This window comes from Nycticebus coucang, chromosome 7, assembly GCF_027406575.1.
Source record: "Nycticebus coucang isolate mNycCou1 chromosome 7, mNycCou1.pri, whole genome shotgun sequence".
Classification (NCBI taxonomy): Eukaryota; Metazoa; Chordata; class Mammalia; order Primates; family Lorisidae; genus Nycticebus; species Nycticebus coucang.
Window position 1 is genome coordinate 77,579,668 of NC_069786.1, and position 72,089 is coordinate 77,651,756.

General features: G+C 36.5%; 1 pseudogene; it reads left to right on the forward strand.

The window, feature by feature from the left end:
* The first annotated feature begins 2,931 nt into the window (after positions 1 to 2,931).
* Positions 2,932 to 23,251, forward strand: LOC128589731 (cullin-5-like; annotated as a pseudogene).
* The last annotated feature ends 48,838 nt before the right edge of the window (positions 23,252 to 72,089 follow it).

Sequence of the window (72,089 nt, forward strand, 5' to 3'; positions counted from 1 at the left end):
AGGACTGCTTTGTGATGAGAAGATGATCTGGGCTAGAAGCAGGGAAGTGGCTATCTAAAATGGAATGAGTATGAAGATCATTGGAGTAGAAATACCCAAACTAACAAGAAACTATTCTGCTTGCTGGGAAACCCAATGATCTCTTTACCCTAGAGATAATGGCAGGAAAGAGATAGAAAGACCCATCTGGTGTGAAAGTATATGATGAATAGGATGTAGTGATTGGAATGTTCATGAGAGCAAGAAAGCTGAAGAGGTGATACTATGTAAATATCGTGAACTTCAAAGAAGAGAAGATGAGGAAATTTGTGTTGAGTGTGGCATCGAGGCAAGAGAATGTTGGCCCTCCCAGCTTGTTGGGAAATGAGTGGCATCCACTTAAGACAGCTGCCAGAAAAGCCAATTTTCAGTGAAGACCAAGGCAGAGAGTCAAGACAGAGGAGAATTAGATCTAATAAAACAGGTCTCACAGGGGGTGGTGTGCCAATGTTTTAGATGGGATGAGGACGGGAGGGGTGGGGCAGAGGAGAAGAAGCTTTTCAGTGTGAGGATGAGAATAGGAAACCAACACACAGTGAGAGGCATTTAAATTGAAGGTGGTGACCACAAGTGACAAGAAGATGAGGCATGGCGGGACTTCCTGATTCTGATTGCAAACATTTTATTGTAATAAACTCCACAGTGGACACTCTGCTTTCAGATTTTTTTCTTTTAAGCTTATTTTTCATAACATATCTGTATTATATCATATAAAATATAATTCTAATCCTATTGTTCATCCTTCTGATTAAAATCCTCCACTGTGTTCATTAAAACTACAGTGCTAACTGCGAACTCCTAAAATTGGCATCACATACAAGTTTCTTCAATTACCTGGCTCCTGTCCACCTTCTCATTCTGTCCCTCCTGCTGCACTAAACTCCATGATACTTCCCCCAACTTCACATACTCTAAATGGAGATAAGGAGAAAAGAATAAACAAGTTGAAGAGATGTAGAGATGGAAGCATTCTGAAATGTCAAGAGGTGTGATTTTAACTGTCCTATAAAACATAACTGGGTGATAAGATCAGAGCAAATGAGGACTTCTCATAGCTACGATTCTTGAACAATGTACTGCCTCTCTGAAAGGCATAATTCATAGGTGCATTAATTTTTCTCAAGGAGTTTAATTTTATTTTTTATTAGATTCCACTTGTCTGATGTTGCTTTTAATAATTACTATCATCTGACTTTATTTTCTTCTTTCCAAGTTCTCTATAGTCATTTTTTTGAAGTTTAGAGGCATTTTGTTTTAGAAGTACTCTTCATAGCATGTAATTCATAACAGGCACCTTGCAAAAATGTGTGTTGAGTTTGTATATTTTTCAAAGATAATGAGGAGAAAGATTTAAAATCTGTTCAAACATTTTCTGGCAAAACGTATGAGAATCATGCCAGAAGGAATTGCATGTTGCATGCCTTCAATCTGTTCTTGAAATATTTGTAGATACAGGCAACATCTGTTCCACTGGACAGAGATGTACTATAAGCGCTAATAACTTTGGAAAGACTTGACGTGAAAAGTTTGTACTTGGGAAATAAATATTTATTAAACAGATACATGTTGAAGTTCTCTTTCACATATATGTAAAAAAAATTAATCACAGAATCATAAAGAAAATACTTCACAAAATAAACCAAAGTCTGAAATGTAAAGAATGTTTTTGAATTGATTTAATCATGCATTAAATAGGCCTACTGGCAAAATACAATATTGCAGTTTCTTTCTGTTAAGCATAGACAGGGAAAGGAGAGAGAGAAAGAACTAAAGGACTGCTCTGTATACTACATGTATACAAAATATGTAAAAGAAATCAATGTTGAGCAAAATCAAAAGCTCTGTAGTGTCATGAGGAGATGAATCTGAGTAAAAACAGAAACCAAGAATATGAAAAATGTTGAAAAAGAACTGGGTTGCAAATAAAAAGGCAATGATTCAGTATCGATTCTGACTAACATTCATGAAGACTCCACCTGGCCTTAGTTTAATAGACACTGTAAATACTTGTGCAACAGCAATAATCAGATTAATCAACAGGAGTAATATTCTTATAGAAAAGTATAAGTCTGAATTAAGCTATCTGGGAATAAGATTTTCTTTCAAAAAAGGAAAAAAAAACAAACAGATTGGGCACAGTGGCCCATGCCTGTAATCCCAGCACTTTTGGAGGCCAAAGCAGAGAATCATTTGAGGCCAGAAGTTTAAGATCACCATGGACAACCAAAAATTTAAAAATTAGCCAGGCATGGTGGTATGCACCTGTAGTCCCAGATGCTTGGGAGGCTGAGCCCAGAAGTTTGAAGTTGCAATGAGCCATGATAATGTTACTTAACACTCTAGCCCAGGTGACAGGTGAGACTCTGTCTCAGTTAAAGAAAAAAAAAAAAAAAGAAAAGAAAAATTTACCTGTTTCACATTGCCTCTCAGATAAACTGTATGAACTGGTAGACATTTCTACCAGAAGGAATGTCTTTCACAATGTGCTAATTGTCATTAGGCAGCATTTTTCAGATTTCAGGGAGCTATTGATTCCTAGGTCATGAAATCCATTTGAGTGAGACATGTTACTTTTAAGATGAAAAATAACAGAAGAGAAACTATTAAGTAACAACACAGATAGTAGTAGTAAGACTTCTTTGCTAAAATTTTTTTTCAAAAATGTATGTATAAGAAAGTTATGAAGTATATTTCTTATGGTAGATCACAATTCAAAAGGTTTGAAACCCACTGTGAAAGGGAAAAACTACATGGAAAAGTTGATATTTGCTCCTCCTTGACAACTGACTTAGTTGCAATTGTATGTAAAAAAAGATCTAAATCGGAGAAGATCCAGGGCCAGATAAAGTGTTTGGGATTGCAGACTCTTCTGAGGACCAGAAGCACAGAAATATGGCCAAAAACAATCTCAGAGAACGGATGGTTAGTAAGGTGCAGATTGCAACTATTGCTCTGCTCCTATCCACAGACCTGGAGGAGACCAGACTGGGCATTGGAGGAAGATGGGGCCTTCTCCGCAGATGCCTTAGAGTATCCAAGGAAATTACAGCAACACAATACATGGCTAGTTTTATGAGCAATGAAGAAGGTATAGCTTATTAAATATTATCATAAGGTATAGTATCAGTATCCCAAGGTTCTGTGGGTATTGGTAACCATCTGCTGAATATCTCTTGTGATTTTGGATTTCATGTGCCTAAGGCAAAGAACAAAACCCAGCGTATCTAAAAACACATTTAATATAATGAGTGAAAAACTATTGTTATGTAAAAGGGTGACAAATACATAATAGTACTTTATTCATCTAGCCTGATGAAAAACTGAGAGAGAGACTTGTAAGGATGACTGTCCTGGGGCAGAAGACTGGGTGGCTAAGAGACATGTGAGTTCGAAGGCTTGATTTTCACTGTGCATACCTTTACAACATTTGAATTTTAAACTATGAACACTTTACCGGTTGAAAAAAATAATAAGGTGCATGTAGGAAAACAAGTGTCTCACTTAAGTGAACTTTTAAACTAAGTTAGCTCTGTATAAGGAAGTCTCGTTGATTGTTTAGGCAATAAACATTTCTCCTGTATATTTTTTGTTAAATATCTCAGGTTTTCTCTTACTAATACCGTGTCTAAGCCCCAGAAGATGAATCAAGATTAGCTGACACCAAGCCAGTTTCCTTCCTGACAGAAAGGGAACATTTGGAAGGTTCTGAGAAAAGCTTTTTCCTTATTCTACCTAGCTGTCCTATTTCCTCCTTTGGACTCAGTGTGATATAATGATATAAGAAACTGCAGCAACCTAGTGTTTATGATGATGAGGCCAAGGGCATTAGAGAAACACTTGACCCAGGACCTTGTTATGGTAGCTCAGCTAAATCAACTGCATAATTGCCTCCACCCATAAACTGTATAAGTAAACAATGAGTTCTCTTGTGGTTTAAACCTCTGCTAGTTGAGCTTTCATTAATTTCAGCTAAACTCTAATGTAACTCTGCTGATACACACTGAAATATATAGTTTTAATATAATAATTTTGAACATTTTTATAAAACATACACTTCCCTGCTGAATTCAATCGAATACATTAATTTTAATTTAACTTTTACTTACTGATTTGGTATTGCCCTTATGAGCATAAATTATCATACTTTAATGAGCAAAAAATAAATACAAGCACAATATCTTATTCATCTTTTCATGTCAATACTGCTAGCATAATGATAATGCCTTGCATACAGTGGTGGTCACTTATGAATTAAGTATTAGTTAATAAAGCATTGCATTACAGACTAAGGGGTGCTCCTGGAAACTTCATCAGAGTGGGGCATACCCAAAGCACAGAGATATGGAACCTGCATGGGCAACCTATGGGCAAATGGGAGCTAGCACATTTCTCCCTGGCATGGTTAGGGATTAATCTTTGGGGATCTGAGACAGGGCCACAGGATAGTTCCTGCAAACCCAGGTCTTTATCATGTTGCTCAGATACACAGAAGAGAGATTTGAGTATTATTAGTATTATGAGGCAAGGGTACACAAATGGGCAGACTGGAGAGAGAGTGCAGTGTGGGTTCAAGCCATAGTGTGCATGCAGAACACCCCCTGCCCCCACCAGGAAGGCTGTAGTCTCAGCTCAGGCCAGGATTGGGGTAGAGAACTTCCTCACCCACATCACAGTCATGCAGGGAGCTTCCCCTGGTGGGAAGCTCATCCAACCCAGTCCCTCCCATTCACACTCTCCCACTGACCTCTGCTATAGCAGAGAATAAGAACTCCCTAAAGTTCTGGGACCCCACCCACCACTTGGGGCAATTATGTGTTTCCCTAAGGGAAAAGACCTGGGCACAGGACACAAAAGCAACACTGCAGCTTATTCCTTCTGGCAAGGGCCATCTACCAACAGGGATGTCAAGTTTCATTGCTCCTACAGTATTTACTGACTCAATCATACAGAATGTGGTTGAGTCTCACCCACAAGCACCACCTACTATCTCAGAGATTAAACAGGTATGCCATTATTTAAATTAAAAAAATTCAAAAGTAACAACCAATAGCTGCTCCAGATGGAAAGAAATCAGTGAAAGAACACCAGAAATATGAACAATCACACTGAAAGGATCCCTTCAAAAGAAAACAATGACTATTCCAATGAAAACCAACAAAATGAGAATATTGAAATGACTGATAAAGAATGTCAATATGGTTTATAAGAGAAAATAGAAAACCAAAACAATGAAAGAAATGAATAAAATTCATTAAAGAAACTAAATTTATTTTTAAAAATTAAACAAAGCTTCAGGAAAGAATGAATTTATTCAATGAAATATGGAACATAGTGGAAATCTGTACCAATAGGCTAGATAAGGAAAAAGAATCTCATAGCTTCAGGAGACAACACCTTTGAATTAAACAAATTGCTCAGGAAGAAAGAACAGAGAAACAAGAGGAATGAACAAAGTCTACAAGAAACATGGGATTATGTAAAGAAGCCAAGCCTATCATAATAATCATAGGCATCCCTGAGGGGGATGAAAGAAAAGACATAATGACTGGAAAACCTACTTCAGGGAATACTCAAGAAGCATTTAAGAGATATGTCGAAGTTTCCATAATTGTGCTCATAAATTGACAGATAAAGTAAGCCAAAAATAATTAAAGCTATTTAGAATTTAAAATCACGCCGCTAGGTGAGGCAGGCGAAGCTGGGAGTTGGGGGAGAAAAGAGGCTCCGGACACCCAACAACTTGTCCAAAGAAGAGGTCCGGCCCTGACTGTGGAGGAGTGGTCCTGCTGGAAGCAGACTCATGAACAGAGGTCACTCAGCCTTGTGTCCAAAGAGGAGGTATGGCCAAGTCTGTGAGAGGTGCAGTACTACTGGAAGCAGACTTGTGAACAGAGGATCTGGGCACCGTGAGTCTGGGGAGATAGGACTCCAGGCATCTCTGGCTGGTGGGAAGTGACTATCATCACTCCTATGAAGATATAGGGAGTCAGCGAGAGACTTCTGGACCCCAAGAGGAGGACTAAAACAGTGGAAAACCGGCAAGAGGTCACGTGTGTTCAATCCGTCTAAACCCGCCCACAACTTCCACAGGCACAAGAACTTAAAGAGCAAGAGGAAGTGAAAGGAAAATTAGGGCAAGGAAACAGATAAAAGAAATCACTCATGAGGAAGAATCAGCAGAAAACTCCAGGCAACATGAAGAACCAGTCCAGAACAACCCCACCAAGGGACAATGAGGTAGCTACTGCAGATGATTCCACCAGTATAGAAATGTTAGGAATGACAGAAAGGGAATTTAGAATACACATGTTGAAAACAATGAAAGAAATGATGCAAACAATGAAGGAAATTGCTAATAACGTGGAAAATAACCAAAAGGAAATCCAAAAACAGAATCAAATAAGAGATGAATGATATGAAGAATATAAAATGATATAGCAGACCTGAAGGAACTGAAACAGTCAATTAGGGAACTTAAAGATACAATGGAAAATATCAGCAACAGGTTAGACCATGCAGAAGAAAGAATTTCAGAGGTAGAAGACAAAGTTCTTGAGATAACTCAGACAGTAAAAGAGGCAGAAAAGAAGAGAGAGAAAGCAAAACGTTCACTGTCAGAATTATGGGACTTTATGAAGCGTTCCAACATACGAGTTATAGGAATTCCAGAAGGGGAAGAAGAATGCCCCAGAGGAATGGAAGCCATACTAGAGAATATTATAAAAGAAAATTTCCCAAACATCACCAAAGAGTCTGACACACTGCTTTCAGAGGGATATCGGACCCCGGGTCACCTCAACTCTAACCGAGCTTCTCCAAGACACATTGTGATGAACCTGTCCAAAGTCAAGACAAAAGAAAAGATTCTGCAAGCTGCCAGGAGTAAGCGCCAGTTGACCTACAGGGGCAAATTCATCAGAGTGACCGCAGACTTCTCTAATGAAACTTTCCAAGCAAGAAGACAATGGTCATCTACCTTTAATCTACTTAAACAGAACGATTTTCAGCCCAGAATTCTGTACCCTGCTAAGCTAAGCTTAAAAATTGACGGAGAAATCAAATCATTTACGGATATACAAACATTGAGGAAATTCGCCACAACAAGACCAGCTCTACAGGAAATACTTCAACCTGTTCTGCACACTGACCACCACAATGGATCAGCAGCAAAGTAAGAATTCAGAAATCAAAGGACAGAACCTAACCTCCACACTGATGCAAAAGATAAAACTAAGCAATGGACTCTCACCAAATAAGACGAATAGAATACTACCACACTTATCAATTATCTCAATAAATGTTAATGGCTTGAATTCCCCACTAAAGAGACATAGATTGCCTGACTGGATTAAAAAACACAAGCCATCCATTTGCTGTCTGCAAGAAACACACCTGGCTTCAAAAGACAAATTAAAGCTCCGAGTCAAGGGTTGGAAGACAATTTTTCAGGCAAATGGAATTCAGAAGAAAAGAGGAGTTGCAATCTTATTTTCAGATACATGTGGATTTAAAGCAACTAAAGTCAAAAAAGACAAAGATGGTCACTTTATATTGGTCAAGGGAAAAATACAACAAGAAGACATTTCAATTCTAAATATCTATGCACCCAATTTAAATGCTCCCAGATTCTTGAAGCAGACCTTACTCAGCCTGAGCAATATGATATCTGATAATACCATCATAACAGGGGACTTTAACACACCTCTTACAGAGCTGGACAGATCCTCTAAACAGAAATTAAACAAAGATGTAAGAGATTTAAATGAGACCCTAGAACAATTATGCTTGATAGACGCATATAGAACACTCCACCCCAAAGATAAAGAATATACATTCTTCTCATCACCCCATGGAACATTCTCCAAAATTGATCATATCCTGGGACACAAAACAAATATCAACAGAATCAAAAGAATTGAAATTTTACCTTGTATCTTTTCAGACCATAAGGCACTAAAGGTGGAACTCAACTCTAACAAAAATGCTCAAGCCCACCCAAAGGCATGGAAATTGAACAATCTTCTGTTGAATAACAGATGGGTGAAGGAAGAAATAAAACAGGAAATCATTAACTTCCTTGAGCATAACAACAATGAAGAGACAAACTACCAAAACCTGTGGGATACTGCAAAAGCAGTTTTGAGAGGAAAATTCATCGCTTTAGATGCCTACATTCGAAAAACAGAAAGAGAGCACATCAACAATCTCACAAGAGATCTTATGGAATTGGAAAAAGAAGAACAATCTAAGCCTAAACTCAGTAGAAGAAAAGAAATATCCAAAATCAAATCAGAGATCAATGAAATTGAAAACAAAAGAATCATTCAGAAAATTAATGAAACAAGGTGTTGGTTTTTTGAAAAAATAAATAAAATAGAGAAACCATTGGCCAGACTAACTAGAAATAGAAAAGTAAAATCTCTAATAACCTCAATCAGAAATGATAAAGGGGAAATAACAACTGATCCCACAGAGATACAAGAGATCATCTCTGAATACTACCAGAAACTCTACGCCCAGAAATTTGACAATGTGAAGGAAATGGATCAATATTTGGAATCACACCCTCTCCCTAGACTTAGCCAGGATGAAATAGACCTCCTGAACAGACCAATTTCAAGCACTGAGATCAAAGAAACAATAAAAAAGCTTCCAACTAAAAAATGCCCTGGTCCAGATGGTTTCACTCCAGAATTCTATCAAACCTTCAAGGAAGAGCTTATTCCTGTACTGCAGAAATTATTCCAAAAACCTGAGGAAGAAGGAATCTTCCCCAACACATTCTATGAAGCAAACATCACCCTGATCCCAAAACCAGGAAAAGACCCAAACAAAAAGGAGAATTTCAGACCAATCTCACTCATGAATATAGATGGCAAAATTCTCAACAAAATCCTAGCCAATAGGTTACAGTTTATCATCAAAAAAGTCATTCATCATGATCAAGTAGGCTTCATCCCAGGGATGCAAGGCTGGTTTAACATACGCAAGTCCATAAACGTTATCCACCATATTAACAGAGGCAAAAATAAAGATCACATGATCCTCTCAATAGATGCAGAAAAAGCATTTAATAAAATCCAGCATCGTTTTCTAATTAGAACACTGAAGAGTATAGGCATAGGTGGCACATTTCTAAAACTGATTGAAGCTATCTATGACAAACCCACAGCCAATATTTTACTGAATGGAGTAAAACTGAAAGCTTTTCCTCTTAGAACTGGAACCAGACAAGGTTGTCCTCTCTCACCTTTACTATTCAACATAGGGCTGGAAGTTCTAGCCAATACAATTAGGCAAGACAAGGAAATAAAGGGAATCCAAATGGGAGCAGAGGAGGTCAAACTCTCCCTCTTTGCTGATGACATGATCTTATACTTAGAGAACCCCAAAGACTCAACCACAAGACTCCTAGAAGTCATCAAAAAATACAGTAATGTTTCAGGATATAAAATCAATGTCCACAAGTCAGTAGCCTTTGTGTACACCAATAACAGTCAAGATGAGAAGCTAATTAAGGACACAACTCCCTTCACCATAGTTTCAAAGAAAATGAAATACCTAGGAATATACCTAACGAAGGAGGTGAAGGACCTCTATAAAGAAAACTATGAAATCCTCAGAAAGGAAATAGCAGAGGATATTAACAAATGGAAGAACATACGATGCTCATGGATGGAAAGAATCAACATTGTTAAAATGTCTATACTTCCCAAAGCAATCTACATATTCAATGTCATTCCTATCAAAGTACCTACATCATACTTTCAAGATTTGGAAAAAATGATTCTGCGTTTTGTATGGAACCGGAAAAAACCCCGTATAGCTAAGGCAGTTCATAGTAACAAAAATAAAGCTGGGGGCATCAGCATACCAGATTTTAGTCTGTACTACAAAGCCATAGTGGTCAAGACAGCATGGTACTGGCACAAAAACAGAGACATAGACACTTGGAATCAAATTGAACACCAAGAAATGAAACTAACATCTTACAACCACCTAATCTTTGATAAACCAAACAAGAACTTACCTTGGGGGAAAGACTCCCTATTCAATAAATGGTGTTGGGATAACTGGATGTCTACATGTAAAAGACTGAAACTGGACCCATACCTTTCCCAACTCACAAAAATTGATTCGAGATGGATAAAGGACTTAAATTTAAGGCATGAAACAATAAAAATCCTCCAAGAAAGCATAGGAAAAACACTGGAAGATATTGGCCTGGGGGAAGACTTCATGAAGAAGACTGCCAAGGCAATTGCAACAACAACAAAAATAAACAAATGGGACTTCATTAAACTGAAAAGCTTCTGTACAGCTAAGGACACAATAACCAAAGCAAAGAGACAACCTACACAATGGGAAAGGATATTTGCATATTTTCAATCAGACAAAAGCTTGATAACCAGGATCTATAGAGAACTCAAATTAATCCACATGAAAAAAGCCAACAATCCCTTATATCAATGGGCAAGAGACATGAATAGAACTTTCTCTAAAGACGACAGACGAATGGCTAACAAACACATGAAAAAATGTTCATCATCTCTATATATTAGAGAAATGCAAATCAAAACAACCCTGAGATATCATCTAACCCCAGTGAGAATGGCCCACATCACACAATCTCAAAACTGCAGATGCTGGCGTGGATGTGGAGAGAAGGGAACACTTTGACACTGCTGGTGGGACTGCAAACTAGTACAACCTTTCTGGAAGGAAGTATGGAGAAACCTCAAAGCACTCAAGCTAGACCTCCCATTTGATCCTGCAATCCCATTACTGGGCATCTACCCAGAAGGAAAAAAATCCTTTTATCATAAGGACACTTGTACTAGACTGTTTATTGCAGCTCAATTTACCATTGCCAAAATGTGGAAACAGCCTAAATGCCCACCAACCCAGGAATCGATTAACAAGCTGTGGTATATGTATACCATGGAATACTATTCAGCTATTAAAAAAAATGGAGACTTTACATCCTTCGTATTAACCTGGATGGAAGTGGAAGACATTATTCTTAGGAAAGCATCACAAAAATGGAGAAGCATGAATCCTATGTACTCAATCTTGATATGAGGACAATTAATGACAATTAAGTTTGGGGGGGTGAAGCAGAAAGAGGGATGGAGGGAGGAGGGTGGGGCCTTAGTGTGTGTCACACTTTATGGGGGCAAGACATGATTGCAAGAGGGACTTTACCTAACAATTGCAATCAGTGTAACTGGCTTATTGTACCCTCAATGAATCCCCAACAATAAAAAAAAAAAAAGAATTTAAAATCACAGATAATTATCAAAATTAGTCTTATAAACAATTAATATATAAGGAACTTTGTGCCCAAGGAAGCATTTGTTAAAATTTTCAATTTTTTACTCTACAAAAGAAATTTTGGCAGGTAACATCATCTTTACCTGAATACCATCAGGCATTGCCTGTTCTAAGCTACAATAGTCAGATTTAGAAAATAAAAGTACAGAATACCTAGCTATTAGCACTTAAGATTAAAATAATAATGATTTTATACTTAGAGAACCCCAAAGACTCAACCACAAGACTCCTAGAAGTCATCAAAAAATACAGTAATGTTTCAGGATATAAAATCAATGTCCACAAGTCAGTAGCCTTTGTATACACCAATAACAGTCAAGATGAGAAGCTAATTAAGGACACAACTCCCTTCACCATAGTTTCAAAGAAAATGAAATACCTAGGAATATACCTAACGAAGGAGGTGAAGGACCTCTATAAAGAAAGCTATGAAATCCTCAGAAAGGAAATAGCAGAGGATATTAACAAATGGAAGAACATACCATGCTCATGGATGGGAAGAATCAACATTGTTAAAATGTCTATACTTCCCAAAGCAATCTACCTATTCAATGCCATTCCTATCAAAGTACCTACATTGTACTTTCAAGATTTGGAAAAAATGATTCTGCGTTTTGTATGGAACCGGAAAAAAACCCCGTACAGCTAAGGCAGTTCTTAGTAACAAAAATAAAGCTGGGAGCATCAGCATACCAGATTTTGGTCTGTACTACAAAGCCATAGTGGTCAAGACAGCATGGTACTGGCACAAAAACAGAGACATAGACACTTGGAATCGAATTGAACACCAAGAAATGAAACTACATCTTACAACCACCTAATCTTTGATAAACCAAACAAGAACTTACCTTGGGGGAAAGACTCCCTATTCAATAAATGGTGTCGGGAGAACTGGATGTCTACATGTAAAAGACTGAAACTGGACCCACACCTTTCCCAACTCACAAAAATTGATTCAAGATGGATAAAGGACTTAAATTTAAGGCATGAAACAATAAAATCCTCCAAGAAAGCATAGGAAAAACACTGGAAGATATTGGCCTGGGGGAAGACTTCATGAAGAAGACTGCCATGGCAATTGCAACAACAACAAAAATAAACAAACGGAACTTCATTAAACTGAAAAGCTTCTGTACAGCTAAGGAGACAATAACCAAAGCAAAGAGACAATCTACACAATGGGAAAGGATATTTGCATATTTTCAATCAGACAAAAGCTTGATAACTAGGATCTATAGAGAACTCAAATTAATCCACATGAAAAAAGCCAACAATCCCTTACATCAATGGGCAAGAGACATGAATAGAACTTTCTCTAAAGATGACAGACGAATGGCTAACAAACACATGAAAAAATGTTCATCATCTCTATATATTAGAGAAATGCAAATCAAAACAACCCTGAGATATCATCTAACCCCAGTGAGAATGGCCCACATCACAAAATCTCAAAACTGCAGATGCTGGCGTGGATGTGGAGAGAAGGGAACACTTTGACACTGCTGGTGGGACTGCAAACTAGTACAACCTTTCTGGAAGGAAGTATGGAGAAACCTCAAAGCACTCAAGCTAGACCTCCCATTCGATCCTGCAATCCCATTACTGGGCATCTACCCAGAAGGAAAGAAATCCTTTTATCATAAGGACACTTGTACTAGACTGTTTATTGCAGCTCAATTTACAATCGCCAAAATGTGGAAACAGCCTAAATGCCCACCAACCCAGGAATCGATTAACAAGCTGTGGTATATTGGTATATGTATACCATGGAATACTATTCAGCCATTAAAAAAAGTGGAGACTTTACATCCTTTGTATTAACCTGGATGGAAGTGGAAGACATTATTCTTAGTAAAGCATCACAAGAATGGAGAAGCATGAATCCTATGTACTCAATCTTGATATGAGGACAATTAATGACAATTAAGGCTATGGGGGGGAAGGAGAGGGGGGCCTTGGTGTGTGTCACACTTTATGGGGGCAAGACATGATTGCAAGAGGGACTTTACCTAACAATTGCAATCAGTGTAACTGGCTTATTGTACCCTCAATGAATCCCCAACAATAAAAAAAAAAAGATTAAAATAATAAATTTTGTGAAATTTCACAATGTTTTAAACATCATAAACTGTTCCCAAACATCTGGAAAATCAGAAGAGAAAACTTTTCAAATTATTCTAAGGTAAATTTATAGTTGTAGTCTCTAAACTAGACAAAAATGACACAAAGATAAAGCCACAGTCAACCCTTCTTCTAAGTACGGCTGAAAAACCTCTAAATAAAAATTTAATAAAGAGTAAAATAGCAGTGTTTTAAAGGTTGGCCTGAAACCAGGAATGCAAGGAATTTTCAATGCTTAAAATGTATTTAATATAATTCATTTTTTAAAAGATTAAAGAGAAAACCATATAGTCATCTCAATAAATGCAAAAATCTACTATGTTTTCAACTTTTCAACTGTGATATATGGCTTTTATAATATTGAGTTGTTTTTTCTATGCCTACTATGTTTAGGATTTCTATTATTTTTTTTATTTATTTTTTTTAGTCTGCAAATTGCTTTTTTCACTTATTAACATATTTTGACCTCTTTCCACATCAGTTTATAGATTTTTTTTTTTTATTGTTGGGGATTCATTGAGGGACAATAAGCCAGGTTACACTGATTGCAATTGTTAGGTAAAGTCCCTCTTGCAATCATGTCTTGCCCCCATGACCGATTTTGTGTAATGCTTTTTCTGCATCTATTGAGATTGCCACATGACCTTTCTTTTTGCTTCTATTTATGTGATGAATCACACTTACTGACCTAAGGTGTACTGAAGCCACCTGGCATCCTTGTTTATGGCCCATTTGGTCATGGCAGATTATTTTTTTGATGTGCTACTGAATTCCATTTACTGAGGGTTTTTCATCTATGTTTATTAGGGATATTGCTCTGTAGTTTTCTTTTTGTTGTTGTTGTGTTCTTTCCTGGTTTTGGTATCAATGTGATACTGGAATGAGTTGGGGAGAATTTCCTCCTTCTCTATGTTATATAATAATTTCTGTAGTATGTGTACCAGCTCTTCTTGTAGGTCTTATAGAATTTGGCTGTGAATCCATCTGGTCCAAGACTTTTTTTAAAAAAAAGATTCTTTATTAATGCTTAGATTTTATTGTTCATTATCAGTCAGCTCAAGAGTTCTATCTCTTCCTGAGTTTGGGGAGGTTGTGTGTTTCTACAAAGCTGGCCATTTCCTTTATGTTTCCTAGATTATGTTCACAGAGGTTTTCATAGTATTCATAAATGATGTCTTATAATTCTGTGGTATACTGTAATGTTGCCTTTTTTCATTTCTGGTTTAGGTTATTTGCTTCCTTTCTGTGGTTAATTAATAAGCAGTCTGTCAACTGTGTTTATCTTTTCAAAGAATGTACTTTTGTTTTATTGATCTTCTTATGATGATTATTATTATTATACTGATTTCCATTTCATTTAGTTCTTGTCTGTGCTTTATTTCTTTTCATCTACTGGGTTTGGGTTTGATTTGCTCTTCCTTTTTTTAGTTCCTTAAGATGTGACATTAAGTTGTTAACTTGCAATGTTTCTGTCTTTTCGATGTAGGCATTTAAGGCTATGAATTTTCCACTGAGGAATGCTTTTGCTGAGTCCCATAAACATTGATAGCTTATGTCTCCTCTGTCATTCAGTTCAAAGAATCTTTTGAGTTTCCAACTCAATTTCATTCTTGACCCATAGTCATTCAGCATCAAGTTGCTTAATTTCCATGAGTTTGAATAGAATTTAGTGTTTCTCTTGTGATTGATGTCTAGTTTTATTCCACTGTGGTCTGACTAGATACATGGGATGACTATTTTATTTTAAATTTTTTGAAACTTGTTTTGTGGCCTAAGATATCAATGGGTAGAATGTTTCAAGTACTGCTAAGAAATGTATATTTAGTAGTTTGGGGGTAGAATGTTCTGTACATATCTGTTTGGTCCATTTGATTTATAATCTGGTTTGGACCCAGTGCTTATTTATTTTCTGCTTTAATGATTTGCCCCACCCTGAAACTAGGATATTGACGTTCCCAGCTATTATGATGCTGCTATTTACTTCTTTGCTTGGCTCTAGTAATCTGCTTTATGTATCTTGGAGCTGCTGTCTTAGGTTCATATATATTTAGGATTGTTATGTCTCCCTGTTGAATTGTTCTCTTTACCAATAAATAATGACCCCCTTTGTCTTTCTTTTCCTTTGTTGATTTAACATCAGTTTTATCTGGGATAAGAATGGCTACCTTTCCTTTCTTTTGGTTGCCATTTGTGTGGAATATTTTTTTCTATCTTTCTGTTTTTTGTTTTGTTTTTGAGACAAAGTGAAACTTTGTCACCCTGGGTAAGGTGCCAAGGCATCATAGCTCACAGCAACCTACAACTCCTGATTTCCAGGGATCCTCAACCCCTGGAGAGTAGCTGGGATTATAGGTGCCCACCACAACATTCAACTAGTTTTTCTATTTTTTAGTCAAGATGGGACCTCGCTCTTTCTCAGGCTGGTCTCAAACTCCTGAGCTCAAGCAATCCTTGCCCTCCCAGAGTGCTAGGATTACAAGCATGAGCCTCGCACCTGAACATGTTCTCCCAGTGGTTGATGCTCGCAAGACACGGCTAACTGCAGAGATATTTTTTTCTGCCTGTAATAGGCTTCTTAGCCCCTCAGGAGAAGCACTTAAATATCCCAGGCAGTTGGAGGGGCCCTGCAGTTCCCAGAGGATTATTCTTCACCACAAAGAAGCTGGTTAGGGAGGGAGACTGGACAGGGTTAGATTGGGTAAGCCTGGAAGTTTCACACATTCTCTGCAAGGTTCAGAGATCTTATCCTAGACTGCTGGGAAAAGCTGCTGGAAGGGAAGCCAAAGCCATCTGTTGAAACTGGAAAGACTGCTTGGAGGGAGAGGGTGTTTATAATTCATTGATTGGTTCTCAGAGTGAGCTCCACCCTCTCTCACTACCCCTGCACAGAGAGGCTCCCTCCAGTGTCTGTTTGCAAATGGGCACCATAAACTGCTGCACTCCACAGCAATAGTGTAGTGGGACTTTCCTGTGGGGGGACAGGCACTCCACCAGATCACAACTGCTCGGGGACTCCCACTGTATTCCCCCATCAGTTCTGCCTATGTGGACTCCCTCACCTCCTGGGTCAAACTCTCAAATCTCTTCCCCGTGTCCCTAGCTTGAGTCCTGGATCTGGCCTGCATGTCTGATCCACTGATGTGCATCTCCAGCCAGGGACCACAGCTGATGAGAAGCAGCCTCTCCAGAATGTCTCCATCTGCCCTCTCAGCTGCAGGGCTAGGGAATGACGGGTGTGGAAGTCAGCTCCTCTAGGCCCACTCCTCTGGAATCATACCAAATTTCCACAAAATCAGCAGTTGCAGCAGTGCCCAGGCTCACAAGGGTGGAAAAGCTTCCAAACACCTTAGTAGCCTACTGATTACCTAAGGTGTCTGGGAGGGGAAATGGGATCCCTCCCTTACCTCTCCCCTGGTCTCTGAGCCTCTCTGGGTTTGACCCTCATCCATCTCCCCTTCTCTTCTACCATTTTCTTTTCTGATTCACAGTTTCTGTGAAGTCCCCAGCAGGCTCTAGCACATCCCCCTCTGAGCTGCACCAGAGCTGTGCCTGTTTTCACCCTCTCCTTTATCTGAAACTCTTCCTCCCCTCTGGGATGCTCTGGCAAGTGATATCATTAGTCAGTAACCTTGCTCTAACACCTAAAAAGCTTTTTTCTCTCTCTCTTTTTAAATTAATTAATCTACATTGTCTGCTAAGGCTAATACAATTCTTAACTATTTCCTCTTTGGACATTTAAGTTAGAATGTAACACTTTGGGTAAACATCATTTTGGCCAAATTAAGGCTGCTGCCTTCAATAAGCTGACACAGTTTTCCATAAGGAAAAAAAAATTGAAAGGTAAATGTAAAGCAATGTGCTTATATATTTGTAAGATTAAAGCCATCTAGGATAGAGAGAAACAAATAAAAAGAATGAATCTAAGCTTTTCTTCTTCAATGAAAGACCTATAAACTAGAGATTTCTTTTTCCTTTTTGAAAATATAGTCTAGTGCCTTGAGTGGTTTCTTTCTCAACACATAATTGATTCTTGGAATGACATTCACTTTCAGTGTGGACAGTTGTGCCTCTGGGACAGAAGCAGTTGTTTCTACCTTTATCATTTTGTACAACAGCCATAATAGGAGAACTATTTTCTTCCAAAATTACCACTTAAGAGACCTAGAAAACGAAACAATGTCATTTTGTATGTTTATAAAAGACAGAGCAGTTTTCTATTGTAAACCAAGTAGAGGGAAAAGAAGACGATTGAACTAATGGAGTCTTTATCACTGGGAATATACTAAAAGTCATTAAAAGTACAGGCACATAAAATATCTAAGGATGCAGTTAAAATAATTATTGTCATTTTTTTAAGGATAAAAAAATAGAGCAAAAACATTAGAGAAGTTATTTTTTAAAGGCTAGAAATATAACAAATTTTCTGTGTATTTTTCTTGTCTCTTTCCTTTTTAAGAAGAGACGTTGTGTAGAGATAGAACAATATATACTTCATACAACCAGTACATACTGAAAAAGATAGCTTATGCATTAATTTATGACTAAGTAACTTTTTCTGTTAGCTATAATAATAAATCACTATTGTTATAATTGATTTGTAATTCTCCTTAACCAAGGTGGTAGATTTGTCCAGCTATAAATAAAAATTAAAAATTATATAACAAGAGAACAAGTTATATAAATATCATGGTTAGAAAAAAATAAAAAACTAGGGATTTAAGTAGAAATATATATTGAGTGTTGCCTACATATTCCTTTCTCTTTTTTGCCCTGGCATTTGCAGGTGGATTTGGTGAGTATGGAAATTAATATGAAAATAAACCTAATTTGGCAATATTGTCCTTGTCACACAAATACTCTAAAATTAATCTCTTTTATTAATTATTAATACTTAATAAAATTTCTGATTAAGTATCTTCTATTATTGCCTTCAGGTTAGAAGTCTAATGTTCACATGAAAATTTATTTTACCCAAGACCAGAGATGTTGGCGTGGATGTGGAGAAAAGGGAACACTTTTGCACTGCTGGTGGGAATGCAAATTAATACATTCCTTTTGGAAAGAGATATGGAGAACACTTAGAGATCTAAAAATAGATCTGCCATTCAATCTTGTAATCCCTCTACTGCGCATATACCCAGAAGACCAAAAAGCACATCATAACAAAGATATTTGTACCAGAATGTTTATTGCAGCCCAATTCATAATTGCTAAGTCATGGAAGAAGCCCAAGTGCTCATTGATCCACAAATGGATTAATAAATTGTGGTATATGTACACCATGGAATATTATGCAGCCTTAAAGAAAGATGGAGACTTTACCTCTTTCATGTCTACATGGATGGAGCTGGAACATATTCTTCTTAGTAAAGTATCTCAAGAATGGAAGAAAAAGTACCCAATGTACTCAGCCCTACTATGAAACTAATTTAGGGTTTTCACATGAAAGCTATAACCCAGTTACAACCTAAGAATAGGGGGAAGGGGGAAAAGGAGGGGAGGGAGGGGTGAGGTGGGTAGAGGGAAGGGGATTGGTGGGATTACACCTGCGGTGCATCTTACAAGGGTATATGTGAATCTTAGTAAATGTGGAATGTAAAGGTCTTAGCAAAATAACTAAGAAAATGCCAGGAAAGCTATGTTAACTAGTGTGATGAAAATGTGTCAAACAGTCTATGAACCAAGTGTATGGTGCCCCATGATCATACTAATGTACACAGCTATGATTTAATAAAAAAAAAAAAAGAAAAGGAAATTTATTTTAAGTTGTGTTCTAATTATTGTCTGAGCCAATTATATTGATTTTTTACAAAATTATAAAATGTTTATAAGAGATTCGTTTAAAATGTTGACTTTCCTATAATAAAAATGCATTGATTTAAAAATTTATATCAATTTTTTTACATTTTTAGTGACTTTTTACATGGTTAAATATATTTTTCTATTAGAAAAAACAATGTATTCAACTTTTATCTAAAGATAAAAGGCATTAGGCATTCTAATACTATCTACAAAATAATTTATGGTAAATTCACTAAAAACATTTTTCCTTCTGTATTTCTAACTTAATCTAGAAGAAAACATCAATTTGCATACAATTTTTAAAAGTTCAACTGTTCAATAACATATCATAAAGGTACATTTTTTTCATGTCACACTCGCAAAATCAATGTTAGAAATCAGGGCCCTTTTCTGCATAAGAGAAAGTGGAAATCCAACTAGGTCATGTCTTTCGTCCTCATTTAGATACAAAAACTGATCCAATGTCAGTGTTTCCTGTTTTCCCGATATTTTCACCTCAAATTAGTTTATAGTCCCAATTTCCTACCAATGTTTAATAATAATCTATAAAAGGGTTTAAGTTAAAACAAAATGACCTTTAATATTGGTATTTTATTTCTGATGATCACCACCATCAAATGCATTACCATTTTTGTAGGGCACATGCTATTTACAAACTGGCAAATATTTTTTGCAGAAAAAGAGGTATTTTAAACCTGGAAAAAAGGGTGCTGTACTCAAAGTTTTTTTTCTGTGTCTAGATTATTTTTAATAATAAACTTAAAGTTTTAAAACTACACTTTCAAAACATTAATTAGGGGGATACAGTGTTTTTGTTACATGAATATCTTTTGTAATGCTTAAATCAGAGCTTTGATGTGCATATCACCTGAGTAGTGTTCAATGTATTCTATAGGTAAGATTTTATTCTGGCCTCTTCCCTTTTTGGTTCTTCATCTTTTATATTCCTTTGTGCCTGTCTGTACCCATCTAGCAGCTCCCACTTATTAGTGAGAACATACGGTGTTTGTTTTTCCATCTCTGAGATACTTTACTAAGAAAGTATCACTCCACATTGCTATAAATGACACCATTTCACTCCTTTTTATGGCTGAGAAGTACTGCATAGTGTGCAAGTACAAATTTTGTATAGATTCTGGATATCAGTCAAAGGTCAAATGTATAGTTTGGGAATATTTTCTCTCATTCTGTGCGTTTTCTATTCCCTCTGTTGGTTATTTCCTTTACTATGCAGAAGTTTAAGTTTAATTTAATTAAGTCACTTGGGGTCGTTCTTATAAATTCTTCACCTAGACCAATGTCTAAAAGAGGTTTTCCTACCTTTTCTTCTAGAATATTTCTGGTCTCATGACTTACATTTAAGGGTTTAATCTGTCTTGAATTAATTTTTATATGGTGAAAGACAGGCATTTTGTTTCATTCTCCTGCATGTGGCTATCAGTTTTCCCAGAACTGAAAGAATATGGCGATTCTAATATGTTAAAGGAATCTGCCTCTCAACCCCCATCCCCAATACAGGACACAACCAGATGACAACTTAAGAAGTGCTACCATCATTTTAAAAGAATAAAGGTTCTCTTCAGTTTGAAGACAAATGGGATGTCATGCGCCCAATTGTTTTGAAGCTTTTATGCCAGGAATCTGTTACAAAGCAGCAGTGGTTTGATCTGATTTCCATGCCTTCCAAAACATCTCAAAACAGAACCCAAAAAAGAAAATTTACTGATGAAGGAAGATGTTTCAATAAAGTGGACCGATGACTACACTTCTGTTGAGGCAACTAGTAAGGGACAGACACGTGCATGCAGTATGTCTCTGGGATGATAAAGGCCCAGCAAAAATCCATCAGGCTTTAAAAGAAGACATTCTTGAGTTTATTAAGCAAGTACAAACATGAGTACTGAGCCATCAAGATGATACAGCTTTGCTAAAAGCATATATTGTTGAGTGGTGAAAATTCTTTATGCAATGTGATATTTTACCAAAACCTTTTTGTCAACTAGAGATTACTTTAATGGGTAAACAGGGCAACAATAAAAAATCAAATGTGGAAGACAGTATTGTTCAAAAGCTTATGCTTGATACATGGAATGAGTCAATCTTTTCAAATATGAAGAACAGGCTCCAAGATAGTGCAATGAAACTGGTACATGTTGAAAGATTGGGAGAAGCTTTTGATTCTCAGCTGGTCATTGGAATAAGAGAAACTTACATTAACCTTTATTCTAATCCTGAGGATAAGCTTCAAATTTATAGGGACAATTTTGAGAAGGCATACTTGGATGCAACAGAGAGATTTTATAGAACGCAGGCACCCTTGTATTTACAACAAAATGGCATACAGAATTATATGAAATATGCAGATGCTAAATTAAAAGAAGAAAAACGAGCACTACGTTGTTTAGAAACAAGATGAGAATGTAACTCTGTTGAAGCACTTATGGAATGCTGTGTAAATGCCCTGGTGACATCATTTAAGGAGACTATTTTGGCCAAATACCAAGGCATGATCAAGCAAAATGAAACTGAAAAATTACATTTAATGTTTTCATTGACGGACAGAGTTCCCAATGGGATAGACCCAATGTTGAAAGACTTGGAGGAACATATCATTAGTGCTGGTATTACTACTGACTGTGAGAAATATGGTGAGCAGTTACTTACACTATTTAATAGATTTAGTAAACTCGTCAAAGAAGCTTTTCAAAATGATCCACGATTTCTTATGGCAAAAGATAAGGCATATAAAGCAGTTGTTAATGATGCTACCATATTTAAACTTGAATTACCTTTGAAGCAGAAGGGGGTGAGGCTGAAAACTCAGCCTGAATCAAAATTTCCTGAGCTGCTTGCCAATTACTGTGACATGTTGTTAAGAAAAACACCATTTAGCAAAAAACTAACCTCTGAAGAGATTGAACCAAAGCTTAAAGAAGTGCTCTTGGTACTTAAATATGTACAAAACAAAGATGTTTTTATGAGGTATCATAAAGCTCATTTGACATGACGTCTTATACTAGACATCTCTGCTGATAGTGAAATTGAAGAAAATATGGTAGAGTGACTAAGAGAAGTTGGTATGCCAGCAGATTATGTAAATAAGCTTGCCAGAATGTTTTAGGATATAAAATATCTGAACATTTGAACCAAGATTTTAAGGAAATGCAAAAAAATAATAAATTGGCTTTACCAGCTTATTCAGTTAATATAAAAATTCTGAATGCTGGTGCCTGTTCAAGAAGTTCTGAGAAAGTCTTTGTCTCACTTTCTACTGAACTGGAGGACTCGATACCTGAAGTAGAAGAATTCTACAAAAAAAATCATAGCAATAGAAAATTACATTGGCATCATCTATGTCAAATGGAATTATAACATTTAAGAATGAAGTAGGTCAATATGATTTGGAGGTAACCACGTTTCAGCTGGTTGTGTTGTTTGCATGGAACCAAAAACCTAGAGAGAAAATCAGCTTTGAAAATCTCAAACTTGCAACTGAACTTCTGGATGCTGAGCTCAGAAGGACTTTATGGTCTTTAGTGGCTTTCCCAAAGCTCAAGCGGCAACTTTTATTGTATGAACCTCAAGTCAACTCACCCAAAGACTTCACAGAAGGTACCCTCTTCTCAGTGAACCAGGAGTTCAGTTTAATAAAAAATGAAAAAGTTCAAAAAAGGGGTAAAATCAACATGATTGGACACTTGCAGCTCACTACAGAAAGAATGAGAGAAGAAAGAATGAAGGGATAGTCCAACTAATATTAAGAACCCAGGAAGCTATCATACAAATAATGAAAATGAGGAAGAAAATTAGTACTGCTCAGCTGCAGACTGAAATTTTGAAAAACATGTTCTTGCCACAAAAGACAATGATAAAAGAGCAAATAGAGTGGCTGATAGAGCATAAGTACATCAGAAGAGATGAGTTCTACATCAACACCTTCATTTACATGGGGTAACCTTGAATGTCATCGACAATATTAAGAACCCAAATTTTGGAGTGCTTGGGAAGAAAGTTTTAACAGTTTGTGCTGGAGAAAGGTTTATTTGGATTTTGATTACATAAATAATCGCTGCCTTACCTTACAAAACAACTCTATTTTGCCAATCACATTAGTTAGCACGGTGGCGTTCCCATCATGCTGCACACTCTTTTACAGAATGCTATTTTGTGGAGAAACTTGCATTCATGAAGAGCCCTTTATGAACTTCTAAAAGTAAATTTGATTTATACCCACTAGGAGAAATACAGCTGGGAAGGGTGAGGGTGGGGTTCTTGTTGCTTTTTTTTTTCTCTCTCTCTTTTTTCTTCTCTTAGAAAAATGTACTTGTACAAGGAAGAATTTTCAGATATTCATGCACTGAAAAATACTGTTATCTTTTGTTCTTCAAAAATGCAATTAAAACTAGAAATAGCAAAAAAAAAAAAAAAAATTCCCAGAAGTAATTATCAAACAGGACTTCCTTTCCTTAGTGTATATTGTCTGCTTTGTTGAAGATCAGTTTATTGTAGGCAAATGATTTTATTTCTGGGTTCTCTACTCTGTTCCATTGGTCTATGTCTCCATCTTTATATAAGTATATGCTGTTTTGGTTACTATAGCCTTGTAGTATAATTTGAAACCAGGTAATGAGAAGCCTCCAAATTTGTTCCTTTTACTTAAGATTGCTTTGGCAATTTGGGCTCTTTTTTTGGTTTCAAATAAAGATTCAGATTTTTTTTCTAGCTCTGTATAATAGGATGCTGCTTTTTTGACAAGAGTTACATGGAATCTGTAAATCACTTTGGGCAGTATGAACATTTTAACAATCTTGATCCTACTAATTCGTGAGCAGGGAATGTTTTTCTGTTTGATTTTGTCTTCTGTAATTTATTTTGGCAGTGTTTTATAGGCCTCCTGTAGGGGTCTTTAACCTCCTTGTAAAGCATATTCCCAGCTATTTTATTTTCTTTGTCACTACTGTTAGTGATAGTGAGTACTTGATTTGACTCTCTGCTTGACTGTTTATAGAAATGCTACTGATTTGTGTACATTAATCAAAACTGTTGCTTTGCTAAATTTATTTATCAATTCTAAGAGTCTTTTGGTGAAGACTGAAAATCTCTTAACAAACATAGAAGAAAGGGCGGCGCCTGTGGCTCAGTCGGTAAGGCGCCGGCCCCATATACTGAGGGTGGCGGGTTCAAACCCAGCCCCGGCTGAACTGCAACCAAAAAATAGCCGGGCGTTGTGGCGGGCGCCTGTAGTCCCAGCTACTCGGGAGGCTGAGGCAAGAGAATCGCGTAAGCCCAAGAGTTAGAGGTTGCTGTGAGCTGTGTGACACCACGGCACTCTACCAAGGGCCATAAAGTGAGACTCTGTCTCTACAAAAAAAAATAAATAAATAAAACAAACATAGAAGAAAAATACCTAAAAATTATAAAAGCCATATATGACAAACCCACAGCATTATACTGAATGGGGGAAAGTTGAAAGCATTCCCCTTCAGAACTAGAAGAAGACAAGGATGCCCGCCGTCATCACTTCTATTCAGCATGGTATTAGAGTCTTACCCAGAGCAATTAGGCAAAAGAAGTAAATAAAGGGCATTCAAAGTAGGTCAAACTATCCTTATTTGTTGATAATATAATCTTATATGGAAAAATATTTTGCTGTATAAATCAACTAGGAAGGGTTGTATTTGTGTAGCAAGGAAAGCATGTCAAATTTAAATCAACTTTGAGTAGGTTTATGAAGGGAAATCTTTGCAGGGGCTAAGAAAGTATACATTGTTTGAAAGTAAGAAAACAGAGATTAATGAGTCATATAAGAAAAAATAAATGCATATCCCACTTAAAAGTATTTAAGTACAAAATTTCAAAATCCTGTGTTAGTCATTGGCTACTCAAACCAAATAATGCAAAGGCTCTCTTCATAGTTGCCAGTTTGTAATGCTTTTTAGGTAGTAACCTTGGAGAATTTATTTTTTGTTTTTAAAGTCACTGGACTGGTGCCTTCTATTGTCCAAACAAATGCCAGCTGGTCACCAGTTACTCTGGAGGAAGAATGTAAAAGGAGTTTTGTTTTTGTTTTTGTTTTGTTTTGTTTTTGGGTTTAATGAAGTCTGATAGTCCTAAGGTTCCCATAAAATGCAGGACTCATCTCAAGGGAAGAATAAGAAAATGTGCCTATCAAAGCAGGTGCCCTTATCACCGTTAGCAGCATGAACTCAGAAATAAAACTCGCCATGAAAAAATTGCACATTTTTTATAAATGTTTTCTAGACATGAAACTGTAACTAATGGAAAGAAGAAAATTTTATGTCAGGGAAGGAATAAGAAATCTTTCTTTTTCTTCTGGGTGTCAAATTAAATAAATGATGATCTTTAAAGTTTCAAAAAAAAAAAAAAAAGAAAGAAAATGTGCCTATCAACATTAAAAGAAAGGGATTTCAATCTTACTTATTCCCTAAGCTCAGGATTGAGATAGTCTGACTGCAAGTCATTGGTAGAAAAAGACACCAAGGACTGTAAAGAGGATATTGCCACAATGTAGGGAAAATCTTAAGATTTGTGCTGAGAAGTTCATGAACAGATGACTGAGACTAGACCCCTTTCAAGCCTCTTTGCTTCATCTGTCACATACATAATACCTGTTCTAAAATGAATGTGACTTTAACGAGCTATAACCTGGATGCCAGTACCGCAGTCACTCCAGTACAGAAATGTGTCTTAACAAAAATTTTATGGCTAAATGAAAACAAATAGTCCTTGCTATGTGCAAAGGAAATATCACAGTAGCTATACTTTGGAGTGGAAGCAGAGGCAAGAGCAACCACAAATGATGAACCTACAGTGAACCAACCAAACAGAATGTCCCACTATTCATCATTTGATCTTTAGAAGAAGCTCCCAAGAATCTTGGATGTAAGTAAGTCCCAGGAATCTTGGACAATGAACCTCAAAACGAGATTCTGAACATCTATTTTATGTGGCTAGTGGGGATAATGGAGGTATAAAGTAACTAAAGAAATAGAAAAAATAAGTGTATTTGTAGTTCTGGCTGGAGTAGAACTTGGTGGTTCTGTGGAGCAGGGCTTTGTGGTTATGTCTAGTTCATCAAGCAAAGATTTATGAATACAGTTATTCAGACCAAAAATTCAAATTTTTATTTAGAACTCATAGTAATATGGTTCCTTTTTTTTAATACAATTTTTTAAAAACTACCTGTGTTTCAAAAAGTATAGACAATTACCTTTAGAATATTTAACTACATATAATAAATAAAATCCTTTAATATGCTATGATTTTGCATTTTCATCACACTAATTTTATGGATACTCTTTCATTTTATCATCACTGCATTTCTGTGAATTAAGTCAACTTACACTTTGAGTATTCAAAATTCAGAGGTAAGATCATGTTTTTAAAGGTTAGACCAATAAAGATACCCAGGTCTTTTGGATCACATCATTATCCATTAAAACAAAAAGGAACCTCAAATAAATAGCTAAATACACCTTAAGGGACCTAAGATTAAGGATATAAAGAAAATTCATATTTCTCTGCCCTCCCACTCATGCCAATGTATATGTCAGCTATCTTCCCCTTTGAATTTCTGGAGCATAAAGAAGAAAAAAGAATGAGAAAGATGGATATGCTACTTGTCAAAAAGAAACCAGAAGGGAGTTTACCCTTGATTTTCCTACCCCATCTTTCCAAAAATGTGGTTAAAGGCTGCCTGCATCAGAGTCACATGGGGGCTTGTTACCATTGAAGAGCCTTAGGCTTCCCTCCAGAAATTGTGACTGAGACCTCTCAGTGTGGAGTATGAGAATCTTCATTTTTCGCAGACTTGTCAAGTGATTAGTCTAAATACTAATATGTAAAAAGCATTGCTTGCTCTCTGCAAGGATGGCCTTAAATATTAGGTTAAAATCCTAGTGTTAAAGTTATTGCGTTAAATTTTTTTTTTTAATTGTTGGGGATTCATTGAGGGTACAATAAGCCAGGTTACACTGATTGCAATTGTTAGGTAAAGTCCCTCTTGCAATCATGTCTTGCCCCCATAAAGTGTGACACACACCAAGGCGTTAAAAATTTTTGCAATATCACATAATTCATGTGACCTTAATGACTAGGTCTGTGTTTAAGTCATGCTCATTTAGAAAATACCTCTTTGTGTTTCCCTTTCCTGTGGATAATTTACAACAATGGATCTCCTTTGGTTGTTTTCTCCTTAGCTGTACAGAAGCTTTTCAGTTTAATTAAGTCCAATTTGTTTATTTTTGCTGTTACAATTGCCACGGAAGTCTTCTTCATAAAGTCTTTCCCCAGACCAATATCATCAAGTGTTTTTCCTATCCTTTCTTTGAGGATTTTTATCATTCCATGCCTTAACTTTAGGTCTTTTATCCATCTTGAATCAATTTTTGTGAGTAGAGGAAGGTGCAAGTCTAGTTTTAGTCTTTTACATGTGGATATCCAGTTCTGCCAGCACCATTTATTGAACAGGGAGTCTTTCCCCTAGTGTATGTTCTTGTTTGGTTTATCCAAGATTAGGTGACTGTAAGATGTTAGTTTCATTTCCTGGTTTTCTATTTGATTCCAAATGTCTATGTCTCTATTTTTGCGTCAGTACCATGCTGTTTTGATCACTATAGCTTTGTAGTACAGCCTAAAATCTGGTATACTGATGCCCCCAGCTTTGTTTTTATTACTAAGAACTGCCTTAGCTATATGAGGTTTTTTCTGGTTCCATACAAAATGAAGAATGGGAAATTTGAATCAGACAAAACCTTGACAACTAGGATCTATAGAGAATTCAAATTAATCCACATGAAAAAAGTCAACAATCCCATATATTGATGGGCAAGAGACATGAATAGAACCTCTCTAAAGAAGACAGACGAATGGCAAGCAAACATAAAAAAATGCTCATCATCCCTAATTATTAGAGAAATGCAAATCAAAACCACCCTGAGGTATCATCTAACCCTGGTGAGAATGGCCCACATACAAAATCTCAAAACTGCAGATGCTGGCATGGATGTGGAGAGAAAGGAACATTTTTACACTGCTGGTGGAACTGCAAACTAATACGACCTTTTTGGAAGGAAGTAGGGAGAACCCTCAAAGAAATCAAGCTAGACCTCCCATTTGATCCTGCAATCTCATTACTGGGCATCTACCCAGAAGGAAAAAAATCATTTTACCATAAGGATACTGGATTATTTATCACAGCTCAGTTTACAATTGCCAAAATGTGGAAACAGCCTACATGCCCACCAACCCAGGAATAGATTAACAAGCTGTGGTATATGTACACCATGGAATACTATTCAGCCATTAAAAAAGATGGAGACTTGATATCCTTTATATTAACCTGAATGGGTAGAACACATTATTCTTAGTAAAGCATCACAAAAATGGAGAAGCATGAATCCTACGTACTCAATTTTGCTGTAAGGACAATTACTGACCTAGTACGTGGTGAGAGGTGGGGGGAGGGGTAATCAGAGAGAGAAAGAAGGAGGGAGGGGTGGGGAAAGGAACAACAGAGAGAGGGAAGGAGGGAGGGGAGTGGGGGTCTTGGTGTGTGACACAACTTTTGGGGGCAAGACACAATTATAAGAGAGACTATTCCTAACAAATTCAATCAGCGTAACCTGGTTTCTTGTACCCTCAATGAATCCCCAACAATAAAAAAAAAAAAAAATTAAATTAAATAATTTTCACCTAAAAACAAAATGGATCTGCTATGACCAGGTTTTTGAAATAAATTACCATGTTGTTTTTAAATATTTCCTTCCTAATTTCAACTATTAAAATATATTATTTTTATTTTACTTTTATTTATGTTTGGAAGGTACTAAGATTTGAGTGGGTACAGGTAGGTGGGTACACATCATAGCCTAAAATATGTTATGTCCTAAAGAAAACACATAAAATATCAAAAAAAAGGCCAGTGTTGAAATTGTAATCTTATAATTAAATTATGTGTAAAATTTGAACATGATTTGTTTAGTCTAATTCTTTCAGAACTAGAGATACTTCCTTTTATTAAGTCAGTTGCCACAGTACTAGTCAAATCTTACTCAATTTTGTAAAATTTGGTTAAGCAGAATTGGAAGACTTCAGTTTAGGTAAATTTCTGCTTTGGAAAAAATGAGAGAAAAAGAAAGATATTTGGAAGTGATTTATAATATATTACCAAACAGAAATGAAAACATTCATTAAATGAATATATATCAAAGTCAATAATTTTTCCTATATGAAAGATCAATTTTCCTAATTCCATTGATTTTCTAATACCTTCTTCCTTCAGTTAAATTCTAATGATTTGTCCATCACAGTTCTCATAGATGCTTGGCATTAGGTCTACACCATATTTCTTCCATTATTAGAACTTTATATTATGACAAGATATACTAGAAGGCCCCTCCTGTTCTACTTTTTCAGAAGTGTTTCAAACATTTTTAGACAATGACCCCCTCATATAGACTTCAAAACCAGTTTCTCAGGTTCCATATAAAATATTATTATAAATTGCATTACATTTATGAATTAATAAAGGGAAATTTGGTATGGTAAATATTCACATTTATTATGTCCTTGAATAATGTTTTGTAATTGATAGAGTTCTTATGCATCTTTTTTAAAGTTTATTTCTGTATAATTATACTTTTGGGTAGTATCCGTTTTTTTATAAAATTTTAGTTTGGTTGTTAGTCATGCACAGCTATTGTTACATGCATGTTGACTTTTTGTATTAAGCAATCTTTTTATTCTCTTTTTTTGTCTGTAGATTTTTTAGTGTTAATGTAAATCTTATCACCTTATATCAAAATCACTTTGCCTCCTCATTCTCATTCATCATGCTATCTCAAAATTTTTTTCTGGTTTTGATTCACTAGCCATATTCTTCAGTAAACTATTAAGTAGTAGTTCCAACAGCATGTGTTCTTGTCTTCACTTCAAAAGAAATGTTTCCGAATATTTTGCTCCTGAATATTTGTAGAGGAATTTGGCACATGTAGTTGTCCCTCATCAAGTTAAGATCTATTCCTATTTTGCAGAGAGCTTATATGTAATAACTGTTAAATTATATCAATTGTTTCTTCAGAAACTATTGAAAGACTCTCTTTAACCCCCCTCTTTAAAGCTGTGTTTTACAGCTTTAATGGCTTTTCTGATGTTAATGCATCTTTATACTCGTAATATAAATCCTCTTTGTCATTCATTATTCTTTAGTCCTGATGGATTTGATAAGGTGGTCATTTGATTTCATAACAATGGTCATATTGCTATAACCTTCTACTGGTCTTCCCACACTGGTCGTCCCTGCTGCGTGTCCCCACATAGCTGTCAAAGGGATCCTTCTAAATCATATCGTGTCACTGACACTAAAAACCAACATTCTGAGCAAAGCGCACAATGCCCTATATAAAGCCATCTTCCATAGCTGCAGGGGATGAGTGCATCTCCTGTCCCATTTCTTTTGCTTACTCCTTTCTTTGGTATTTCTTGAACTGATAGGAACCCTTTGCCTCGTCACATTTGTCTTGCCATTTCCTCTGCCTGGCATGCTTTCCCTTACATTTTCATGGCTCAATGCTCTAATTTTTTTATGTCTCTGATCAAATGTCAACTCATGAGTGAAGCCTTCTCTAGCTACTTACTCTACACATAGTATAAAACAGCTCCCCATTTACTATCCCTAACCAGTCCGACTATCTTTACTTTTCTTCATAGCACTTGCAATTACACGACCTGTTTTGTATTTATATTTTCTTGTTTACTTGTGGTTGATCCTCTGACAAATAAAATGTAAGTTCCATGAAGGCTAGGATTTTATGTTTGTTTTGTTTTTATTTTTGCTATTTATATCTCTATCCATGAACATTCCTGAACCATGGTTAGAGCTCAAGAAAATCAGAGATAGAGTTATATTAGGTACCTGCCTTGTATTCATTCACCTATTTGATAAATATTTTCTATCTACAATGTGTCTGGACATTGCAATGCCAACTCAGGATTCTGGTAGTATCTGAGAGTGACTTACTTTGTGTCCACTCTTAAGGAGAGAAGGCAAATGGCTGGTCACTTGCCTATATCAAGGTGTAAAGTGCTTCTGAGTACCCCTTTCAGCCAAAGCAGACTTTTCTTGAATCTTGGATATGTGCTAGTATTTCAATTCTAGCTCTCTGACTGCAAAAATCTTTCAACACTCCTTTTCCACTTGGGAAAGACCAATAAATTCCCCTAACTGCTGCCTCATGCCCAACCCCTAAGTTATTATTTTTTTCCTAGACCTCCAAGCCATTCAGCTTCAGCTCGTGCTCATTTTATCTTTATCAGTCCTTTACATTTCTGGCTTGCGGGGACTCTTCTTTTGGATTCACAGTTGACTATTAGTACAAAGTATCTGGGAGCTTTTAGCTAGCATGTCTACATATTGGTTACAGGAGACATTGCCTTCTGAATTAGCCAAAATTTTATCATGGGAATTGAAATTTTCTTAAATCTCTGAAAAGCTGTGCATATAACACTGGATATTATAAGTGGTGGATAATTGCACAGATTCATTTCTGTGACAATGTGCCCTTAGTAGTCTGGTGAAAAATAAAAATCCTGGTTTTTTCTATATTGATTGTTTTACCTCATTGACCATACAAATATGCCTTTAAATACCCCCATTCTAAAACTTCTATAACTATTTCATGACTGTTTTGCGAATCATTTGTATTTTATAGCACTATGAGTGTAAATTATTATTGCAAGGATTCCAAAGAATGTTAGACCCAGTGTATCATGCTGCAGGCGTAGGCACAGGTTATGTTATTGCATCTCAAGGTACCAATAAAATATGTTCAAAAAGCCTCTCACTAAAGATACCTTAGTATAGAACCTCTTAAAATGAGCAAAGATAAAAGTACTCAGAGGAGGTTAACATGCACAGGAGAGCCCCAGATCAGAGAAAGAATGCATTTATAATTGGATGGCTTTTTAAAAGCTCAAAAGAAACTGGATGGAGGAATCACCTTCCTGCCTTTGCCACTCCAGGCCTGTAAGGCCACTATATGAAATCCTTTCTTAAGGAATCTAGACCTCCCAATTTCATTAAACAGTTGGCTGAACGTATCAGTATTTTTTAGATTAATGTAGCCATCCTTCTTTGAAAGAGAATGCCCTCTCAAAGCCTTTTCAAAGTTTTTCCTCCTCTATTTCTCTCTCTCTCTGTCTCTCTTTCTCTCTCTGTCCCTCCCTCCCTCTTTTGGTTTAGAGTTAGTCTGTTAGCTGGTTTTTAATGGCTTTATACAAACAATACTAATTGTGAGGAGGAAATGCCAGTTTTTCCCAAATTGCTTTAGAGACAATGTTAAAACTAGAATGTTTAGAATTGACATCCCTCACATGGCTTAGGTTTACATAATGCAAAAGTAATAGGTTAACTAAACATGCCCTTCCCTAAAACTAAATCATTTCAGTGAGTGAACTAGTTAAAATTACCTTTGCTATCCTATATAAGTAAAGGAGTTGATTAACTGACTCTTGTTTTAATGGAAGATCTGAAGACTGCCTATATTATTTTTAACCATCCCTATGAATCCTACTTTAGATTATTCTCTTAGTTTCAGAAATAAAACATCATTGGCATACCTAGCATTCTTACATAATAGTCATTTAAAACAAAAAGACTGCATTTGGGCATTGTCTGTTCAAGTTTAGAAATAAGTGCAATAAACTTCTACTTAAAAGCCCAAACTACAGAGTCAGTTAGGTTCAATCCACTTACTACTTGTGTGACCTTAAGAAAGTTAAATCTGCCACAGAAAGTTTGCTTTTGACTGTAATGGTATAGGGTTGTTTTAGGAGGAAATAATTACATGTAAAGTATTTAAAGCAGGGACTGGCACACGCAAGAACATTGCAACTATGAGTGATCTCTCTCTCTCTCTCTCTCACTTTCTCTCCCCCTCCTCTCTTTTTCTCTCTCCTCTCTCTCATTCTTCAACACATTATAGTCATAAGATATCATGTTTCATAATCATGCTGCTAAACATAGCGTCTTATTAAGAGATACATTTAGAATTCAGCTACATGAACCCAAAGAAAGACCAGATTAGACCCATGATTATCTAATTGCTCTTTTAAAATTACACTATCAATAATCTAACCTTTGTGGGACTTACCATTTGAAGTATAATTTATTTTTTAAGTTTTAAGCAAGATTTAAAAATAACTACTCAAATCATATATTCCAGTTATCCTTCAAATACTCCTTCCCCGAAAAGATCAATAAAACAAACAAAAAAGATTTTTTCCCCTATTTTTGTAAAGACTAATAAATTTTGAACAGAAAGATTTTCTATTCATTTTCAACAATTCCCTCTTAACTTCTCTTTCCTAGTATGGAATTAAATTTCTTTCTTGTAGATTTGTTTTATTTTTTAATTTGTTGACTTCTTAATTGACATATAAAATTGCATGCATTTATCATGCACAACATGATGTTTTGAACTATATATGCATAGAGGAAGGATTGAATATAGTTCACATAGGCATAACTTCACATAGTTGTCATCTATGTGGTGAGAACAATTTAAATCCACTCTCTTGGCATTTTTCAGGAATTAAGTATGTTGTTAACTATAGTCCCTACATTGTACAATAGATATTTTGAACTTATTCCTTCTATTCATTGAAATTTTTATCCTTTGATCAATATCCCCCTAAATCCCTTCCCTTAACCCCCTCAGCTCCTGGTAACCACCATTCTACTCTCTACTTTTTTAGATTATATATGTGAGTGACATCATGCAGCATTTGTATTTCTGTGCCTGGCTTATTTCATTTAATTTAATGTCCTCTAGGTCCATCTGTGTTGTCACAAATGACAGGATTTCTTTTTTATGACTGGTTCATCCATTGCTGAACACTTAGGCTGACTCCATATCTGGCTACTGTCAATAATACTGCAATAAACATGGGACTACAGAAAGATTTTCAACACACTTATTTTATTTCCTTTAGGTATATACCCAGTAGTGAGATTACTAGATCAAATGATAGTTCTATTTTTAAGTTTTGAAGAACCTCCATACTGTTTTCCAGAAGGACTATACTAATTTACGTCCCCATGAACAATGCACAAGCATTATCTTTTCTCCATATAATTGCAATTTAACATTTTTTTTTTCTTTTATAGAGACAGAGTCTCACTATGTTGCCCTCGATAGAGTGCCGTAATGTCACAGCTCACAACAACCTCCAAGCTCATGGACTTAGGTGATTCTCTTGCCTCAGCCTCCCAAGTATCTGGGACTAAAGGCGCCCACCACAACACCCAGCTATTTTGTTGTTGTTGTTGCAGTTTGGTCAGGGCCGCATTTGAATCCGCCACCCTCGGTATATGGGGCTGGTGCCCCACTCACTCAGCAACAGGCACCGCCCACAATTTAACATTATTAAGTTAACATTTGTTAATCTAACATTTGTTAGATTTTTTTTATTGTTAAATCATAGCTGTGTACATTTGTGCAATCAAGGGGTACAATGTGCTGGTTTCATATACAATCTGAAATATTCTCATCAAACTGTTTAACGTAGCCTTCATGGCATTTTCTTAGTTATTGTATGTAGACATTTATATTCTGCATTTAATAGGTTTCACCTGTACCCATTCTAAGATGCACCATAGGTGTGGCCCTGCCCATTACCCTCCCTCCACCCTAAGCTCCCTGCTCCCTTGCCCTCCCATGGCCCTTTCCCCATATTCTTGAGCTATAGTTGGGTTATAGCCTTCATATGAAAGCTATAAATTAGCTTCATAGTAGGGCTGAGTACATTGGATACTTTTTCTTCTATTCTTGAGATACTTTGCTAAGAAGAATATGTTCCACTTCCATCCATGTAAAAATGAAAGAGGTAAAGTCTCCATCTTTCTTTAAGGCTGCATAATATTCCATGATATACATGTACCACAATTTGCTAGTCCATTCATGGGTCAATGGGCACTTGGGCTTCTTCCATGACTTAGCAATTATGAATTGGGCTGCAATAAACATTCTGGTACAGATGTCTTTGTTATATTGTGATTTTTGGTCTTCTGGGTATATACCTAGTAAAGGAATTATGGGCTCGAATGGCAGGTCTATTTTTAGATCTCTAAGTATTCTCCAAACATCCTTCCAAAAGGAACGTATTAGAGTACATTCCCACCAGCAGTGTAGAAGTGTGCCCGTTTCTCCACATCCACGCCAACATCTCTGGTTTTGGGATTTTGTTATGTGGGCTACTCTTACTGGGGTTAGGTGATATCTCAAAGTAGTTTTGATTTTCATTTCTCCGATGATTAAGAATGATGAGCTTTTTTTCATGTGTCTGTAGATCATGCATCTGTCTTCTTTAGAGAAGTTTCTCTTCAAGTCCCTTGCCCACCCTGAGATGGGATCACGTGTTTTTTTCTTGCTAATACATTTGAGTTCTCTGTAGATTCTGGTTATTAAACCAGAGGTATAACCTGAAAATATTTTCTCCAATTCTGAGGGCTCTCTGCTTGCTTTACTTACTATGTTCTTGGCTGTGCAGAAGCTTTTTAGTTTGATCAGGTCCCACTAATGAATTTTTGATACTGCTTCAATTGCCTGGGGACTCCTTCTCATAAAATATTCACCCAGGCCAATTCCTTCAAGAGTTTTCCCTGCACTTTCTTCAAGTATTTTTATAATTTTAAGTCTTAAGTTTAAATCTTTTATCCAGTGAGAGTCTATCTTAGTTAATGGTGAAACTTGTGGGTCCAGTTTCAGTCTTTCACAGATCGCCAACCAGTTCACCCAGCACCATTTGTTAAATAGGGAATCTTTTTCCCACTGAATGTTTTTAATTGGCTTGTCAAAGATCAAATAACGGTAAGTAGCTGGTTTTCATCTCTTGGTTTTCTATTCTGTTCCAGACATCTACTTCTCTGTTTTTGTGCCAGTACCATGCTGTTTTAATCACTATCGATTTATAATACAGTCTCAGGTCTGGTAGCATGATTCCTCCTGCTTTGTTTTTATTGCTGAGTAATGTTTTGGCTATTCGAGATTTTTTCTGATTCCATATAAAACAAAGTATTATTTTTTCAAAATCTTTAAAATATGACAATGGAGCATTGATAGGAATTGCATTAAAATTATATATTGTGGGCGGTGCCTGTGGCTCAAAAGAGTAGGCTGCTGGCCCCATATACCAGAGGTGGCAGGTTCAAACACAGCCCTGGCCAAAAACTGCAAAAAAAAAAAAATATATATATATATATATATATACTTATTGCTTTGGGTAGTATAGACATTTTAACGATGTTGATTCTTCCCAGTCATGAGCATGGTATGTTTTTCCATTTGTTAACATCTTCAGCTATTTCTTTTCTTAACGTTTCGTAGTTCTTGGAGAGAGCAAGATGGCAGCCAAGTAACAGCTTCCTTGCATCTGGGCACTGTGAGTCTGGGGAGATAAGACTCCAGGCATCTCTGGCTGGTGGGATCTGCCTATAATCATCCCTTTGAGGATACAGGGAGTCAGCAAGAGACTTCTGGACCCCAAGAGGACAAAAACAGTGGAAAACTGGCAAGTGGTCGCATGTGTTCAATCCGTCTAATCCCACCGGCAGCTATAAGTACAGTAGCAGCAAGACTGCAAACTGGAAAGGCCTTACCTATGAACTGTTTTGGTGTTTTTGGACTTGGCACTGAGTTGAACTACCTTGGGGAGAGATTGAATAGGAGTGCGGAGAACTTTGGGCATTGTCTAGGGCCCCAGACTGAGCCACTGAGCTGGACAGAGCTAATAGTGTTTGGCTGTGTGCCACAGGGAGCAATTGTGCGAGAACTATCCCAGCAAGGTCCACCCTCGGGGTTGTAGAGCAAGGATGGGGCGGGAGCTAGTAACCTAGTGACTGAGCACCCTAAAAGTGGGGAATGAGCCGACTGACAGCCCTAACGCTCAGGGGCAGAGTGAGGCCAGTTTTGGCACACTGGGTAAGTGGATAGCCACTTCACCAGTGATTCCAGTGACAAGCACTTTCTGGGAAATCTTCTGCTTAGCAAGTTTAGAAGCTTAAAGTGACTTTTAAGAGGGCTGAAGAGAGACTTAGGGTGTCTACCCTGTGGGGTTTGAGAAATCTGAGGAGGCCTCCAGTCATATCAGCATAGTAATTCACATCTTATACTCCAGAAAACCACCTGTTGCCCAGACAATATTCAACAAGATAAATATACTGCTTTGTTTTTGGTTATTTCTTGTTTGTTTCTTTGTTTTTTGTTTCTTTTTGATGTTGTTGTTTCATTTTTTAATTTCAACCTTTTCTGTACAGACTTTTTCTTTTCTTTCCCTATTTTTCTTGTTTAAATACAATTTACCATTGCTGCTTTTTCAATAACTAGAAATTCATTTTTGCTAGTGTTTCTAGCCCTATTATTTGGTTTTTCACCCAATTTTGTCCCATAAAGTTTTCTGTTTGCTTGTTTTGCTTTGATTTATAGCATTTTTGTCTTTTCTCTCTACATGGTGGAGGTAGGATACTGTGTCTGATCAGGTTAGCAAAGAGCTGCTCACCTCAAGAGAACCACCCAAACGGGCACCCCCAGAAGTTGGGGTTTCTTTTAAGGTTGTGTCAAAGTACCCTACTGTACACCTATATTGCTCTGTCTACCTCTTTCTGTGCCTCTCTTCCTTTTGTCAATATTCCTTTTACCCACTCCCTCTCCTTTCTCTATTTTCTTTTTGTTCTTTCCTTCTTTCTTTCATCCCTTCTTGCTCTTCAACCTTCTCATCCTTCTGGTCCTGTACCAAAAAGACTCATCGAAACCTCAGTCCACAGGCACGGGAACTCAAAGAGCAAGAGGAACTGAAAGGAAAATTCGGGCAAGGAAACAAGTAAAAGAAATCACTCATGAGGAAGAATCAGCAGAAAACTCCAGGCAACATGAAGAACCAGTCCAGAACAACCCTTCCAAGGGACCATGAGGTAGCTACTGCAGAGGATTCCACCTATAAAGAAATGTTAGGAATGACAGAAAGGGAATTTAGAATACACATGATGAAAACAATGAAAGAAATGATGGAAACAATGAAGGAAACTGCTAATAAAGTGGAAAATAACCAAAAGGAAATCCAAAACCAGAATCAAATAAGAGTTCTAGCCAATAAAATTAGGCATGACAAGGTAATAAAGGGAATCCAAATGGGAACAGAGGAGGTCAAACTCTCCCTCTTTGCTGACGACATGATCTCATACTTAGAGAACCCCAAAGACTCAACCACAAGACTCCTAGAAGTCATCAAAAAATACAGTAATGTTTCAGGATATAAAATCAATGTCCACAAGTCAGTAGCCTTTGTATATGCCAATAACAGTCAAGATGAGAAGTTAATTAAGGACACAACTCCCTTCACCATAGTTTCAAAGAAAATGAAATACCTAGGAATATACCTAACGAAGGAGGTGAAGGACCTCTAAAAGAAAATTATGAAATCCTCGGAAAGGAAATAGGAGAGGATATTAACAAATGGAAGAACACACCATGCTCACGGATGGCAAGAATCAACATTGTTAAAAAGCGGAGAGAGGGAGGAAGGGAGACGGGTGGGGCCTTGGTGTGTGCCACACCTTCTGGGGGAAAGACATGATCACAAGAGGGACTTTACCTAACAAATGCAATCAGTGTAACCTGGCTCATGGTACCCTCAATGAATCCCCAACAATAAATAAATAAATAAATAAATAAATGTCTATACTTCCCAAAGCAATCTACATATTCAATGCCATTCCTATCAAAATACCAACATCATACTTTCAAGATTTGGAAAAAATGATTCTGTGTTTTGTATGGAACCAGAAAAAAAAAAAACGTATAGCTAAGGCAGTTCTTAGTAATAAAAATAAAGCTGAGGGCATCAGCATGCCAGATTTTAGTCTATACTACAAAGCCATAGTTGTCAAGACAGCATGGTACTAGCACAAAAATAGAGAAATAGACACTTGGAATCAAATAGAAAACCAAGAAATGAAACTAACAGCTTACAACCACCTAATCTTTGATAAACCAAACAAGAACATACCTTGGCGGAAAGACTCCCTATTCAATAAATGGTGTTGGGAGAACTGGATATCCACATGTAAAAGACTAAAACTGGACCCACACCTTTCCCCACTCACAAAAATTGATTCAAGATGGATAAAGGACTTAAATTTAAGGCATGAAACAATAAAAACCCTCCAAGAAAGCATAGGAAAAACACTGGAAGATATTGGCCTGGGGAAAGACTTCATGAAGAAGACTGCCATGGCAATTGCAACAACAACAAAAATAAACAATTAGGACTTCATTAAATTGAAAAGCTTCTGTACAGCTAAGGAGACAACACCCTAAGCAAAGAGACAACCTACACAATGGGAAAGGATACTTGCATATTTTGAATTAGACAAAAGCTTGATAACTAGGATCTATAGAGAACTCAAATTAATCCACATGAAAAAAGCCACCAATCCCATATATCAATGGGCAAGAGATATGAATAGAACCTTCTCTAAAGAAGACAGATGAATGGCTAACAAACGTATGTAAAAATGTTCATCATCCCTATATATTAGAGAAAAGCAAATCAAAACCACCCTGAGATACCATCTAACCCCAGTGAGAATGGCCCACATCACAAAATCTCAAAACTGCAGATGCTGGCTTGGATGTAGAGAGAAGGGAACACAACCTTTCTGGAAGGAATGTACACAGCTATTATTAAATCATAGCTGTGTACATTAATGTGATCATTTCCACTTCGTGCTTGGAGAAACCTCAAAGCACTCAAGTTAGATCTCCCATTTGATCCTGCAATCCCATTACTGGACATCTACCCAGAAGGAAAAAAATCATTTTATCATAAGGACACTTGTACTAGACTGTTTATTGCAGTTCAATTTACAATCACCAAAATGTGGAAACAGCCTAAATGCCCACCAACCCAGGAATGGATTAACAAGCTGTGGTATATGTATACCATGGAATACTATTCAGCCATTAAAAAAAATGGAGACTTTACATCCTTCGTATTAACCTGGAAGTGGAAGTGGAAGACATTATTCTTAGTAAAGCATCACAAGAATGGAGAAGCATGAATCCTATGTACTCAATTTTGATATGAGGACAATTAATGACAATTAAGGTCATGGGGGGGAAGAGAAGCAGAGAGAGGGAAGGAGGGAGGTGGCTGGGGCCTTGGTCTGTGCCACACCTTCTGGGGGCAAGACATGATTGCAAGAGGGACTTTACCTAACAAATGCAATCAGTGTAACCTGGCTTGTTGTACCCTCAATGAATCCCCAACAATGAAGAAAGAAAAAAAGAAAGAAAATCGATCCTTGTAATACATCACATTAACAGACTTAAGGAAAAAAAAAAAGTTTCATAGTTCTCTTTATAGAGATCTTTCACATCCTTTGTTAGATAAACTCCCAAATATTTCATCTTCTTTGGCACTACTGTGAAAGAAATAGAGTCCTTGACTGTTTTTTTGGCTTGGATATTGTTGGTATATATAAAGGCTACAGATTTATGGGTGTTGATTTTGTAGCCTGAGACATTGCTGTATTCCTTGATCACTTCTAAAAGTTTTGTAGTAGAATTCCTAGTGTTTTCCAGATATATGATCATGTCATCTGTGAAGAGTGAAAGTTTGATCTCTTCTCACCCTATGTGGATACCCTTGATCGCCTTTTCTTCCCTAATTGCAATGACTAAAACTTCCATTACCATGTTAAAGAACAATGGAGACAATGGGCAACCTTGCCTGGTTCCTGATCTAAGTGGAAATGATTTCAATTTAACTCCATTCAATACAATATTGGCTGTGGGTTTGCTGTAGATGGCCTCTATTAGTTTAAGAAATGTCCCTTCTATACCAATTTTCTTAAGTGTTCTGATCGTGAAGGGATGCTGGATATTATCAAAAGCTTTTTCTGCATCAATTGAGAGAATCATATGGTCTTTATTTTTTAGTTTGTTTATGTGCTAAATTACATTCATAGATTTATGTATATTGAACCAGGCTTGAGACCCTGGGATAAATCCGACTTGGTCATGGTGTGTAATTTTTTTGATGTGTTGTTGGATTCTGTTTGTTAGAATCTTATTGAGTATTTTTGCGTCAATATTCATTAGTGATATTGGTCTATAATTTTCTTTTCTTGTTGGGTCTTTCCCTGGTTGAGGGATCAAGGTGATGTTTGCTTCGTAGAATGTGTTGGGTAGTATTCCTTCTTTTTCTATATTTTGGAAGAGGTTTAGTAATATAGGTACTAGTTCTTCTTTAAAGGTTTGGTAGAATTCTGATGTAAAGCCATCTGGTCCTAGGTTTTTCTTTTTAGGGAGATTTTGTATAGTTGATGCCATTTCATAACTTGATATAGGCCTGTTCAACATTTCCACTTTGTTCTGGCTAAGTCTTGGTAGCTGGTGTACTTCCAAATATTGGTCGATTTCTTTCAGATTTTCATATATCTGAGAGTAAAGTTTCTTATAATATTCATTAAGGATTTTTTGAATTTCTGAGGATTCAGTTGTTATTTCATCTTTACCATTTCTGATTGATGAAATTAGAGATTTTACTCTTTTTCTCCTGGTTAGGTTGGCCGAAGGTTTATCTATTTTATTGACCTTTTAAAAAACCAACTTTTGGATTTATTGATTTGTTGTACAATTTTTTTGTTTTCAATTTCATTTCATTCTGCTCTGATTTTGGTTATTTCTTTTCTTCTCTTGGGTTTGGGGTTGAAACGTTCTTCCTTCTCCAGTTGCTTGAGATGTCCCATTAAGTTATTAACTTCCTCTCTTTCCGTTTTCTTAAGGATGGCTTGCAGTGCTATAAATTTCCCTCTTAGGACTGCCTTTGCAGTATCCCAGAGGTTCTGATAATTCATGTCTTCATTGTTGTCTTGTTCCAAAAATTTGGTGATTTCCTTCTTAATCTCATCTATAACCCATCTATCCTTCAACATAAGGTTATTTAGCTTCCATGTTTTTGTATGGACATGCAGATTCCTGTTGTTATTGAGTTCAACATTTATTCCATGATGGTCTGAGAGGATGCAAGGAATAATTTCTATTTTTTTAAATTTGCTGGGGTTAGATTTGTTGCCTAAGATGTGGTCGATTTTGGAGTATGTTTCATGGGCTGATGAGAAGAATGTTTATTCAGTTTTGTTGGGATGAAATGTTCTGTAGATGTCTGTTAAGTCCAGATTTTTTTTTTTTTTGTAGAAATAAAAAATATTCAATATTTTTTTGTTTTTTCTCTACTTTTTTTTATTATTAAATCATAGCTGTGTACATTAATGCGATCATGGTGCACCATACACTGGTTTCATAGACCGTTTGGCACATTTTCATCACACGGGTTAACATAGCCTTCCTGGCATTTTCTTAGTTATTGTGTTAAGATATTTATATTCTACATTTACTAAGTTTCACATATACCCTTGTAAGATGCACCGTAGGTGTAATCCCACCAATCGCCCTCCCTCCGCCCACCTCCCTCCTACCTCCCCTCCCTTTCCCCCTATTCTTAGGTTATAACTGGGTTATAGCTTTCATGTGAAAGCTAAAAATGAGTTTCATAGTAGGGCTTGAGAAAAAGTATCCAATGTACTCAGCCTACTATGAAAAAGGGCGGGGGGTGGTGCACATGGTTCTGGGAGTGCCTTGAGCCCAGTGACTTTGACACAGAGGGCCAAAGGCTCCAGCAGTCTCTGGCCAGAAGGGCTCCATGCAGAGGCAGGGAGGGCCCTGGAGGCTACCATTGTCCCTGACCTGACAAGCTGGTGGGTGTGGAGGCAGGGAGGGTACAGGAGGGAGGACGTGGGGTTGCCTGACTCCCGGAGTTCCTTGTCAGGGTGTGGGGAGGCCTGCTGGGCAGGGTAGCGGGTCCCGGCACAGCTCTTACCGGGGTCTGGGCAGGCGCAGCTCTTCCAGAGTTCTGGAAGGGTGCTGATCGCTGGTCCCAGCACAGCTCTTTCGGAGGTGGGAGCGTCCAATCACGGGTCCCAGTGCAGCTGTTCTGGAGGTCTGGGAGTGTGCCAATTGCGGGTCCTGGAGCAGCTGTTCCAGAGGTTCAAGAGGGTCCATTTGTTAGATTTTGTCTTTTCAATATTAGCCATTCTAACAGATGTGAGGTCATATCTCATTGTGATTTTAATTGTATATTAGTACACTTTGTGATGTTTGCACAAAGGTAAAATTTTAATTTTCCTGATAGTGGTATTCAGCATTTTTCCATATACCTATTGACCCATTTTTTATGTGTCTTTTTTTGAGAAATGCCTATCCAGGCTCTTTGCCAATTTCTTTAATTGGATTATTTCTTTCTTTACTATTGAGTTGTTTGAGTTCCTTGTATATTTTAAATAGTAACCATTTATCAGGCATATAATTTGTAAATATTTTCTCCCATTCAGTAGGTTGTCTCTTTACTACTTAGTTTTCTTTGCTATAGTCACAATGTTGAAGCACCTCAGTTTGATGCAATCCCTTTTGTCTACTTTTGCTTTTGTTGCTTGTGCTTTGACATTGCCCAAACCAATGTCATGAAAGTTTTTCTCCATTGTTTCTTTTATTAGTTTCCCAATTTGGAGTCTTACATTTGAGTCTTTAATCCATTTTGACTTGTTTTTTTTTATATTATGTAAGATAAGGATCTAATTTCATTTGTCTGCACATGAATATCCAGTTTTCCCAGCACCATTTATCAAAGAGACTTCCTTTTCCCCATTGTGTGTTCTTGGAATTTTTGTCAAAAATGAGGTGGCTATAAGTGTGCAGATTAATTTTGAGGCTCTCTATTCTATTCCATTGGTCTATTTGTCCTTTATTATGCCAAAAGTAGGCTATTTTAATTACCATAGCTTTGTGGGATATTCGAAGTCAGGTAATGTGATGCCTCCAGTTTCGCTCTTTTTTGCTCAGGATTGCTTTGGGTAGCAGGGTCTTTTGTGTTTCCATATGAATTTTAGGATTACTTTTTCTATTTCTGTGGAGAATGCCATCGGCATTTTGAAAAGGATTGCATTGAAAGTGTAGATCACTTTGAGTAGTTTGGATACTTTAATATTATTAATTATTCTAATCCATGAATGTAAGATATTTTCAGTTACTTTCATCAATATTTTACTATTGTCAATGTAGAGATCTTTTACTCGCTTGGTTAAATTTATTCCTAAGTATCTTATTTTTGTGTGGCTTCTGTAAATGGGATTTTTTTCTTGATTTGTTTACAGTCATATGTTACTTAATGATGAGGATACATTATGAATAATTGTTAGGTGAGTCTACCTTTATGCAAACATTACGAAGTGTACTAATACAAACCTAGATGATATAGCCTACTACATACCTATGCTATGTGATATAGCCTATCATTCCTTGTCTACAAACTATTACCATGTTACTGTGATGAATTCTGCAGGCAATCGTAACATAATGGTCAGTATCTATGGTATTTGGACACATCTAAACATAGTAAAGGAACAGTAAAAATACAGTATTATATTCTTATGACACCACATAAGTTTATTGGTGGGTCAAATGGTAGCAGCTTTTTAATTAAATCAAATCTCATTTATTTATTTTTGTTGTTGCTATGATTGCCATTTGAGTTTTTCCACCATTTTTTCTAGAATTCTTATAGTAGCATGTATTTGAAATTACAGATAATTTTTCAAAACTCTTTGAACTGTACATTTAGAATGTGTGCATTTTACTTTACATAAATTACTTTTCAATAAACTGATTGAAAAATAAATTGAATGAAAAAAGTGATGAGTATAAATTCACATATCTCAAGAGCAGTAATGTAAGTGGAAAGATTATAACTGATGGATGTAGCCAATTAATTTAATATACTAAGAAAATAGATTGATATGCATGTTGCTGGTAGGCACTGCTATTAATTGAACACAGGCTCTGTAAACCTTAGCTAGCAGTTTACAAAAGTAAGTAATCCTTAGTTTATAAGCAATTGGCAATTAGGCTTAGAATATAATTGCTGTTGCTATGTATGTAGTCAAGTGAAATCACAGTATGATTAAACTAATTGAAAAATGTAAAAAAAAAATCTGTTGTGTAAACTGTGTTTAAGGATCACTGTCTATGTAGAAGAAAGAGATATTAGCAAGATTAAACTGAAAGTACAAAAAGAATCCTACTTATTTTAGAGATTCCTGGCCATTGCTAAGCTACTAAAATTATACTGTAAGTTTCACCTACCACTCAGCCACAGGTAGTGTGGCTTACAAAGCTAAAAATGTCCTAGAAAGAAGCATATGCCTGTCAGATATCAGTTAATAGTCCTAAGAACATTGCTGAGAGGTTGACCTTGGAAGCAACTGCTACATTCAGCTATGAGTATCTGGGGTATTTACCTAAATGGATTTGCAGGTTTGTTTCAGAAAAAGTCACTGATGTTGTTCAAACTCTGATCACTTCTAAGGAACCGTTTCAGTGGTTTCCTAAATTAGACCAGTCTCCATTTCATATCAAAATTATCTCTTTACAATGCAAACATGGTCACCTAACTTTTGCTAACTCCTCCATTGTGCAGAAGAGAGCCCATGTTCTTTGGTATAGCATGCCTGGCTTCTCTGATTATGGCCTCAGCCAATCTTTCCATTTTCATTGCCCACCACACCCCTTTTAATTAATACTTCAGCCACTCTGAATTCCTCGCCATTTACCAATTATGCCATGTGCAAATTATAAACACTTATTATTATTATTTTCAAAACACTTATTATTTTCAAAAGTGTTTTCCGGTATAAAATACTTATTATTTTCAAAACTCCTCAAATGCTTGGAAAATATTTAATCATCATCAAGATCAACTGTCACCTTCTTAGTGAAAAATTTCTGACTCCCTCAAGAAGAATATTTCCTTCTTCTCAGTTGCTACCTCACTTAAGGCAATACCCTCATGGTAGCATTTATGTCATCTTATTCCTGTTGCTGTGTCTGACAGAACTATCCGCTTTGATTGGTTTAAGGACAGATACTGGGTCTTATTTATCATTAACTTTTCCCCGGTACAATGTAAACTATATAACACCCAGTAGCAACTGAGTAAGTGTTTGCTAAAAAATGAATGATCATATATACATAATCTCTTCCCTTTGGGGATGAGAAGGGTGGACTTGAACCCTCTCCCCACAGCAGAGACTTCCCTTATTCTGAACAACAAAGTAGACAGAGTAACCCTCGAATGGGGCCCCAATCCTTTGTCAGATTCCAGGGATCTTTATATGACAGAAATATAGAGTCTCATGCTTTGGAAAACCAACTTCATTCTTAAAGCTACTGCAATGATGAATTATTACAGAGATGATTTAGGACAGATTTCATCTTTGAAAAAATTATAAGAAGACTTCAGACCAGGAGGCAAGATCTGTAAAGTCCAGTGAATTAAAGAGGTGGGTAAAGAAACTTTAAAAAACATATGTGGTCTATAAACACATGTCACTATTATGGACATGAAATTAAAAAATTAAAGCCTAAAAAAACTCAAGAAATTTGAAGCTGTATAATGCCAGGGACAATAAATAGAAGTTTAAAGCATGAAGTTGATTTCCTTACATCATCAACAATGGAGGTGAAATTGCACAATTTAAGTAAATCTTTATGTTGTTCCAAAAGCAGAGACCACTGCCCTGCACATCACAAATATACTGCCAATATACAGAATATATCATCTGTTAATTCAGAGAAAGAAAATAACATGAGGTTATACATCTCTGCTTTCCCTACTATGCCAAATCTTCTTCAAACATGCAGACAGCTGCACGTAGGACACCCTGCTTCTTTCCCAAGCCTGACATTGTTTCAGTTCTTCCTTGAAGCACATCCAAGCCCTGGAGTATAAGAATGATCTATACATGATTTAAAATAAAACACTTTTCTTATAAAAATAGAAAAACAGCTGGAGGAGGGATACTTATCCTACTCATTGGCACTTCTACAAATGCACAAAAGCCTATATTGTGCTGTACCCAGTAATTATTATTAAGCATTTGTATAGAACTTTATATTTACAAAGTGCTTTGTAGTCCTTTATATTATTATTCCTCACAGCAGCCTTATGAGGTAGGTTGGTATTGTTAAATCTATTTTACCCCTCTTCAGGAGGTCACTCTTTCAAGTACTTTGAAATAAACCTTGAAGAATCAAAACCCTTCAGAGTGTCTGGAAGAACAAGGTGAAAAAGAAACCCCACGGTGAAAGTTTGTGTTAAAAAAGAAATCCCAAAGGGAGTCTCTGTGCTGGAGAAGGAGATCACAGACCTAAAAGGAAGCTGGAAAATGCACCAATTTCATTTGGAAATAATGGGCAGCCTGAATATAGTGAGATTTGTGGATTAAGCTGAGTCTGGCCTGTTTTCTTCCTGGTTTCTCTAGAAAATCTGGACTCAGGTATTGATACATTTTTGATAAGACAAATGATTTTTTGCGTGGTACCTGCGATAAGATTGGTAAATAAAACCCTCATCATTTTCTGTTTTTTAATCAGACCATGTATGACCATAAGTGAGTAATGCAGGGCAATTAGTCACTGGGTTCTGTTACATATGTAAATAATAACCGATCTGCACATAAGAAAAAATTTAAATTTTTGCATAGGAAGGTAATCATTATTTTTTTCATTTTAAAAGTAATTCATATTTATGTGGGAAAATTTGGAGAATAAGTACAAGCTTCAAAATTGGAAAATTTCATCAATATTTCCAACATCTAAGGCAATCACTATTAAAAATTTCATATTTCCTTTACATATTTGTCTAAGTATATTTTTAGATTATTCTGATTTTATAATGCATATAATTTTGCATACTTTTTAAGAATTTAATATAAGCATTTTTCTATGTTTTGTGTAACAGACATCTATGACCTGCAGCTCTTATGAGCCTAGAGAAATTTATTGAGTCCTAAAAAGCACAAACATTTTAGTATTATAGTATTACCCTAAAGTATCATTACCTTAAAAATAGCATTTCTTTTTAAAATATGATGCCATGAACTTCCCTAATAATGGTAGAAACTACCATGATTTTCATGGAAAGGTTCGTCATTTTCACAGATTTAAATACCACTTTCCTATTAACTCCCAAATTGTATACTCATGTCTGTCTTCTGAATTCCACCCTTGTATATCCAACTTCCCACTAATCCCTGTCATTTGAATGTTTGTCATCTCAAAAACATAAAATAGGCAAACATAAACTCTTTTTAATTTTATTTTTATTTTTGTACATTTTCATAGGGTATGTGTGGTATTTTGTTACATACATAGAATATGCAATGATTAAATCAAGGTATTTAAGGCATTTGTCACCTTGAGCATTTATCATTTCTATGTGTTGTAAATATTTCAAGTTCTTTCTTCCAGCTATTTTTAAATATTATGGTTAACTATAGTCATGCTATTCTGCTTTCAATCATTAGAATTTATTCCTTCTATTTAATTGTACATTTTACCCATTAACCAACCTCTCTTCATCTCTTTCCCTAACCCACACATCTTTCCCAAGGTCTGGTAACCATCATTCTACTCTCTACCTCCATGGGATCAACTTTTTTAGCTCCCACTTATAAATAAGAACATGCCATTTGCTTTTCTCTGCCTGGCTTATTTCACTTAATATAATCGTGTGGATTTTATTCTTTATTATGGCTCAGTACTGTGTATATATGCAACATTTACCCATTCATTTATTAATGAACACTGAGGTTGATATCATATATTTGCTAATATGAATAGTGCTTCAATAAATATGGGGGTGCAAGTATCCCTTTGAAATATGATTTTCTTTCCTTTGGATAAATACCCAGTAGTAGTATTGCTGAGTCCTATAGTAGTTCTATTTTTAGTTTTTTGAGAAATCCCCATACTATTTTTCGTAATGGTGTACTAATTTCCATTCCCACCAACAATGTATAAAACTTCGCTTTTCTTCAGCATCCTACTAGTATCTGTTCTTTTTCATCTTTTTAATAAGATCCTTTCTGAGAGAAGATGTTATTTGTTATGGTTAGATTTGCACTTCCCTGGTAATTAGTGATACTGGGCATTTTTTCATATACCTTTTGGCTATTTGTGTGTCTTCTTTTGAGAAATGTCCATTCATGTCTTTTGCCCACTTTTTAATGGGCTTATTAGGCTTTTTCCTATTGAGTTGCTTGAGTTTGTTGTATTTTCTGGATATTAGTCTCTTGTCAGATTAATACTTTGCAAATATTTTCTTCCATTCAACAGGTTGTCTCTCCACTCTGTTGACTGTTTCCTTTGCTGTGTAAATCTTTTTATTTATTTTTTTTTTTTGTAAATCTTTTTAGTTTAATATAGTTCCATTTGTCTATGTTTGTTGTTGCTACCTGTGCTTTTGGTTCCTCAGCCATAAAAATCTTTTCCTAGATCAATGTCCTGTAGTTTTCCTCCTCTGTTTTCTTCTAGCATCTTTATAATTGTAAGTCTTACATCAGTTCATTAATCCATTTGAGTAGATGCTTATGTATTGTGAAACATAGGGATTTAGTTTCATTCTTCTGTACATAGATATTCAAGTTTCACATCACTATTTGTTACATGGGGTGTCCATTAAATACAGTCCACACTGTGTTTCGTTGGCACATTTGTTAAAAATCAGTTGGGTATAAATATGTGGATTTATTTCTGGATTTCCTATTCTTTTACAGTCTCTTTGTCTGTTTTTATATCAATACCATGCTGGCTTGGTTGCTATAGCCTTGTAATATGTTTGAAGTCAGGCAGTGTGATGCCTCTAGCTTCATTGTTTTTGCTCAAGATTTCTTTGACTATTCAGGTTCTTTTTTGGTTCCAGAAGGATTTTAATTTTTTTTTTTTTTTTTTTACTATCTTTGTGAAAAATGACATTGATGTTTTGACAGGAATTGCATTGACTCTACAGATTGCTTTGGGTAGTATGGCCATTTTTGACAAAATTAACTCTTCTTGTTTGTGTCCTCCTCAATTTCTTTCATCCAGTGTTTTGTAGTTTTCCTTGTAGAGGTCTTTCTCCTCCTTGGTTAAATTTATTTTTAGGTATATTATTATAACTATTGTATATGAGATTACCTTTTTGATTCATTTTTCAGCTGCCTTTGTTTGTTGACCAGTTTGTTGCGGTCACTTGGGTGGTTAACTTACAGAGATTCTACTGTATTTTTTTACTTTATGGTATCCTATATGTCATGTAGGCTTTATTCATTCTTTTTAATTCTTTTTTCTTTTTTTTTCTTTTTTTCTGACAGGGTTATTTCAAAAGACTCAAGTTCTGAAATTCTTTCTTCTGCTTGATCTATTGCTGGAGCTCTCAAAAGAATTTTCTGTCATTCATTGAATTCTTCAATTTTAGGACTTCTGTTTGGTTCTTTTTATAATATTTATCTCTCTGGTGAATTTCCCATTCATAGCTTAATTTCTTTATTGTTTATCTGTGATCTCTTATATGTCAGTGAACGTACTTAATACAATTCTTTTGAATTCTTTTACTAGGATTTCATAAATGTGGTTTTCATTGGAATCTGTTGATATTTTTTATTCCTTTGAGGTGTCATATTTCCTTGTTTTATCATCTTTCTAGTGTCCTTACACTGATCTCTTTGCATTTCTAGTGTCCTTACACTGATCTCTTAGCATCTGATATAACAGTCTCTCCTTTAAATTTTTTGGATTGGCTTTCACAGGGAAAGACTTCTTCCCATAGATGAAGTGTTGATTCAGTGAGATGCTTTAGCTTTGCTTCTGAGTGTATGCAGTATTGTAGTCTCTGAATGATTTCTGCTACTATAAACTCTCAGTGGTGTTTGTGATTTCCTGATAGCTTAGGCTACTTTTGTTAGTGGAAACTGTGGTGAATTATTTCTGAAGATGAGGACATTATACGGGTCATTCCTCAGGCCCCAGTAGTTCAGTAGAAGGCCAACCATGCCTGTCCTTGGCCCCCAGGGAAGCGTATGTGGGCCTAAGTGTTGGCAAGCACCAATGTTAGGGGATCTGAACTGGCTAATTCTTGGGCCTCCAGATGGCTTGCTTCATTGCCAGGAATGTCGGCAGTGGGTCCTCAGCTTCCTGGATAGCATGTGGGCATGAGCAATGGCAGTAGTGCTGGCAGGACAACTTTTGGGCTGCAAAACAGCATGCATTGATGTTAGCAGTGGCTGCGATGGGCTGGATGGGCTAGTGTCCAGCTCCACAGATGGTGCATGCAGGTGGATACTTTCTTGGTTCTATCTTCCAAGTGTAATCTCTGGTCATAGCTTTACTGATAACACACCCAGGTTCAAGACAGAATGTGGATCTCTCAATTACCATTTCCTCACACTGGGGAGTCTGTCTCTGCTCCCAGCAATCCTGCCTGATCTGGCTGTTTCCTTTGACTTCTGTGCCTCACGTGTTTCTTGTTATTTCCTTGTGGAATTTCAGCATTTTCTTTTAGACGTCCTGTTTGAAGTGTGATTATCTACTTGCTATTTTGATTCTTTTTTATGGAAGAAATGAGTATCAGATGTCTCTAGTCAGCCATCTTGAGGCCCCTCCTCCAAACATGAACTCTTGTTAGACTATACCCACTAAAGCCACTCTACCAAAGGGTCTTTTCATTTCCGTTAAGGGAAGTTCCATGATGTTTCTAGTTGTTCAAGCCAAAGCTAGGAATCATTCTTCACTTTGCCATTTCTGTCAAACTTAACACCCCATTCATTAGCAAACTCTCTTGCCTATATCTTCCAAGTACAATCTCTGGTCATATCTTTACCAATACCACCCAGGTTCAAGTCACCAATTGAGTTTCCCTCTGAATAAGTGAATTAGCCTCCTAACTGGTCTCTGTTTTCTGCCTTGCCCCTTTGTACTATCCTTAATCTGGCAACCAATGCAATCATATTAAAACCTATCAGAAGACATCCTACCTTGTTCAAAACTTTGCAATGGTTTCCCGTGTCATTCTCAGCAGGGACTTACAGGGACCTACGTGGTCTGCCCCATTCACATTGCTTGTCTCTCACGTCTCTTCTCTGACTTCTATCCACTTGACTCCAGCCATGTTGGACTCCTCCTATGAACACCAGGCACTCGCCTGCCTTAGGGCTTTTTCATGTTTTCCCTGTATCTGAAATGTTCTTCCTACAAATAGTCGCACAGTTCCCTCCCACACCTATTCTTTACTCCAGCTAAAATTTAGCTTCTCCTTTGACCACTGAATTGACCTAGCTCCTTCCCTAAGTTTTGTTTGTTTGCTTGCTTCTTTAGTACTTTAATTTCAGATTGACATACCACATATATTTCTCTTTTTTGAAGCTGTCAATTTTACTTTAAATTAATGTAAAGATACAAATTTTTAGATTACATTGTTCTCACTTCCAGGGTAAAGTTCCACTCGTAAAAGAGCCCCTCACCCAGGGGTGTGTTATACACCCTCACAACATGGACAAAAGGTGAGACCCTGCCACATGCCCTCCCTCATTCTGCCAATCATCCTCCTCCATTTCTCTCTCTTTCCCCTTCCCCTGCCCCCATACTATACTATACTTGTGTTTTACTGTTCATATGAGCGTGTAATTGTCTATATATTGGTTTCTTACTAGTATGAGTACATTGGATATTTATTTTTCCATTCTTGTAATACTTTACTAAGAAGAATGTGTTTCAACTCCACCCAGGTAAATGTAAAAGATGTAAAGTCTCCATCTTTTTAATGGATGAATAGTATTCCATGATATATATATATATATATATATATATCACAGTTTGTTGATCCATTCACAGATTGATGAGTATTTGGGTTGCCGCCACAATTTGGCAATTATGAATTGAATCACAATAAACATTCTAGTGCAAATGTCTTTGTGATAAAATGATCTTTGTCCCTCAGAGTAGATACCTAGTAGTGGGATTTCAGGATCACATAGAAGGTTTACTTTCAGATCTTTGAAGATTCTCCATATTTCTCTCCAAAAAGGCTGTATTCATTTGCAATCCCACCAGCAATGTAGAATTATTCACTTCTCTCCACATCCACACCATCATCTGGTGTTACGGGACTTTGTGATGCGGGCTAATCTTGTTGGAGTTAGGTGATATCTCAGAGTAGTTTTGATATGCATTTCTTTGATGATTAAAGATGACAAGAATTTTTCATGCATTTGTTGGCCAAAAAAGTCATAGCTAATTTAAAACTTAGAGAACAAAGAGCTAAGTAAAGGTACTTAGAGATAAGACAAAGTAAAATGGCCTGTACAGTGATGAGATGCCCCTCATAGCCGCTTACCAAAGAACATAACAACTCTTCATCTCAGGAAGAAGTTATTAATATTCAAAATCAACATTTTTTAATATACCTTAATCCTCTTCTAGGATTTCAGGCATTCTTTCAGGTTAGATCCTCGTGCTGGAGCCTTTCTTGCATCGTCAATTGTAACTTAGGAATTTCGCATGGTAAGTGATTTTCAACAACACCTGGCTCTCACCTTTTCTTAGAAAAAAGTTAATCACAGAAAATGAACTTCATATTACTACGATATCATTACTGAACCACATGTACACAAATATACGTTAATTATAAGTAATCATAAATACAACAAAATTAATTTTGTTCAGTAACCTATTTGATTTCCAACATGCTCTTACAGTCTATAAAATGTGATCCTTTGCCCCAGGGTCCAAATTATTCCAATGTGAAAAGCTTAAAAGGTTTTTAATAAGAGTCAATAACTAAAAGTAAATAAAAACTACCAAATTTTTATTAAATGCATTTCAGAAAAGATAGAATTTATTCAAAGTCCAATAACGGAACAAACCAATCTTCTAATATAATAAAACTAGAAAAGTTTAACTGAATCTACACAGAACAATTATTAAGTTAACTTAGCAAAATCCAGTGTCCGATTAAAGCTATTTGTTATTTTAATCAATAATATAAGAAAAAACTTAAAAATTTTGACCTTTGTATATAAGCCAAATGGTTTATTTAGGTCATATTATAAAACTTAAGAAATTGACACATGTGTAAGTAAAACTTAAGATTTCAATTTTTATTTACTAAAATTGCTCCACTCCCAAGACAATTTCTCACTTTCTCTGAAGGCACTGGCATAGAGTTTGGTGATCACTGCTGTATGCTGGGCCGTATGTTGCATGGTGGAGTATGGTATGCGTAAGCTAACTTTGTAGCAATGCAATTTTAGATTTTTGAAGATATACACAACATATGAAAACTACCAAGTAACTGAATTTTTATCCTGATGTATTATCTATATATTCACTTCAAAACTTACTCCCTTAAAATAAACAGTATATAATTTCACAAAAAGCATTTTATAATGTATGACTTTTAAAGAGTACTTTCTTGTTTATCATGCAAGACCATTTGCATATTCTCCGTGCAGTTTTAAAATTGCTAATTACTGGGAAAAAAAATCACAATGATAATTTTCCAGCTTTGAGAAGAGTATGATATGAAAATGCTTTGCTGAAAATTAATAAATTTGAAAAGAAATACCATTAGGAAAATAAAAATTCCAAGTATAATGCTTTCTTTCATCAATATTCTTCTCAAGTGTATCATGTACCATTTAAATCACTGCTTAATCATCTACGGAGGCATTAATAATAACTATGAATTCTCTTCGAGATGTGAGTTGTCTTTGTTAGAGATGAGAAGAGGGAAAATGTTTATTCCACTCTAGTATCTTATAAATTGAATATTCATTTTAGAATTGATCACCACAGAGTTAATCTTAACTAATCATACCATTACATCCCAAGTTCTCCTGTCCTACAATAGCTCATTATCCTTGTCAAAGGCCTTAAAAATTCCTCCTGGTTTTAATATAATTTATAATTTGAGGTAACTTTTAGTTAAATTACGTGTATATATAAACCAAACAAATTTTACATCTGTCTGTTTATTACCAATATTTGTATATTGAGCCTCTTTTATGCGTTATCCATTGCTGTATTCTGTAGCTATTTCTATAGATGTGGAGCAAGAAAGACAGAATTAAAGAAATAATTTGAAACTTCTAGTTAGCCAAGATAGATTGAGCACAACAATGTATCTCTCCTCCCTCCTGAAAAGCCTCTAAAGATGACAGCAAAAATATACCCATTGACCAAGTCAGGGAGATTAGGAGAGAGCATATAACAGAGAGAAAAAGTCAACAAAACAGAAAAAAGTGGAAAGTAGATGGATAGTGGAAACTGTCCTTACTTTTCAGCCTTCTCCTCTCTGCTGAATGCCTGAGCAAGGAGAATAAGCAGATGCTGGTGACAGTGGGACAGGGGAATTAGAAGATAAATTGATTTGTTCTTCAGAATGTCATAAGAAGCCTGGATAAGGCAATTGGTTATCTCTGACATCCGGTGTGTAAAGTGAGGCTGAAGACAATGCAGTGATTAAAAATCTGCATAAAAAAATAATTAGACTTCTTTATTCTCTGTTCCAGCAATATGGTTTAACCTCTGGAAATGTTGGACTCAAGAGGCTTTACTGAAAGACAACAAAAATAATAAAAGGAGTGAATGAAATCCTGTATGCTCAACAAAAGATATTCAGCACCTTGCCCTTCAATTCTCAGAACAATGGTTGCCTATCTTTTATATAACATCTTCTGTTTTAAGGTAGGAGGCTGGATGCTTTCTATCTGTGATGAATCTGGCAAGCCCATGAGAAAACCCCTGACAGTTGAGGCTGCTGAAGAAATGGGTTGCCAAACCTAGTCCCTCACAGTGAAGGCAAGATCCACCAGTTGGCAAGATCCACCAGTACGCACGGAAACTTCAATGTATCTCTTAGTATCTTATATCTAGAGATGAAGGGATGGCTAAATATCATCAGAATATAAATAAAGGTAATTTTACTTCCAAGACCAGACGGAAACAAAGAAATGACCAATGAAAGAAAGGCATGTAAGCACCAGAAGAAAATTTCAAGCAACTAAAATAAATTTTTTGAAAGAGATCAGAAATGTGGCATTCATAAAACAGGAACAGAATGTTACTTTTCTTAAAAAGATAGAACAACATTCAGGGAATAAAGAAAAAGATCCCTTGACAATTAAAAATATAACAGAATTTATCAAGTTTGGAAGATAAAATTAAATAAATTAGCTATAAAGTAAAACAAATAAAAAACAAAGGTCACTTGGCTCGGCGCCTGTAGTTCAAGCAGCTAAGGTGCCAGCCATATACACCAGAGCTGGTGGGTTCAAATCCAGCCTGGGCCCACTAAACAGCAATGACAACTACAACCAAAAAATAGCTAGATGTTGTGGCAGGCACCTGTAGTCCCAGCTACTTGGGAGGCTGAGGCAAGAGAATTGCTTAAGCCCAAGAGTTGGAAGTTGCTGTGAGCTATGACACTATAGCACTCTACCCAGGGCAACAGCTTGAGGCTCTGTCTCAAAAAAAAACAAAGGTCACAATGACAAAGAAAATATTTGAAGAAATATATATATATTTTTTTTTATTGTTGGGGATTCATTGAGGGTACAATAAGCCAGGTTACACTGATTGCAATTGTTAGGTAAAGTCCCTCTTGCAATCATGTCTTGCCCCCATAAAGTGTGACACACACCAAGGCCACACCCCCCTCCCTCCGCCCCTCTTTCTGCTTCCCCCCCCATAACCTTAATTGTCATTAATTGTCCTCATATCAAAATTGAGTACATAGGATTCATGCTTCTCCATTCTTGTGATGCTTTACTAAGAATAATGTCTTCCACTTCCATCCAGGTTAATACGAAGGATGTAAAGTCTCCATGAAGAAATATTTTTAAATAACAGAATCATTTTAGAAGACACAAGATGTCTAATAGAATTTTCAGAACAAAGGAACAGAAATAAGGGGAAAGGAACTTATTAATAAAACAGTACCAGAAATTTTCCAAGAACTGCAGTAAGTGAGTTTTCAGATTAAAATAACCCAAGGGATTCCCAGTCCAATGAATTAAAAACTAAGTCACAACCAGATACTTCATTGTTAAATTTTAAAGCACCAGGCATAAAAGAGAAGACTGCCAAAAGAAAGCATGTAAAAGGGAAAAAGCAAACAAACATTTTAAAAGCTCACTTCCAGGGAGGAGGGAAAGGAGAGAACCCACCTAATGGGTACAATGAACACTATTGGGTGAGTCCTTATACCTAGGACTCAAGTATTACAAAAGTGACCTGCATAATCTAAAACATTTATACCCCCTTAATATTTTGAAATTTTAAAATGATAGAATTCTCAAGACAATAATAGAGAAATGTCCTCAAAACGTCAAGGAAAAATGTTATACCCAACCATCACAGCCTCAATAATTTATTCCAGAGATACATCCTCAGGAGACTCAGGAGAGTACTGGAGAACATTCTCCAGCCAAGCCAATATAAGCTGAGAAAAGACAATCTGAGATCTGCAGAATTCAACACTAGACAACAGCAAATCCCAGAAGCATAGAGAAGAGACTTCCTAAAACAGCGGTACTCCCCGCTAGAGAACAAGCAATGTAGATTAGAGTAGATGGGATTCCAACACAGATTATCAGATGTTCCCAAGGAAGGATGAAATAGAACTGAAAGTGGTTGAACATACTTTATCACACTTAGAGGTATTTTACATAAAGTTTGGGGATGAATTAGCAATAGGTACAATAAAACTAAACAAACCAACTTTTTTAAAAGGGAAATGATTAACCTCAGGGAAAATAAAGTAAACAAAGAAAGGAAATGTAACCAAAATATTCTTTGTAGTCCAGCAATAAAGATTGTTACAAGAATGGTGAATACTAATGATTATCTAAACAACGACCATGTATTTTTCAAGTTGTCTAATGGAGAAATGGTAGAGCATATGGAGTAGTGAGTGTAAGAGATTTAAATCTTCATTCTTATGTATAATGAAAATTATAACCATGGACTACAATTTTGAAAATTCATAAAATTGCAGTATAAGCCATTGGAAAGTCACTGGCCAGGCCACTAGTATTTTCATAGCAAGTATTGCAATATTATTTGAATTTTGAAATCATTTATGCATATTTTAGAAGTTAAAATTGTGTAAATGCTAACATATTATTATAATAAGTATGAAAGAGAAGTATTAGGAGTCGGAAGAGATTACTTAAGCTAGCTTTAAGTTGACCCAAATAATAACACATTATTTTTCTCTCATTAGGTTGGATTCCCTGTGAGATGAAAAAGTGTGTGAAAGAGATTGGAGGGGGGAGTATTTGTGGGAATAAGACTCACAAGATAGTGAAGGAATCACAATTGGGCAAAGGGGAGAGTTAAGCTGTGAATTAGTTGTACCAAATGTTTCAAAGGGAGCCCTGGAGTTGAGGTAGCCTTTCAGAGTTTTCCCAGATGAAACGAGGGTCCCGGGGGTTGATGCCATTGATCACTCACAGGATGAGAACTGACCCCAGAGATGAAGTATAGCATTGGACACGACATTAAGTGAGGCAGCTTCTTTTGAAAGAAGGAAATTCCTGTAGAATTCCACTCTGAGCCATCGGCCGACACTGGCAGCCACTGAAAATGAGGCCATTGGTCCTCATGGGGCGTTTGGGCAGCTGTCCAGAGCATCCACCACAACTCTTCTGTTGTTAAGAGATCGAGTTGCAGAGTTTGATTTGTCAGTTTGGAGAGATTTAAAAGCTTCACTTAAAAAAAAAAAAAAGGCAAATTAAAAACATTTTTGAAATAGTAAATTTTAGAGATGGATCACAATTGTTCATTTTCTCCGTACTGCTGGTAAAAACATACCAGAAATAATACTTTTGTTAGCTAATCATAAAATGGAATAGTTTCTCTTGGAAAATGCATTCAGAGTACCACCCTTGCATGCATGGGCACGTCTCTGTTACAGTAACTACTTGGAGCAGAAATGGGAGCTTCCATTTACCCTGATGGACATCTGTGGGAGCTGCTGCTCCAAAGGCCTGGAAGGAAGCACATGGGAAGACAGGGAGCATAAAGGAGGAGAGAGGACGGCTGCAAAGCATCAGCAGTGCAGGGCTCCCCCCTACCTAACTTCTCTTTTTTACCCAAGATGCAACTGTAACTCCTCCCACAAACTACCATTACTTGAGTGAGCCAGGAAATGGGATGAGAAGACAATGTCATCAAGCCACCTTACATCGTGTGCTCTGCAACATTTAAATTGGAGACAATGAAAAAGGACAAGCTCTAAAGTCAGCTGAAATGAAGAGAGAAGTCTTGACTCAACCAAGCTAAGCCTATTATTGTGAGAGAGACACTTACTGAATTTTAGCATTTATTTATTGAGTATCTAATATTGTGCCTGGCATATAGAATGCGAGGAAGCATGTAAGAATAAATCTACAAGATTCAGATATGTGGGCAGGTAATTGAAATATTGGTGATTTCCTGTTGTGGGAAAACTGAATGTAATCTAACCTCACTAAGGAAAGTTGAAGGATATGACTAATCTTACATATTAGATACACTGTCAGGGACACTCTTAGGAGGGAGGGATAAAAAATTACAAGGAATAAAATATCAGAGTTAAGCCTGAGAAAGAATTAGGAAAGAACAGAATGTCAGATTAAACTCAATGTAACTATTGATGCAAACTGAGTATCTGCTGTCCATTGACTGAACATTGAATGATGTGTAACAACTGTAGCTTTAATTCTGTATAAATAAAGTGCTAAAAGCCCACTATAGCTTGTAGCCACTTGGTGGCTGCCTCCATGCATTCAGGGTATTTGGTTTGATCAACAATAAAGCCAGCTAATTCTAATGGCACATTCCTTTGGGTCAGTTTCTGCTTTTCTCACCCAATACTGTATACATAAAGGCATAACTTCACAATAAGAAAAACGCATATGCATTTTATAGCTCAAAATAGCAAAGACTTGTCATCAATATTCAACTTGGAAACTCATTCTTCAATCTTTAGCACTCCTTCAAGCATTATAATTTTTTAGCAAAATGCTACTTTAAAAGTGTTCTTGGGCGGCGCCTGTGGCTCAGTCGGTAAGGCGCCGGCCCCATATACCGAGGGTGGCGGGTTCAAACCCAGCCCCGGCCAAACTGCAGCCAAAAAATAGCCGGGCGTTGTGGCGGGCGCCTGTAGTCCCAGCTACTCGGGAGGCTGAGGCAAGAGAATCGCTTAAGCCCAGGAGTTGGAGGTTGCTGTGAGCTGTGTGAGGCCACGGCACTCTACCGAGGGCCATAAAGTGAGACTCTGTCTCTACAAAAAAAAAAATAAATAAATAAAAGTGTTCTTAAATAAAAAACAAAATGTGTTTGAATCATCTTAGAATCAAAGAGCATTAAAAAATATTTATTCAATAAACTATATCATCGTGTCTTGAGTATGTCATTTCAACCAATTAATATTAAAGATAAACATACTTAGCATGTGTTTTATGTTGAATGGTCCAAAACATTCAACATACTTACCTCAGAGCAAACTCCAGAGTGAACAATATTTCATGTAAGAGTCATATTTTCTTCTTCCAAAGTCATAGCTTTGTCTTTTGGGTAATCTGATTCCACTGTTTTCCCCTGTCACATTTTCTCTCATTTCAAGATAGTTTAAGATGGGTTTATCATTCTTATTTTATTTTGGACACAAATCATGAGGAATTCGTTTTTCAATTGATTTATTGTATTTATAAAGTGCCACATCAACTAACACTGAAGCTTAGTTTTTGTATTCTGGCAGTGCTAGTAAATAAAACGCTATCTTCTATAGAGGAATTGCTGAGTTCTGACTACGGGAATTTTCTTTTGATCCGATTGTCCAAACTCAGGTAGTCAGGCTTTTCCACGGATTCAAATTATAAGAAACTGCTCTGACTAAAAGGCAAGTTACATGAGTTTTGTACTTTGATATTTAAATAATACATAATTTTTTCTATTTATTTTATCATGTGCTATTCAAATACTTCTGCAAATATCACACTCACAATGTGTTTCTCTTAAAAAACACTTATACTGCTCTGGAATCAGAATCTTAAAAAAAAAGTTCTTAAAAATAACAAAATAAATAAAGGTTCTAAAATGTTTCTAAAATATGTGTGTAATTGCATGCAAATGTTTGTAAAATCATCCTTATAATAAGAAAGAAAATCATACCCATTTTGGCACAAACTTACTACTTTATTCTTGGTTATGTCAAGGGGAGGCTTGAGTTAGTTGTCTTGTAAGAGACAGTTGGTCTAGCAAGCGCCTTGAACAACTGGCAGCTCATTCTACATTCCGATGGGCAGCTGCCTCCTCCTACCGTAACTGACATTGTCTCGGCAAACACACTAGTCACTTGTGTAACTTGTAACACACGAATAATAGACCTAACTCCCATACTGTTCTCCAGTAATTAGGCAGGTTATCTATTTTGTTCACTTTGAGTACCATTCGGAGGTTCATCCAATTCAAAATATTTACCTTAACAATTCTTAAAAATCCTTCACGTTTTCTAAATATTGTTACTATCACAACACTTTAACTCCTTTACGTAGTGTTACTAACTTGGAGCTCTCAAACTTTGAGTTTGACCTCTATAAGGACACCCAAAAGTTCACTGAAAATGAATAAAACAAACACTATGTGTGGAGAATATTGTTTACTTAAGGGATAATTATAAAGCAATGAGCTTCAAAGAACCAAAGAGTGTTGTTCTGGTACTAATTGATTAATCCATCCCTCCTCACCAGGATGCAGTGACACCCTTAACCCCTTGAGAAATGCTTGGGTCTGTGATGAGTTCACACTGTCATCTGCTTTGTTGCCTGCTAACCATCTTTACTAAATCCCATTCCCGTTGCTTAAAAAAGATCAACTCCTTGTCATCAGAGCTTATGATATTAAAGGAAGACATTGCCTAACTCTCTTTCTGCACCTCCTTCAAGTCTGCCCTTTCAATACACATTCTTAATCAATTGCATTTCTAAGAATAACAACTGTGATAACTTGTTGGAAGTTGTTTCCATAAGCAAAGCTCTGCTCTCTTTGAAAAAATAAGTACAGTCCCTTCATTTATGCCATTTGGACCCTGACCTAGATGGAGGATGACTCCGAGTGAAATGGCTACTGCAGCTGCCAGCTTCCTGGAGTTGACCCCTTGTTATTTACAATTTTATACAGATTTTTTCCTAAGGTTTAATGTAGCAGCTGGAGGAGTTTTAGATCTCACTCTAGTTTTTGGCAAGATAAGAACAGAACAGCTTCCAAGCTTGATGTAACATTTTTAAAAAATTCTCCCTTATTGTATAAGTAGTACAAGCCTTGATGAGATTCTCCTCTTTAGACTCTTACACACGCCCCTCCCTGTCCTCAGCCCACCTCAGGGATGTAGAGTTTTACTATTTGACCATTTGGTGATTACTTTTCCAAAAAGCAGAAAATGCTCTAAATGCAAGACATCAGTCAAAGTAATTAATTTTGTTTGATCTTTTGATAATTCACGGGTACTTTTGTCATTTTGGCTGCCACGCATAAAAAAATGTATTTGACCAAAATTAGATTATGATAAAAAAAATTATTATTAGATCAGAACCTGGTTCAGTTACTGCTGGTTGTTCCTTAAAGCATAAAGGCATAAAACTATAATTTATCTCATTGTCTCCTCTCTTCTCTCATATAAAAATCAACTGGCTGTCAATCAAGTCAGAGATTAGAAACTTTGTAAGGAAAAATAAGCATTTGCAAACTGGAACGAAGCACAAATCACATCAATAGCTTATATTTGAGCTTCAAAAAGTGTCAAACTAAACTAATCACAGTAGGAATTGATGGAATATTAGCTCTGGATTTCAAGTTATTATAATTTTTCAATGTCTGTCTCACATTTTTGGCTATCTGTCAGAAATAATTACCTTGGAAATCCCATCTTCAGTGTTAGTTCTCTCTTTAGGGCCTCAGGGGAACTGCTATAAAAATGAATTAGTCCCATGAAAACAGACTATTTATGGGTGTTTTCTGCATGGTATTTGGACTGTGGAATAGACATTCTATAACCTTGACTTGACAGCAGTACAAAGTGGTAGATGCTCAATATTGAAGAAGGCTATGAATATAAACCCACAGAGATGATTAAACGTTGTTCCACTTATCCCAAACCCAACTCAAACATCTAGAGCGAAACATGGAGACTATTTTCAAAATATAGGAAAAATCAATTGACTGATTTCTTCATTTGGAGATCTGTAGGCTTCGTTTTCAGAAAATTAATTTTAAAAATAAAATAATAATTCTCTTTCTTAACTCATTTATTGCTGTTTTTTTTTTTTCATTGCTTCTGCTGAAAGTTCTTACTTTCATAAGCAATGGTACCAGGAAGTAGTCATTTGAATAGTTCTTTGGAGGAAGAGGGCAAAGTCATTAATAAAATCCATGGTTCTTTTGCAAGCCTGCTGCTTTCTAGTTGTGTGACCCTGGGTAAGTTATTTTACCACTAAACCTCAGTCTTTTCATCTGAAAAATGGAAAAAAATGACAGTGAATTCATAGAATTAAGGTTAAATGAAATAAGACATTTTGGAACTTAGCACTGTTCATTATTATTACTGTACAATATAAATTATATGAACTTTCTGGTAAAATTTGTGTGATACATTATTCAACTTTTAAAATATTTCATTGAACTTATGTAAACTTCCAATATTTACAGGTGCTAGAAAGTTTTTCCATTGAACATATCCATTTAATCACTTTTCTATGGATACTGTAGAATCTATTCTCTATGCATATGGTAAAGGATTTAAAACAGATACTACATAGATATGTGATGATACTATCCACCACATATCTGTGGTCACATTTTAATAAAGGTAATAAAGATAATTGCAACCAGATAGGTTATGAGTGCTGACAGCTAAATGGTCCTGACCTTATCCCAGACATCTAGTCAAGAAAGCATCTATTAATAAGTTAATAAATAGAAGAATGGCTGTGATATGTAACACCAGTCTTTAGGAGATACAGGTCTGTGTCTAAATAAATAGCAATTTATTGCAACTCTTCATATAAACTGAATGGGTACTATAAATTGACAACATGCCAGTTTGCCCTCGGGTCTGTTTATTTATTGAATGACTGCTCTCCAGTACTGTGCTAAGACCTAGTACATAAAACAGATATGAGGGAGATTATAATCCAATATGAAAGACAGATAATAAGTAAATGTATACACACAGAGTGTGAAGGAAATAACCAGGGCACAGCGTATTGGTTTAAAAGGTAATTACCCATCATAAATGGTCCAAGAAAGGATCGCTGGGGAATTAGCTTTTAAGTTGATAACTGAAGGGTGGAGCTGTCAGCCATATAACTGATGGGTACAGAGGGTTTATAGAACGCGATTAGATATTGGTCAGACTCAGACAGGAAATGGTCAGGCAGTAATGCTCCTGAGTTACTGCTTTGCACAAAGGGGATGTCTAACGGTGTTACAGAGGAAGGAACACCATGCTACACATCAAGGAATGAGTTTCATTGCAACTTCCAGCCCGAAAGTTACTTTTCTCACCAAAAAGGACAATTGGAAAGTATAATGCTCCCTCCGGAAAAACAAGTAGAGAAGACTAAGGATGGAGTTGACTCAGTTAGAAGGAGCTTCTGGGAGACGGAGCCAGACACCTGCATTTTACACAGCATTTCAAAGGCAAACAAAGCCTCAGGTTCAGTTAAAGGATTGTTCGTTAAGTGTATGAATCTTGACAACGAACTGAAACAAGAAAACATCAAGCAGGGCAATTTGTAAGAGGAAAAATACTATGCAATGCACAGAAGAGTAGCTGCAGAACTTGGTCAATGGGGAAGAGAAGAAAGTTCAACCTGTCTAGAACAAAGAATATACTCCTGTCTGCAACTAGCACCACCAGCTTGTGAGAAGGAGCTGAAAGCTAATGTCACTAATTCAAGAAGTATGTATTGCATTACATCAGTGCATGAAAACACACACACACACACACAAATAAAACAAGGAAACAAAGATATTTATCCTCAAGGAACTTATAATGCGGGCCGGGGTATGGAGTGGGGAGAATAAGTGGAGAGGAGATGGCCATTAAGCCTTAAACAGTGAACAAGAAAATGATATAGTATGTTCAAAAATGCTTCGTGCGTGCTCTGCAAGACAAAGTGAAGTAGGAAAAAGAGGATGGGAGAAGGGAGAAGGGCTGGTTTTCTCTCTCAGCTCTTCAAACCAGTCTCCAGTGAGAAGGTGCAGTCTAAGCAGGACGTGAGGAGGTGAAGGCGTTAGTCCAGCAGGCTCCTCAGGAGAGAGTACACTGAGCGAAGACTGCCCCAGCCCCGCACTCTTGTATTTACTTACACCGAAGCCGCTGGCTACTAAATTGAGTATTTCATTCATTTATGTGATTAATTACACATACAGTAAAATATATTTTGAGTGTGAGTTAGTTTCAAACAAATCATTGTCTTGCCTTCAAAAAACCATGCTCAAGTGTCATTGCAGACAGATTCTGCGGTTTCTTGGGCCTTATCTAACAACTACAACCAGGATTCTGGATCCCAGAGCAGGCAGAGTGAAGGAAGCAGCACTCATTACAAAATGCTGCTTTGTAAAGAATTAATTCTGTCCTGGCATGTTTCATCATTATATTAGGTAACCCAGAGGAAATAAATATGTCATGAACCCTCCCTGAGGAATAATTAAAGGATAATTTAGCTTAATATCCAACTTTCGCTTTTGGCTTTGCAGTCGGAGGCAAACCCTACTTTTCCTGATTCTAAAAAGTAAATGTTAAAAGCTTATGAGGAGGCTGGAAGAGCCAAGGAAAGCTTCCACACCAACTATTCTATTCCTGCTGTTCCACTTGGAAGGGTGATCTTAGGGGAAGTGAGGAATGATGTAGCACGTAAAGTAATATTATTTTTGGTACAAGATCTGTTATGTTTTTCTAGATAAAAACAATTCAATGAACATTGATGCTTTAACAAAAGCGATCTCTAGGTTTTTTTCAAATGACCTTAGGGTAGAGAGGGGAGGGGAGCAGTAACAAAAACAAAACCGTGATGCGATTGTTGAAAAAGACAATCAATTCTTCAGGCAGACCCTGAAAGTATTACGTCCATTCTACTTTGCCTCAATTCTATCTTAATAAAGTTAATTTCTGAGCCCTGCATTTTAAAAGAGAGATTAATGAAGAATAATGATCTTACAGGAGCATGACCTCAATGATGTGGGGCTTTGCCATATAAGGAAAGATTCACGGTAGTCATTAACAGAGGGAACAAGAAAGAGTGGGAAGGGAAGAAGTAAGGATTGGCATGGAAGAGCCAGAAAGAACGTGACCCAGGAAAGGGCGGCCATCTCTGAGGGAGGTGGGGAAACAGCGGGCTGCATATGTGACTGCAGTAAAGGTCGAGGTCTGGGGGCAAGGCAGGTAAAGGCAAATTTAATATGTTTTCCTGTGAACGCCCTGCTTAACCCTCTATAAACTTTAATAAACTTTTCCATGGCTTTTCAAGACTTTCTCTGTTTTACTTGATGTTGTATATATGTGTTTTTGTTTTAGACATGGTAGGAAAGAAGAGGCAAATCTCAAGACAGCCTGGTTATATGCAGAACCCAACTGAAAAGGGGAGAAATCATTCCCAGACTATGGTACACCTTCGTATTAAATAATTTCATTACATATCAGTTTTACATTAAAAAAAAAAATACAGCTTGAGGACGGCACCTGTGGCTCAAAGGAGTAGGGTGCTGGCCCCATATACTGGAGGTGGCAGGTTCAAACCTGACCCCAGCCAAAAACTCAAAAAAAAAACAAAAACACAGCTTGAAAAAGGAGAGAATACCCACTGCTCTTGATATGCATGTTCTTTTCTTTCCATCCCAGGTTTCATGTTATAATTCAAATGTCTCACTTACTCTACACTTAAAGACGCCAGAATAGCACTGTACATAATGGCTGGACCTACTCAGGGTATTTTCTGGTTTATAGAGCATATTAGTAACTATGATTCTGTTATGGAAAAATATAATTACAGTGCTTGGTGACATTATTCACAGTTCACATTTTACTCCAGAACATAACATCAAATGCTAAAATTAAAATAAAATAAACCAGACACCCATTTGCATATATATATTTCTTACTTCATCATGCCATTTATTTTGTAACTTATTTCTGGAATAAATGTATTACCTGCTTGTGAGTTAGAAACTAGATAATGGCACATAACTGCTATCTGTTGAATGGATGAGAATCATTTAAATTGTCAAGGCAGGACTGGTGAGCCCTCATAATTACTGAAAAGAGTATCTTTCCATTTGGTGTGCAAGAGAAATGGTATAGGCCCCTTGGTAGCTTGTGCCTTTTGTAATACAAAACTACTGCCTCCAAGTTTTGGAGGCTTAACTTCCAATAAGTAAGGAGGAGTAGTTCACATCAGAAGAGAAATTTTGGATGACTATATTCTTTTAATTGCCAGGGCTGAGACTAAGGGGAGGGAAGCAGAGCACTCTCCTCAGGTACAAAATTTAAGGGATGCCAAAAAATTTAGTAATCAGGATAAATACAACTAGAATGCAAGATTTTTAAAAATCAAAATTAGTGCTGAAAATGCATGATGAACATAATCTCAAAAGGTTAAATAAGAAATAGAATCAGTATTATTGATCCTTTTCTTTTACTTTTGCTGCTAGAAAAGCTCAGCACAGAACCATTACCGATGATTCCTTATTTACAACTGGTGTGATGCCACCAAGTATCCTGTGTACCCTCATATTAATTTGAAATTTTAAAAAATCAAATTATACATCAGCATACCAGATTTTAATCTGTACTACAAAGCCATAGTGGTCAAGACAGCATGGTACTGGCACAAAAACAGAGACATAGACACTTGGAATCGAATTGAAAACCAAGAAATGAAACTAACATCTTACAACCACCTAATCTTCGATAAACCAAACAAGAACATACCTTGGGGGAAAGACTCTCTATTCAATAAATGGTGTTGGGAGAACTGGATGTCTACATGTAAAAGACTGAAACTGGACCTACACCTTTCCCCACTCACAAAAATTGATTCAAAATGGATAAAGGACTTAAATTTAAGGCATGAAACAATAAAAACCCTCCAAGAAAGCATAGGAAAAACACTGGAAGATATTGGCCTGGGGAAAGACTTCATGAAGAAGACTGCCATGGCAATTGCAACAACAACAAAAATAAACAAATGAGACTTCATTAAACTGAAAAGCTTCTGTACAGCTAAGGAGACAATAACCAAAGCAAAGAGACAACCTACACAATGGGAAAGGATATTTGCATATTTTCAATCTGACAAAAGCTTGATAACTAGGATCTATAGAGAACTCAAATTAATCCACATGAAAAAAGCCAACAATCCCATATATCGACGGGCAAGAGACATGAATAGAACTTTCTCTAAAGACGACAGACGAATGGCTAACAAACACATGAAAAAATGTTCATCATCTCTATATATTAGAGAAATGCAAATCAAAACAACCCTGAGATATCATCTAACCCCAGTGAGAATGGCCCACATCACAAAATCTCAAAACTGCAGATGCTGGCGTGGATGTGGAGAGAAGGGAACACTTTTACACTGCTGGTGGGACTGCAAACTAGTACAACCTTTCTGGAAGGAAGTATGGAGAAACCTCAAAGCACTCAAGCTAGATCTCCCATTTGATCCCGCAATCCCATTACTGGGCATCTACCCAGAAGGAAAGAAATCCTTTTATCATAAGGACACTTGTACTAGACTGTTTATTGCAGCTCAATTTACAATCGCCAAAATGTGGAAACAGCCTAAATGCCCACCAACCCAGGAATGGATTAACAAGCTGTGGTATATGTATACCATGGAATACTATTCAGCCATTAAAAAAAATGGAGACTTTACATCCTTTGTATTAACCTGGAAGTGGAAGACATTATTCTTAGTAAAGCATCACAAGAATGGAGAAGCATGAATCCTATGTACTCAATTTTGATATGAAGACAATTAATGACAATTAAGGTTATGGGGGGGGAAGCAGAAAGAGGGATGGAGGGAGGAGGATGGGGCCTTGGTGTGTGTCACACTTTATGGGGGCAAGACATGATTGCAAGAGGGACTTTGCCTAACAATTGCAATCAGTGTAACCTGCATTATTGTACCCTCAATGAATCCCCAACAATAAAAAAAAAAATCAAATTATAAAAAATATAAAAATTTTATATTTTTCTCATCATGAATTTTTTACATTAACTTTGCAAATGAGAATTGAAATACAGAAAAATATTCTGGGTTTTGTGAAGAAGATGGTTTAGTTGCCCAGGGAGTGACTTAGAAAAGTTATAAAAAAAAAAAAAAATGAATGGGGATCATCTTCTGCAAACTAATCAGTTATCCTTCTGCCAAGTGTCAAAAACATGTAGGTGGACGTCATCCTTTCAACAGCACTGAACAGTTCCCAGCCATTAATGTTTGGTCAGTTTCATTTTCACCTAAGTCCTTCGCATTTTGTGCCTGGTCCAGTCCAGAGCGACTTCAATCCAGAACATTCCGGAACATGAAGCTGCTGCAAAGTTTATCTTGAGTGCCACTAAGGAAAGTCTCAAAAGGGGTAGGGGCACAAAATCTTTTGGCTCTGATCTCAGTTTCAGATGATTTGAATGCATTTTGACAGAATTTGGTGCTGACAGGGGAGTACACTCAGAGATGCTTTGCCTGAATCCCTTCAGCAAAGTACTTGCTGCTCAGCTGTGGGGAAAGCAGTTGGCAGAAAGCTTGGTCATCAGCAACTCAGGGTCCACCTCAGCTTGAAAAGCCACCACTCCTGAGATCTCACCCCTCTCCAGGAAGCCCCCAACTGTTGAATGAGCAGGAGCAAGGAAGGGATTGAAAGGCCCCAAAGTTTTAACATTTTATTCTAAGGAAAGAAAACAACCCCTGAAGTGCAATATTCCCTTTGTTGCTCCTGATAGGCCAAAAGTTTATTGGCTTACACCCCAGTTCACCTTCTCCCTCTACCAGTCCCGCCTTTTCTTACTTCACTCCTCATCTTGACCTCTAAAACCCATCTACAGAAGCATCTACTTCCAGAAAACGTAACCTGAGACAGGAAGGTGAATTTACTGAAATTTTTCTTTTTACAATTATTATTTAGAACAACCAAAAACTTATGCAAAAAATAAAACAAACATACAACTCTATGTGCAATTTATCTTTCTGAACTTTCATGTTACAGGTGAATTATACATAGTTATAGTTATCACAATTTTAAATTCAGATTTAAATCAGATTCTCAGATGGCATTATTTAACCTACAATACCTTGTAACAACTTAGTTCACACATTTGTCTTTTACAATGTTCTTGCAGCCTTCCATCCTGGATTTCTTAGCTGTCTCCAAATTTATGGCCTTAAGTTCTTTTCAATTTTTTCACTGCTTGAAATAGTGCTGTTATAGTATCAGCACTGAGGCCAGTTAACAGAGAAGAGGGGAAGAATAAAGGAGAAAAGACTGAGGTGCTATAGAACCACCAACTTTCCCTTTCTCATATATAAATGAAGTTCACAGAAATCTGGAGCAACCTGAAATTCCATCAAGTTCTAGATGACCTCGTTTTTTTCTAAGTCTTCTTGTCTATTCCCCCTTTTCATCCATTTGTACTGTGAAGGTGGTATTCAATCATATTGGTATGGAGCCTCATTATTCAAAATTCAGTTTACCAATATTCATTATGAAGTAAAAAATAAAAGGTTAGAAGATAAACATATTTGGTGAATGATACATAGTAAGTTCTCTTCTTGAAGATTAAAAATTTAGAGGGGTATGTTAAAGACTTTGAGAATTCTTGGACAGTGCCTGTGGCTCAAAGGAGTAGGGTGCTGGCCCTTATACCAGAGGTGGTGGGCTCAAACCCAGCCCCCAGTCAAAAATTGCAAAAAAAAAAAAGGCTTTGAGAATTCTTGCATCAGAGAAACTTGTTAAATTTTTTCCATCAATCTATCTAATAGAATTAATATCATAAGGAAAACAGCTTGTGAAAAATTTTATGTATGGTACCATTAAAAACTTGCAGAAAAATATTATTATACACACATAGAGTATACACATACTAGTTACTAGTTAATGTGTAGCTGTCTTCCTAGGGAAGTCCACTTAAGCTATTATATCATTATCCCCTCCAGCACCTACCACCCATCAAGGCAAATTTGAAATGTTTTACAAAGGTTTATAAAATTGCATTAAACACCTGTTAAAATCACTTTATTCATGGCAATACGTTTATATAATGTAGTTTTAAAGAAAGATAACAGCTTAGGGGAGCTGCAGAAAAAAGCATGGAACTTATGTTGAATTAGTTTTCTTGTACATGCGAAGTTGCTCTGTGAGAACAAGAACACTCGGCAGATAGATAGATCCATTATCTTTCCACATGGCAATATGTTCATCCTTTCAGACAATTGGAGCAAGTTTGGAAGATAAAATAATACCTAATGAGATATAGAGCAGGGAAAATGAAAATGATTGGCACAGATAACGAAAAACATCATAAGAAATGTCACATAAGTGAGCCTAAACCAGGGCATTAGCCACTGAAGGTCACTGTCTGAGGAAGCACCCAAGTGTGTAATTATCCTGCTAACTACTTGGAGTAGCAGATTTCCATCACGTGCATCCCCTGGAACATCCAATGTTAAAAACCAGGGACAATGGTTTTACATGTTGTCATTTTAGACTTGACTCTCAAGGCTCATGAGCTCTACCAAC